This window comes from Hylobates moloch, unplaced genomic scaffold (assembly GCF_009828535.3).
Source record: "Hylobates moloch isolate HMO894 unplaced genomic scaffold, HMol_V3 SCAFFOLD_18, whole genome shotgun sequence".
NCBI lineage: Eukaryota > Metazoa > Chordata > Mammalia > Primates > Hylobatidae > Hylobates > Hylobates moloch.
Window position 1 is genome coordinate 30627790 of NW_026652293.1, and position 72089 is coordinate 30699878.

General features: G+C 41.4%; 1 protein-coding gene across 5 annotated transcripts; it reads right to left on the reverse strand.

Annotated features, from left to right (window-relative positions):
• Positions 1 to 350: 350 nt before the first annotated feature.
• Positions 351 to 41061, reverse strand: NPL (N-acetylneuraminate pyruvate lyase). 5 transcript variants are annotated; one of them, XM_032136872.2, is made up of 13 exons: positions 40989 to 41061; positions 39487 to 39591; positions 36413 to 36496; positions 27190 to 27263; positions 24725 to 24812; positions 18788 to 18845; positions 15817 to 15892; positions 13862 to 13954; positions 11979 to 12127; positions 11809 to 11855; positions 8458 to 8542; positions 4903 to 4942; positions 743 to 2008 (listed from the first exon to the last, which is right to left on the reverse strand). In XM_032136872.2, exons 3-13 carry the CDS (start codon positions 36478 to 36480, stop codon positions 1824 to 1826), a joined length of 963 nt encoding a protein of 320 aa, XP_031992763.1. In that variant the 5' UTR covers positions 36481 to 36496; positions 39487 to 39591; positions 40989 to 41061; the 3' UTR covers positions 743 to 1823. The 5 variants fall into 5 exon arrangements, 4 of the variants coding, with proteins under 4 accessions (XP_031992761.1, XP_031992763.1, XP_058286404.1 ...); XM_058430421.1 differs by lacking the exon at positions 40989 to 41061 and adding an exon at positions 40898 to 40982; XM_032136870.2 differs by lacking the exons at positions 39487 to 39591; positions 40989 to 41061 and having other exon boundaries at positions 351 to 2008; positions 36413 to 37159.
• Positions 41062 to 72089: the final 31028 nt, after the last annotated feature.

The following is a 72089-nucleotide window of genomic DNA, read 5'->3' on the forward strand; positions in this document are numbered from 1 at the left end:
CCTGGGCTCAAGCGATTCTCCTGCCTCAGCCTCCTGAGTAGCTGGGACTACAGGCGTGCGCCACTACACCAAGCTAATTTTTGTATTTTTAGTAGAGATGGGTTTCACCATGTTGGTCAGGCTGGTCTCAATCTCGTGATCTCATGATCTGCCCGCCTCGGCCTCCCAAAGTGCTGGGATTACAGGCATGAACCACTGCACCCGGCCATGATATTCATTTCTAAGCTACTGGATGTTAACAGAGCTAAACTCAGACCTGGTCATTTTAAAATCATATTTCTCTTTATGTTCACAAAAGCTCATTAACCATCTTAAAAATCCTCTAAGCATTGACTTCACAAAAGCAAAAATAGAAAAATAGTTCTTTGTTTATTGGATACCCAAGATTTAATTTTAAAATTTAAATTTGGCTTTAGTATCATTAAGTAAGGATAGCACATCCTCAGAACCAAAAACTAACAAAAAACTCATTTTCTTCTTTCAGGAAATTAACAGCTACAAAGGCAAAAAGAGGGTTGAGGATATATGAATATAACAACTTTTAACTAGCTGACTAATTAAAGAGAGGATTAGCAAAGATAATTGAAGTCTACCTATAATTTCAAATTTGCATTTTGAAGAAGTTTTATTTTTAATTCAAAGAGATTAAAATAAGGAGCAAAACTGATATGAATTTCAAATACTCTTTCTCTGCCAATGATCAAAACAATTAGAGATGAAATGAAAACAAAATCTTAGGTAATTAACAGACTGGATAGTCAAGTTTAAAATCTGTCAATATACTTTGATATCAGAAAGCTTACATCAAGGTTTGTTAGAAGGGAGATTAAACAGTTGTTGATACATTACACAGAAAGAAAAGAGTAAAAGGAGGTATGGAGAAAAAGTTGTGAGTCCTTTGGGTCCTCCCCAAATCTTCTATCACTAAAGAAAAGTAACTAGTTGCAAGTGTGACAGGATAATAACAGTAGCCCCCAGGCTCACTGCAGAAAGGAAGTCGGCCTTCGATTTCAATAATTCAGGGTCCTGTGGGAGAGACAGTCTTCTCAATGGAGGAAGGGGAAGTTTTTGGTGCCTAGAGGAAGAGCCCTTTGGTTCTTTGAAACTTTGAGTTTTGAGTTTTCTGTATAGCAAAAAGTGGAGACTTAAATTCATCTTTGGGGAAGATCTTTTCCTTTGTTATGAGAAAGCCGCCATTTACTTAGTTATAGGAACTGAAACAAGTCCTCACCTGACCCAGTGTTTTCGAAGAGCGAAAAGTGGTAATGTCGAAATGAATTCAAAAGCATCCATTCTAGAGTTAGACTGAGCAGCCAAATGAGCTGGTGTATTTCAAGTTGTATATAGTTGAGACATGTTATAGTTTGGTATTAAAGTGCCTGCCTAAATGCAGTAGCTCAGTTTTCCTAGATTCCAAATGAATATTTATTAAAATGAAGACATATTATAGTGGTTTAAAATTAGACAACTTTAAAATAGGATTAGGAACCAGAGATCGAGATAATGAGAGCTCCTAAAGACAGATGGAATTAATCAATTACAATTTTCCTCTTGATTCCATTTCATCCATATAAACAGAAATTTCTCCACAAAAAAATTTGTGAAATGAATGACTGAGAGTTGTGACTCCCAGAGTTTTTGCCCCTTCACAAAATAAGACTTTTTAAGGCTCACAATAGGTACCTCAATGCTTGTTGATTGATGTGAGATTTCATTTGCTAGGAGAGTTTATTCAAGTTCATCTAAAATTCCCTGAGGAAAAAAATGCACTATTTAAGGTAGATTATATCTCAAGGTGCAAACCCTGATTTGATAGAGAGGCACTAGCTACCAGCTTCCAAGTTTCCATCCTTTAAATCAGTGAAAGAAAGGAAATCCAGGCTCTTCAGTTTAGCTTCAGCACTATCAGTAAACTCCCTGGAGGCTTTCTGCAGTGGAAGCCGGGGTGGGCCCATTGGAATCCCAGAGACCAGAGTCATGATGGCTTTGGTCTGTGACACTCCAAAACCTAGACGGGAAAAATAAATGAGGAAACATGACTGGTACCGTCTATCTCTCCACAAAAATCCCAAAGAAGGAGATCATATGCTAACAGCAACTACTACAACAGGAAAAGATTAAAACAAAAGATGGGAACATTTCTAGTCAATATGACAGATGAGCAATCATTCAAAATCCCTCTTCCTGCTTCAAACACATAGAAACGCTGGAAAATTTTAAAAGTTGATCACAGTAAAAGAAAACGAAGACTCAAGGTTAACCTTAAACCCAAGAAGGTGAAGCCAAAGGTGTCAGGAATAAAGAGGTCAGAAGGGTGAGGAGAAGCTGATGCCAAACAGCCCTTGAGGATAATCTGATTTAGGAATATACTACTGTTGATCAAAGGAGGTAGGACTTTATTGTCAGGATGAAATTTAGTTTAAGCTTGTTTAGGAAGTCCCTGAGAAATGCAGTACTTAAGGTGGCTTATGACTCAACGCTGCTGTTTTCATGCTGGTGTTATACGGCTGGGATGGGAATGGAAAATGAAGCTTTAGATCTATGCATGGTGAGAAGCTGGAATTAAACTACCTATGTAAAACTGGTAGTCAGCGTTCTATGAAAAGCAATAGAAAAAAACCCAGCCCACTGGTCTGGGGATAAAGAAGAAAGCTTGACTTCTACTAGGCGTGTGGATGGAAACAGATCTCATGAAAGAAACTCAAGCCTGAGCCAAAGGTGAATGCTGGATCTCAATGTACGTCACACACTTAGTATAGGTACTATACTAAGAAATTAACCCAAAGACTGGTTAGAACTGATGGAACTACAGTGTCCTAGCAGAGGCAAATGTAAACTCACTTGATAGGGCACCTTACAACCCATTGGTTACCCAGAAAACAACAGTCTCTGAAGACAAGCTCAAAGCTAAAAATTACAAAACCCATGAGGAAAAGCAGCAGCTTGAGAACTAGCACATTCAAAAATAACAAAACTCACATCCTGAGAGTAGATGACAGAAAATTCTGAAAGAGACTTCTCAGAGATAAAAGAAGGAATAGAAGCCACAGGCTAAGAGAAGTAAAGAATGGTAGAGTATAAAACAACAAGAAACACTGAAAAAATATATATATATTTAGGGAAATCAAACAGTAAAAACATAGCTAAAGAAAGAATTAGTGATTTTCAAGGTATATCTAAGGAAATAATCCAGAATACAGCATAGAAAGATATGTTAAATGTTTTTTAAAATTGAGATACATATTGAGAAAATCCAAAATACAACTAATAGACTTTCAGAATGAGAGATTTGAGTAAATGTAGTCAAAACATTCTTTACAGATAACAGAGAATTTTTTCAGAACTAAAGAAAGACAAAGCCTTCAGATTGGAGAGGCAGATGGAAGATCAGGTATACCGTTAATATGTAAAAAGCATAACTAATAATTATCCATCATAATCCCCAATCCCCATCTTCTAAAATGTCTGTAATTTGTTTTCTTAGCTGGCTATTGCTTTCAGATTCAAGATATAAGAAATGTTTCTTTTGCTAAGTTAACTTAGTTACAGTAAAAACTGAGCATTGGGAGGGAAAATATTAGCATGATTGAATATACAGTAGGCCTCCCTTGTCTGCAGTTTCACTTGCCATGGTTTCAGTTACCTGTGGTCAACTGCAGTCCAAAAATAATAAGGTATTTTAAGAGACAGACAGAGAGACTGACCATAGTCATATAACTTTTATTGCAGTATATTGTTATAATTGTTTTATTTTATTATTAGTTACTATTTATCTCTTACTATGCCTAATTTATAAATTAAACTTTACCATAGGTATGTATGTACAGGAAAAAACATAGTATATATAGGGTTTCATACTATCTGCAATTTCAGGCATCCACTGGTCATCTTGGAACATATCCCCCTGAGATAAGGGGGGACTACTACACACATCAATCTTTTAGTTTGTCTAAAATTTTAATAGTTCAATACCTATTTTAATGTACTTTAGGAACATAATAATTATCACACCAAATCCACAATTTTGTGAAAACATTGCTTAGAACAAGGGAACAATAATAGGTAGTTCATAGCACTGGCAGCACACAAATGTGCAAAAATCATGAAAGTGGAAAAACAAACAGAAATGTCCTTGAAGGAGTAAGAGAGTGGGTTGAGAACCCTGCAAGAATGAGGGGCATAACACAAGAGGTGCTTGGGGGAGACGGAGGAGTTGCCAGGATTATGCAGGACTCTGACAGAGAGCAGGGAGGTCTGCCAAAAATAAACTTAAAAATTTTCCTGCATTAACGCAGATTCAATTGGCCCAAGGGCCAATCTCTTGCAGAAGAGTGGATAGTGGCATTTGTCATTTGTTATAGATGATTTAAGACACTCTGGAGAGGTTTCTCTACTCAAATTCACTGTATTTCTCCCCACAACTGCTCCCCAATTTTACTTTGTCATATTATCCAAACCTCCATCCATTTAGGCTTACTTGTGATAATAAACTCTGTTTAAATTGTAAATACTCTTGGGAGAGCTGTCAGTCATTCACAATTTAGTAAAATCTGTATTTAGACTGCCTTCCTCCAAGCACTTAGGCTGAAATCAACCTCAATGCAGTAGTAGAATTTTAATGAGCAGAGGCAAGTAAAGGGAGGGAGTGCTAACGGTTTAGGAGAGAAAGAATGGAAAATGGGGTAGGTATGTGCTAAAATGGAGAAGGCTGCCAAAGATTTTCCAACTAGGTTTACTTCACAGTTTTATATGGTTGGCCCCAAGGGTTAATAAGGGAAACAGGACTCTGCTTGCAACAGACCATTAAAAGGTATTCTTGTTGAACCCTCAGAGAAAGTGATGGTATTCCATTTTCTTTACAGTCTCCAGCAGCAGACAAAGCAGAAGACGGGTGGCACTTACCTAGTTTGACAACAAAGTTGATAAATCTCTGGATACAAAACTAGAAAAGAACAAACATATCTATAGTTAGTATTATTGAACTGTGTAAACAATGTAAAAAATGTAGAAGTCAGATTACAGAAACCCTAAAAAGTCTGCACACCTTCATTTACTGAAGGTCTGTCAGAGTGGAGAAAAACAGCCAAGTGAAGATGACTGGGATCCATCCAGGCGAAGGTAAGATCTTTTCATACATGTAGGCTTTACAGAATGGGCCCATGCAGAAAAGAAGCTTCAATGATGGAATTCTACAAGAGAGTAAAGATGGGAATCACACCCCTTATCCATCTGGCTTACATAGGTAAACTTATCAGCTAGTGCGGTGGTTTCCAAACTCGGGTGCATATAAGCTCTGGGGCACCTTCCAGGATGCCTAAGGAGCACGTGGCCAAGGCTAAGATTTATGGGAATCAATTTCTAGATCCTCAACTTCCATAAATGCTGTTTTCTAAAATTGATCAGCATAAGAATCTGCATGAAATGGAGGTGCAGGTTGTTCTTTTCTCTTCCCCTTTCACAGTCTTTTCTACTTTTGAAAAAAAAAGACATGCCTTCTATATCATTGCCTTGGGATACAAATCAAAATGTCAATATTGGTATTGATAAAGAGAGGGACAGTGATTCCTCTAATTAATAGGTAATAAGTCCTCTAAAAATCAGAGGTTTTTCAATGATTTGCTTTCTACACTGCTACTCAGGTTTCAGCTGGAAATCATTAAAGCATTCTGTGATTTTGACATGACTCAAAAAATGTTCAAAGAACTGGGTGACACTGCTGTAACAAAATTCCTTCCATTATTATCTAACTTACATGAACACAGTTTTGTAGCACTTATTTCTCTAAAAACAAAAATAGTATTGATGCCGAACCTCAACTTATCCTAGCATTAAGTAACATTCATCCACGGATTCCAGACAAATTGATTTTTTAAAAAAAGAGCCTCATGCATCTTTTTTATTTTATTATTATTTTTTTGAGACGGAGTCTCACTCTGTCACCCAGGCTGGAGTGCAGTGGCATGATCTCACCTCACTGCAAGCTCTGCCTCCCAGGTTCATGCCATTCTCCTGCCTCAGCCTCCCAAGTAGCTGGGACTACAGGCGCTCGCCACCACGCCCAGCTAATTGTTTGTATTTTTAGTAGAGACGGGGTTTCACCATGTTAGCCACGATGGTCTCGATCTCCTGACCTCATGATCCACCCACCTCAGCCTCCCCAAGTGCTGTGATTACAGGTGTGAGCCACCGCGCCTGGCCTTAGAGCCTCATGCATCTTATTAAGAGATGCATTTTCAATAACATTTTACTTTATATTTAAAAGTATTTTTCAAAATGCTTAACATATTTGTTTTAATTGACTGTATACTAGAAATAAAATTTAATGTAGAATAAAATTTTAATACCCAGAGTCTTATAAACATATGTGTTCTACCCCATGAACAATATAGCACATTACATTTACTATCTTATACTTTGCTGTTTTCCATTTAACATAGCATGTAAATCTTTCCAGGTCAGAATACATAAAGCTATCTCATTTTAAGAGCTATATATAATTCAATTGCATAATAAAATGTATTTAACCATTGCCTTATGGATGATATTTGGGCTGTTTTTATCTTTTGCTGTTACAAACAAAGCTGCAAAGAATATCTTTGTACATGTGTAATTTCACTCATGTAAATATAACAGATGGCACTTAAGTACATTAAAGTGAATGAGATAAATTTAGCCCTAACTTTTTGTCTGCTTCTTCACTTGACTAAAAGCTCTTGAAGAGCAGAAACCTTACCTTTACTGAAATTATGTACTGAGCAAATAAGACTCACTCACACATGCCTTCTTAAGAAGAAACAGAGAATGTGGTAAACTAAGTTCCTTACCAACATTGTTTTCAATAGGATGATTTATTTAGAGTGGGACTAAGAGGGGAAAAAAGATGGAGACTGGATTAACCAATAAGAGAAGCCATTGAATGGAAGGGTCAGCATTATAGTTGCTTCAGTCTACTCCATCTGTGATTTCCCTGTTCTGCTCAGAACAGGTTAGAATTTTCAGAAATAACCTTTTCTAGGAAACTGGGCAGGGTGGGGGGAACCATCAATGCAAGGAGATGGCAGAGTCTGCACAATTCATTCTTCTTACCCTTATCTAAACCAAAGTCTTGTCAATGTTTAGTTTATTTGGCATAGCTTCCTAGATCCCTACCCTGTTCCTGTTCTTAGCTTCACTTGGTCTGAGGATAGACAAAGGTGAATATTACATATGGTATTTAAACTTTAAGGAGGAAGTAGATTTATGATGGCTCAACTTTGAGGCCTATGGGTAGGGAATAATTAACCACTCTGGATTCTGCTTCTTCATGTTCTCTTTGGGTTGGGGCTGCAGGTCACTTCCTTTAACCCCCAGGATACTTTGTACTTCTGATCTGTAATCTCTGGTTACCCTGATGGCAGCCTGTCCTGTTCAGAAAGATCCCACAGCCAAGCTTTATTAGGACCAACCACTTGCTCCAATCTTGCTTCTGTCTTTCCATTCCCACTTATTTTCTTGGGATACTCCTCTCAACCACTTATACTATCCTGAAAATCCTCATGCCTCTCAGACCCCAAAAGTCTTGCTCTCATGTCCACCCTACTTTCTTCCAATTCATTCCATTTACACTTTAGAACCATGTGTTAGAACCAGATGTTAGCTGGGCATGATGGCGCATGCCTGTAGTCCCAGCTACTCAGGAGGCTGAGGCGGGAGGACTGCTTGAGCCCAGGAGGATTCAAGGCTGCAGTGAGCTATGATCACATCACTGCACTCCAGCCTGGGCAACAGAGCAAGAGCCTATCTCCAAATAAAAGAGAACCAGTTGTTGGGACTGTTCCACCCTTCATTGAGGCTCTTCTTTCGCTGGATGGCTAGGCTGTCCTCCATGGAACATTCACAGCAGCCACCATGTCCTCTGGGGTCTTCCCTGCAACATATCAGCTTCTGCTGGTTTTTCCTTCCTGTCTCAAATCCTGTATCTACTTTGGATCACCCACTAGGCTCTTATTTCCTTCCTGGTGGATGTTCCTAGTTCTCAGCACATTTCAGGGGTGGACAAGACTGACCTGCCCTGACTTTGAATGAAGCCTTCCCCATTTTAGGTTACCATCTTCATAGCTTCCTCATATTCTGTGATAACTCTGGTGTGATGTCCTCAAGGGGACAGCCTGTGGTCATTTTCCCAGAAAATGTTATAGTCACAAAAGTACTTTGAAGATAGAGTAAAAATAAGATCCTTTCTAGGAGGAAGAGAGGAGCCATCCCCGTATGGGTCCTGTCCTGATTAGACATGTCGGGAACACAGACAATGGGGACAGCTTTGGTTTTAAACAAGAAAAAGTACAAAACAGAAGAAAGGTAAAGAAAGAAGTGGCTGGGCAATTTTAATGAGGGCAGGCGTAGTAGAGAGAAGAAAAAGAATCCTCAAATGGGGAAGAAAAAAGGCTGTGATTTATGGGAAGGGAAGAAAACGTTTACCTGATAGTTCAGGGCTAAAGAGAAGTCCTTTCGTTCAAAAGCCTCCAACATCTGGTTTGTCTTTTTTCCCAGGTAGTTATAGGTACTGGCAAGACAATAACAAATACTGCAGGTTCAGTAACTCAACCGGAAAGGTCCAGATCTTCAAATCCCTCTGCTCTTTAAAAGGGAAAAAATACACCTAGTCCTCCTAAAGTCTGTTTTTGGATCCTAATCTATTAGGGGATCAGACTGTCTTCAGTTCTGAGTTTTCCAGCAATACTAAGCAGGACTACAGAGAAGGAAGACAGGCAAAAGGGGATAAAGGAAGAAAAGCAGAAAAAAGATAAAGAAAAAAAAGATGGAGGTGTATTTGCTAGGAAGCGACTGCGGCCAGCTCTTGCCCTAGGGTACACACAGGTGCAATGCTAGACAAGAACTGTGGATAAAAGGTAGCATCTGAGGTGAGTCCTAAAAGCCTTATGCTGAAAAACTGGGTGGATGGAGCACCATGAAAATAGGGGCAAATCCCAACAAATTACCTATATTCCTTGCTAATGTGTATATTACTTAAAGACTAGTTTCTAGATAGTAGTATTAATAATGATGATAATAAAATGAGGGATCATTTACTAAGTGCCTATTATACTATAGGTGCTTGACATAAATCATGTCTAATCCTTGTAAAACCCTGCAAGGTAGGCCTGGTTTTTATTTTGATTAAAGAAGGGCTTCAGAGTTTCCATGAAAGCTTTCCATTGCTTCATGTTGTCTTCTATAACAATTCAACAAAAATGGTGAGAATTTGATCTGACAAAATATTTCTGTGGACTTAAAAAACTCTCCAACTCTACCTATAAAGATAAATATCTTAAATAAGTCACTGAATTCTTAGAGAAACCAGCAAGGTAGAAGGTTATAGAAACTCATAATAAGGACATTTCCCCAAGTTCTTTAAATTCAAATGGCTTCTCTCATAGTAAGTTGGTATCAGAAAATGTATTCATCTTGATGTACCAATAACAGAAATGTTGTTGGACTTGTATATATAGAACCAGGGTCAACAGCAAGGGATTCCGGGAATGTGAAGCTCATGTTATCTTCTGGCAATAGAGTAAGGAAGAACAATGTCTGAGGAGTTTCAGAATACTAACATTTGAATCCCAGTGGTCTTAGGTGTATCCTTGGTTAGACAGAAAGATGATTGTAACTAGGGAGAAACGAAGTCTAACCAAATGTACTTTGATTGTAGATTATGTTAACAGAATTAAAATGCCTAGTATGGAGGCCAAAAAGCAGGAGCCAAAAAAGTAAGAATTTCCGTCGGAAAAAGGTTTAATGGAGATATGGTTTGGATCTGTGTCCCTGCCCAAATCTCAGGTTGAAATGTAATCCCCAGTGCTGGAGGTGGGGCTGGTGGGAGGTGATTGGATCACAGGGGCAGTTTCTCATGGTTTAACACATCCCCCTTTGTGCTGTTGTCATGATAGTGAGTTCTCGTGAGATCCAGTTATTTAAAAGCGTGTGGCACCTCACTTCCTCTCCCTCCTGCTCTGGCCACGTAAGATGTGCCTGCTTAGCCTTCCGCCATGATTGAAAGTTTCCTTCAGAAGCCAAATACATGCTGCCACGCTTCCTGCACAGCCTGCAGAACTGTGAGCCAATTAAACCTCTTTTCTTATAAATTTCTCAGGTATTTCTTTATAGTGATGTGAGAATGAATTAATACATATGGTCAGCAAATACAGCATTCAGATTTCCTCAGTAGAAATACCCCTGTAGTTACAATGGCTGTCATAGGCCATCTTGGCTTGGTGAACAAGCCATTTATATTATTCAACTCAGTCACTCTTCCTCACAGCCAGGCTCACCAAGACATGTTATAAATGTTATTTTGCTCCCCTGGTACCTTTCAGTTAATGCAAACATTTCATTCAATCTGCTTGGAAGCATATTCTTATGAGTCAGGTTAACATGTGCAGTGGACATGCTAATTGAATTGCCTGTCTTTTGCTAAGTAGGCATTGGGCCACATGATTCTGGTTGAACCTGACATGGACACTTGCCTAGGTAGTGCTATCTAATGATGTCCCGAGATGCCACGCTTGGGCAGCCATGGCTGGCCATGTGCATGCTGAAGCAGAGAAAGCCTATCTGGATACACAGAGAGAGAGAAGATAAATAAAAGAGATGTGCAGAAAGATGTGGAGGTGAGTCTCTCCAAAAAACCACATAGAAAAGATAATCTGCCTTGGCTGTTGAGATTCTGCAGTTCTTGGCTTTCATCTTCTCTGAGGCCTGGTTGTACATCCTCCTCTTGGGTTCTATGTGATTTCCCAGTATTTTATAATAACATATCTTCTTGTACATAAGCTAGTTTAAATGGGTTTCTGTTACTTGTAACCAAATAATTTCTGACAAAGATAGAACTCACAAAGTGTGAGTCCATCCTTGAGACACTGGTCACCAGTGACTATAGCACTACCGGTCAGCTCCTGCTAAGGTGTAGGCCCTGTGCGTGTACTCAATTCATGTGCTCATGTATCTCACCCCTAACTGCAACAGATGCTTCTAAGCAATGACTGAATTTTTTTTTTTTTTCTTTTTTTTTTTTTGAGATGGAGTCTCGCTCTGTCACCCAGGCTGGAGTGCAGTGGCTTGATCTCAGCTCACTGCCACCTCTGTCTCCTGGGTTCAGGTGATTCTCATGCCTCAGCCTCCCGAGTAGCTGGGATTATAGGTGCCTGCCACCATGCCTGGCTAATTTTTTTTTTTTTTTTCTTTTTGAGATGGAGTTTCGCTCTTGTTGCCCAGGCTAGAGTGCAGTGGCATGATCTCGGCTCATTGCAACCTCCGCCTTCAGGTTTCAAGTGATTCTCCTGCCTCAGCATCCCAAGTAGCTGGGATTACAGGCGCCCGCCACCACGCCTGGCTAATTTTTGTATTTTTAGTAGAGACAGGGTTTCACCAGGCTGGTCTCGAACTGCTGATCTCATGATCCACCCACCTTGGCCTCCCAAAGTGTTGGGATTACAGGCGTGAGCCACTGTGACCAGCCCATTTCTTTAAATTTTTAGTAGAGATGGGGTTTCACTATGTTGGCCAGACGGTTTTGAATTCCTGACCTCAAGTGATCCGCCCACCTCGGCCTCCCAAAGTGCTGGGATTACAGACTGAGCCACCATGCCCAGTCCAATGACTGAATTTCTAACAAACAGCTAAGCACTATTTAATTCCCTTTCACTGGAAGAATGTAGAAAAGAAAGGAAACTTCTATTAGAAAGGATACACATGCAAGAAATACAGCTACTTTGGTGATGAATGCCTTTATGGGGGACTTTATAACCATTGGGAAAAATGAGTCATGCTTACCTGCCCACTGCTCCAGTTGCTCCCATCACCAGAGCACTCAACAGTTGCTAATCAGAAACAAAGAATATTCGCTTTTATGAAAAAGAGAAAGAGAAGAGATGCTACTATATAGCTACACAAATTGTTTTGGAGGGAACTGACCTGCTGCAACATGCTAGGGGGTGACTTACCTCATCCACCCCAAAAAGGAAAGCAAACTGTTGCTGGCGATTCTGATCAACACATTGCCCGAAGTCTAAGAGATCTGTATCACTGAATTTCAGCCCTTGGAAGGTGGGGATCTTATCCAGAATCCCATCCAACAACTCCTCAGCACGAACTGCTCAAAATAATAAGTGCCTCATTAATCTGCACATCTCTAGGAAATAACATCTCATATAGTGCCATGCATCTGCAGTGAGCTGCCACATGCTGCTGTCAGCCAGAACTGACAGCAGACTAGGCATAATCACTGGTCCCTGACTAGCAGCTCCTATGTGCTTGTCCAATTATAATCCTAAACTTCCCATTCCTTGAAGGCAGTAGATGGATATTTGTGAAGTGTAAATACATATTTGGTCTTAGTCCCTGGTTTCTGAGACAAAGTACCCAAAACCTTGTAGACAGGGGTGCTAGGAGAATATTTTATTCTAATACTTGGTCTTTGACCCTGATTCCTGACACAGAGCTCCCAAGACCTTTGTAATTTCCTGAGAGATAGAAGCATCTGACACAAATCTCCTAAATCCCTTGGAATCTCCAAAGTGATATGTATATTTCTGTATGCTATGAAGTTTACTGATGGCTAGGTCGCCTAGATAGCCTCAGAATGAGGGCTGGTTGCCAAGGGAACCAACCATGTACTTAGAGGGGTGGAACTTTCAGTCACACCCTTGACCTCTGGGGAGGAGAGCCGGGCTAAAGATTGAGTTGATCACCCATGGCCAATGAGGTACTCAATCATGCCTACATAATGAAGCCTCCATAAAAACTCAAAAGGACAGGGCTTCTGGGTTGCTGAATACATGAAGGTGCCTGGAGGATGGCTTGTTCAGAAAGGGCATGAAACTCCATGCCCCTTCTCACATATCTTACCCTATGCATCTCTTCTTCTGGTTGTTTATCTGTTTCCTTTGTAATAAATGGGCAATAGTAGGTAAAGTGTTTCTTTGAGTTCTGTGAACTGCTGTAGCACATTAATTGAACCGAAGGAGGAGGTAGTTGGAACCCTGATTTGTAGCCAGCTGGTGGGAAGTACAGGCCACAACCTGGGACTTGAGACTGGCACTGAAGTGGGGGCAGTCCTGTGGGACTAAGCCCTTAATCTGTGGGATCCAGTGCTAACTCCAATAGACAGTGTCAGAACTGAATCCAATTAGAGGACACCCAGTTCGTCTCTGATGAAGAATTGGTTGTTGGTGGGGAGAAATGCCCACATACATTTTGGTGGCCAGAGGTAAAATGTTTTGCGTTGAGTTTGCTAAGTATGAGAGTAGAGAATAGGAAAAGCAGTTTTGTTTTTTTTTTCCTCAGAATATTTATAAAGTACAGTCTCAATTTTTCCTCTTATGGAATTTAGAAAAGAGTGGGATTTTAAAAATAATCTAAGAAATTTCAGCTAATTGTAAAACTCTTCTCTCTGGAGAAATACAGTAATAACAAAAGAAAAGCTAGAAGAGAAGTCAGAAGAGATCAGAGGACTTTCCTATGTGCTATAGGCACTAAGAATACAACAGGTTCAAGGTATACACACTCCTGTCCTAGTGAGGCTTACAGACTCATGTCTTTTCAATAAGAAGAAGGGTGTGTGTGTGATAGAGATGAAAGGTATGTGCTACAAGTGCCCAGAGATCAAATTTCCTTTCATACCTAACAACTTCCATTATACGGCAGTGTGAATGATTGATAAGGGCTGGGACTTTAGAGTGACATTTAGAAACAACTGGAACTGCTCAGTCAGTGGTGGTGTGCTTTTGGGGTATGGGGTAGGGTGGGATGGAGTGGAGTTTCTTAGCATAATAGGGTAAGATGTGAGAGTTGGAAGGAAAGAAATATCAAAAGAAGCAGTACTTACTCTTTACCCCTGTCAAGGCAGGAATGTGATAGTAATAAAATGGCAGGGCAGGGGCAGCAGCAGCCACTTCCTTTAGGAAATTAATCAGGATATCTGAAAGAACAGTAGAACAGTCATGGTGTGAACAGGTGTAAAACAGTGGCTTTCCCTAGTAAAAAAGAGAATCATCTGATGAAACACAACCATGTTTCTCAGAAGCCTCAAATTCTCAACCACTTTTACTATCCCTGCTACTGCTACTGCAATGTTTTTGCAACTCACTTCCTTCGAGTTTTATTTTCCTTTCTGTAGAAAGCCCAAAATAAGACGATTATTCTCCTACCATACTAAATTCTATTAAAAAATTGATGAAAACCTTCCCATATATTAAGAGATGATCATGAAAAACATAAGTCCATCATGTGAGACTCTTGTCTTCTTACCCCAAAAAGGCTAAGTGTGAACAGTAAACAACAGAGACTACTATAGGATAATAATAAGATTTTAACTGAGAAAATCCTGTAACAAAAAGATAACAATATCTGCTTCAAGAGGGAAATTATAGCAGTAGTGGCACATTTTGCAAGAATTCCAGCAAAATTTGGTACTTTTCCCTTTGGGGAGAAATCCAGATACATCAAAAGAGAGCACACTCTGGTTTGCTGAGGAAGTAGGGTTTCCTGCATCATCTCATGTGAGCTTCGCCTGCAACACTACTGCAGATATAGGTCCAGCAGCACTCCTCCTGCTTTGGATGCCACTGGGTAATAGGAGATTTTTACGTACTCATCTTAATACTGTTACGATGTGTATTCAAGTCTATGATAATATTTCTGACAAATTATTATGCATATATTATTTTTCCTTTTAGGAAAAATATTCACGTAAAAATTTGTAAAGCCATGTGAAAAAATTTTTAAATGTTGGGCTGGACACAGTGGCTCATGCCTGTAATCCCAGTACTTTGGGAGGCTGAGGCAGGAGGATCAAGGCCAAGAATTCAAGATCATCCTGGGCAACATACCAACATCTTGTCCCTACAAAAAGTTTTTTAAAAATTAGCTTGGCATGGTGGCATGTGCCTGTAAGTCCCAGCTACTTGGGAAGCCAATGGAGGAGGGTTGCTTGAGCCCAGGAGTTCAAGGCTGCAGTGAGCTATGATCATGCCACTGTACTCCAGCCTGGGCAACAGAGCAAGACCTCATCTCTAAAAAATAATTAAAAAAATTTTTAAAACTTAAAAAATGTTCACTTTAAATTCCCAGTTTATAAATATCAAATTGCTTAACTAAATGAACTATTTTCTACGTATCAATAATAGGTGATATTTCATGATGATTTAGACCTATTATGCATTTAATTATGGATTTATTTAATCATGTAGGCAAATAATGTCTGTTTTTATCCTTCTAAAATTTATACTTCTTTTTTTGCTAATCAAAAAGGATTAAAAAGACTTGATATCCTTAGACACCATAAATAGTTTCCGCAGAGAAGACAGTAGAGAAAGAGAAAGCAATACTTTTGTATTCTAGAAGGCAATGAATATTTCTGTGAAATCTCTTAAAATTCATCATTCACTCAACCTTGAATAGGGTGTGTAGTCTCAAAATGCCCATCACTTATATTCTTCTCTTTTAAGAAAAATGGTCCCATGCTTTACCATGTGACTGACACCCTATGCAACTCACTGGTCCAGGAGCAGACACTTGACCCAAACAGGCATCTACAGATCAACCAGGCTCAGCGAATGACCCAATCAGATCAATTAATGGGCAAAAGAAATGAAGTACTTTAATGCAGTCTCTTTTATGGATCCAGGGAGAGCAAATATTTCAGAGAACCACTGTACCATTGCAACTTCAAGCCTCCAATCTATACTGCTTTACTTTCACAAATTAAATATAACCATTTTGAATAGAGGCAAGAAGAAGTGGACCATGTGAAGTGCCATGCATTCAGATCTATCCACTTACCTTTGGTCCACGGCTTGAAGAAGAACGGTGCAATGACAGCGATGCCATCAGCTCCTATTTCTGCTGCATGTTGGGCCTTTAAAGGAAGAAAGAAGACCATATTGGAGCAAGTGATTTACTATAGTCACCTATAGCTTAGATACTAAGATCAGTAACAAGCTCTTCAAATTTGCTAACTGATGTACCACTGGAGAGTGGGAAAATTAACCAAATTTAATGAATGTCACTGCCAGGAAAATCCCAGGTCACAAAGTAGAGCTCCCTGATGAAGGTGAGCTGTGCACTTAATCTTATACTTCATATTTTGTCAGTACAAAAAACCTTGCTAAGGAGACATAAGTGGTTCATTTTGATAAGTTATAACCATTAATCGAGATATCTGCTCATGTAATTTCTGTTCTGTTCAGTCCGTTGATGATACTGTCTTTTCTGTCCAATGACATGACAGTCATATTGTAAAATTTATATTAGATTGGGAATGCAGTTGAGACATGCTGAAAAGGAAAAGATTATATACATCACAGAAGATACTCTGCACCATGTTTCTGATATTTTCTCAAATTCCTCCAGAAAAAAGTAACATTTCCTCTTGCTGGACCCTTATAACACTATGTATCTATTTCAAATAAAGTACCTAAACCTACCAGGTTCTAAGGCAGTTGTGTATGGTGACTGTCCTTCAATTAGAGTGTAAGTCCCTCAGGGCAGGGCTCAGATCTTGCTCACCCTTGAGTCCAGGTTAATCATGATGCTGGGCACATAGCAAAGAACCAGTAGATACTTGTTGTTTCAGAACGTGCCCCACTATCTAAAAAGGGAAATGGGCCTTCCTTCTGAGACTTTGACTTGTAATATCTATATCTAATAGACGTGATTATCTTTCTGCAGAAGTAAACTAGAATAGTTAAAAGGAGAAGACTGGGATATAGCCCAATTAAGGCACTGGGAATAATTTCATTAACACAGGATCAGAATGTGACATATTTAAATCATTTGCTTACTACTCTGTTTAGAAAAAGAGTAGAAGAGTAACCTTAGCTGAAAGCAAGGAAAGAGGAAACACCTAAGAGAGTTGATGGCAGTGTCCATTCAAGCATCATCCAATAAAGAGTTACGGCTAAGCAGATGCCAATGTTATTGTCTCTTTGGCAAGACTACCCCTATACCAGGAGATTATCCCTATTCCAGAGGATTATTCATTCTAAGATTACCTCTATACTATTCGGTGTTCAGCCCAATGGATGATACTGTCATTCATGTCATTACATGATAATATTTTAAAATTTGTATTATACATTGGAAAAGCAGCAATTGAAAAGAGAGAAAAAAGAAAAATATACCCTACACCACACTGCCTTAGTTGAAAAACCTTTTGTAAGAGAAGCAAATCAAATGTAAGAGGAATAAATCGAGTCTCTAAATTCTGATTCCACACTTATTATGGCTAATGATAGATATTCCTTTGCATCTTGCCTAAAGCACTAAGTTGCAATTTTTTGCAAATATATTATATATCCCATTTCTAAATCTAAATAGCCAAAACAATCAAAGAAAACCCATTAAGAAGAAGCTGAGGCCGGGCGCGGTGGCTCACGCTTGTAATCCCAGCACTTTGGGAGGCCGAGGCGGGCGGATCACGAGGTCAGGAGATCGAGACCACGGTGAAACCCCGTCTCTACTAAAAAATACAAAAAATTAGCCGGACGTGGTGGCGGGCACCTGTAGTCCCAGCTACTCGGAGAGGCTGAGGCAGGAGAATGGCGTGAAACCGGGAGGCAGAGCTTGCAGTGAGCCGAGATTGCGCCACTGCACTCCAGCCTGGGCGACAGAGCAAGACTCTGTCTCAAAAAATAAAATAAAATAAAATAAAAAAGAGGAAGCTGAGCCAGAAAAAGTCATTGTAATCTTTGGAGGTAGAGTATCTAAGTTCTGGAAACTTGGTTAATTTGTAGCAGTCCAGGTACAGGGCCTTCTGATAAACAATTTTAAACATCTTTGTGCTTTTCTTTTTCTTTCTTTTTTTTCTTTGTGAGATGGAGTCTCGCTCTGTTGCCCAGGCTGGAGTGCAGTGGCACGATCTCGGCTCACTGCAACCTCCACCTCCTGGGTTCAAGCAATTCTCTTGCCTCAGCCTCCTGAGTAGCTGGGATTACAGGCGCCCACCACCGTGCCTGGCTAATTTTTGTATTTTTAGTAGAGACAAGGTTTCACCATATTGGTCAGGCTGGTCTCAAACTCCTGACCTCATGATCTGCCTGCCTCGGCCTCCCAAAGTGTGTGCCTTCTTTTCTTAACCAATTCACCCAGGCCTCAGAATCACCACACCACCTGCTTTTCTGCCAGGAACTTTAACCCCTTCCTCTCTTGCTTCTGCTCCACTTAACCTGCTAATCTCTAAAGTGGGAGCAATCCAATTGTCTGTGTTCTTGTTCCTATATTCTGGCTAAAGAGTGTACCCAGAAAAAAAAAATCCACAACTGTGCTGAAGGGTGGTATGACAAATTTATAACTTACAACTTAAGTTGGTCTTCAGCACCACCAAGCAATCCTTTTGCGTTTTAGCTCCCTCCTCCTTTCTCCAATGCAGAATTCACATTTGCCATTCTTCAAGCCTTTACTCTATCCTTTGTCCCTCTGTGCCCTGCAGATGGCACTGCCTTCTACTTCCCAGAGAAAACTGAAATTGGCTCAGTTCTGCTCCTTACCTGCAAACTCAGCTACAGCTGCATCCATCCTTACTCTCCTTGGAGGAAGGTGCTTCAATCTCCTATCCTACAGTCATCATCACCTGGAGCTACAACCTTTTCTTTATGGCTCAATGCCTGCTTCTAGGCAGTGAGCCCCTGAGATCCCACACCTTATTTTTTCAGGCACACCATCCACTTCATAGCAAATATAGTACTGATTTTAACTGCAGCATAAAAATGGAGGCCCCTTGAGTAGTCTCTCCCAGATGGAGCTGCATACATACCAGTTCCTGTGACTCCTTCAAGCTCAGTGCTCCTACGTGAATTATTACCTGATCCAGCCTGCAAAAGAAAAAACACTGCTGCATCGCTTAGAGTTTAGAGGCATGCAGAAGGGCTGCACTATCCTGATTTGTGCTGGTTTTAGCAGTTAACTGATGCCTTATTAATCTCACTTATTAAGTTCTATAGCAATATATTTAATCTACCTAAAGGGGCTTATGGTGATCTTTTTAACATAGGTCATGGATATCAAAGTCTTGTCATATTACTGAGAGGTTGGTTGTGATTTGACTGTGCCTAGGATGATTCTGATTTCACAGCAGAGAATATTCAGCCCTCAAAGGAGGTATTTAAAGGCAAGGTTAAAATGGTATTCATTTCTTCCTTTCTGTAGGAATACAGCCATTTCTGCAATGACTTCATTTACAGCCAGTGGGAAGGTGGTATGTTTATACAGTATCATGGAGGTTTCATATTACCAACAGCAGAAATATATGCTGAAAATCGTTAAACGTGTACAGAAATGGGATTCATCTCTCATTAAGTTACAGGCAGAGGATCACAAAGATAATTTAGTCCAAGCCCATTATCTTAAATTGGAGTCTATAGAAATTCGTCTTATATACATGCTTACATAAAACACTTCTAAGTTGTGATAAAAGACACAAAATTTAAAAATCAATTATAGGTTAGGTGCAGTGGCTCATACCTATAATCCCAGCAGTTTGGGAGGCTGAGGTGGGCGGATTGCGTGAGCTCAGGAGTTCAAGACCAGCCTGGGCAACATGGCAAAACTCCGTCTCTACCCAAAATACGAAAAATTAGCCAAGTGTGGTGGTGTGTGCCTGTAGTCCCAGCTACTTGGGGGCTGAGGTGGGAGAATCGTTTGAACCCAGGAGGTGGAAGCTGCAGTGAGCCAAGATCACGCCACTGCACCCCAGGCTGGGCAACAGAGCAAGACCATGTTTCAAAAAATAATTAAAAATAAAAATAAAATAAATAACAAATAAATTCTAATGGAAAGAAATGACCTAGTTTAATCATGTTTAGAATCAATTTATGTGTCAGATATTACATATGATTTTTGTAAGCAAATGATATTGCATATATTTATATAAAAGTGCTTTGCATATATCTGGCACTGGCTAATATTTGTTGACTTAGATCAAATGTAAATTAAAAAAAAAATCAAGATGCCAATGGTGAATCAAGCACTAGGGAAGAAATCTAACTGGGAGGTGGTGCAACATAGCTGTTAAGAACTTATATCCCAGAGTTAGAGTCTTGAGCTTGAATCCTGACAGTTACGAACCAGCTGTGAACTCCTCAGAAAGGCACTTAACACCTTTATACCTCAATTTCCTGGAATAATTCAGATAATAGCATTACCTGTCACACAGGGCTATTGTAAGGTTTATGTGAGTTCATGCAGGTAAAACACAGCATGGTACATGGCACAGTAAATGCTTAATAAATATTAGCAGTTATTACTGTTAAGCCTTAAGAATAGAGACTTAAAGGAAAAAAAACAAGTTTGGGAGAATGAAAAAGAGAAAAAAGAATAGAGCCTTTTAATGCTGCAAAAATATAGAAAACAGTAAAGATAAAGAATCATTAGGGATTTTAAAAAATGTCTAGGGAATAGAATTTAAGGTTCAACCAAGCAGAACTTGAAAAGCAATAATTGATTAACCAATACATGAGTACTTATTTTGGTTAAGCATTGTTTAGATGCTGTATTTGGTGGTACCACATAAATGAAGATAGGTATGATACGGGGATATTTTTGGTTGGAGAGAAAAATAGTTTCCTCACAACCAGGAACTAGTCCTGTGAGAAGTGAATTCACTATGAAAAGCAATTTCCTATTTTGCAAATCTCCTCAGAATTTGGCCAAAAGGGGATATTTGCTCTGATACCACGATGTTCATTTTTGGGGGTACTCCATGTTCCTATCTGGGGAGAGAAAGGCCAGTGAGACTGGTTTTCTCAAACTGGGATTAATAATGTTCAGCTGTGAATGCAGTCATCCCAGTGAGTCTTCTGAAGGACCTTGAATAACACATGCCCTCATGAGACAGAGACACCACATTCTTGTTTAGGCCCAATCACAGAGTCCTCCAGGGGTTCTTGGCTAGCTATGTCTTAGGTAAAACAGGACCTAGCTGAGAAGTGACATCATCAGGTTTGTATTTATAAAGGATAATAGAAGACTTCTGAATGGAGAAAGGAGGGCTGACTGACCTGTTGAACTCTCACCAGCAGTTTTACTGCACGACCCCTCCCTTCAATACCCCTTTCTCTTGGCTTAGGTGAAGCCAATCATCCATTTGCTCTTCCTCTTTCTCCTGGGCTGCTAGGCACAGCTACCACTGTTGGAAATTTAAAATACACATTTCCTAGTAATCTCCCAATCCAGGAGGAGGCTCCAACGAGCCTTCTGGCTGTCATGACTCAGTTCTCTGGAGTGGCTACTCCAAATCTTGACTATTCCTGTCAAGCTCTAAATTCTACCCAACTCCTTGTTCTGGGCAGATGTCCTAGAGTCCCAGAGACCAAAGATGAAGAAGCTTTCACACAGACTCCCTTATTCTTCCTCCTCTCCACCTGTGTGCGGGGCTATATCACTATTTGCTTTCCTCCGAGCTTCTCAGCTTCTTTTTTTAAGATGGAGTCTCACTCTGTCGCCCAGGCTAGAGTGCAGTGGTGCAATCTCAGCTCACTGCAACCTCCACCTCCAGGGTACAAGCGATTCTCCTGCCTCAGCCTCCTGATTAGCTGGGATTACAGGTACCTGCCACCATGCCTGGCTATTTTTTGTATTTTTAGTAGAGACGGGGTTTTGCCAGGTTGGCCAGGTTGGTCTCAAACTTCTGATCTCAGGTGATCTGCCTACCTCGGCCTCCCAAACTGCTGGGATTACAGGTGTGAGCCACTGTGCCAGGCCTTCAGCTGTCTTCTAAAGCTACTCTGTCTACTTTGGGTTGTGCGGATGGTCCCCAACTTACGATGGTTTGACCTTACAATGGGGTGAAAGCATCATTACACTCCCTGACTTATGACAGGGTTATGTCTTTAAAACCCAATGTAAATTGTAAGTTGAATGAATTTCTGATCAATCTATCAGGATGTAATGCTGTCATTAGTGGAGGAGCATCTGTATGTCAAACCCCTAGCCAAATCCCCCTATCCAAGACCTTCCATCAAAGGTATCAATTCACCACTTTTTTCAAGACAGGGTTTTGCTCTGTCACCCAGGCTGGACTACAGTAGTGTGATTTTAGCTCACTGCAACCTCTGTCCCCCTGGGCTCAAATGATCCTCCTGCCTCAGCCTCCCAAGTGGCTGGGACCACAGGGGCATACCACTATGCCTGGCTAATTATTATTTTTATTTTTTGTAGAGACAGGGTCTCCATATGTTGCCCAGGCTGGTCCTGATCTCCTGGGCTTAAGCAATCTGCCTGCCTTGGTCTCCCGAAGTGCTGGGATTATAGGCATGAGCCACTGCACCCAGCCAAGGTTTACCAGTCTTTTCTGTATCTTTAATCTCTCATTCCATGGCAGTGTCCTTTCAGCATAGAAACACACTCAACATTTTTCCACTTAACAAAACTATCCTTCTTTCAATCTTGCCTATTCCTTCCTTCCTAATGTATGACTCCATCTCTCCTTCCCTTTGTCAGAAAACTTTTTGTGAGGATCAGCTGCACTCACCGCTCCCACTTGCAGATGTCTGCTGCATTCTATAACTCACTGCAGTCTGGCTTCTCTACAATAACCTGACTGGCCCTGCTCTTTCAGAGGTCATCAGTGACTTCTTATGATATGTCAAACCTAATGGTCTTCTGTCTTTTGTGTGCTGACTTTCATGGCATCTAAGAGTTATTATAACAAATGTTATAATGAACTTAGCATCTACTGCATCTAAATAGTTACAATGAATTCTTACATTAGTGTGAATGTGTTATGTGAACTGTGCCTGCCAGGCACTGTTCTAATCCTCACTACAACCTCATAAGTGAGGTACGATTATTACTTCTATTTTAGGGATGCAGCACACAGAAGTTAGGTGATGTGCCTGAGTTCCCAGAGCTGATAAGCAGAGCTGGGCCTCAAACTCAGGCAGTCAGGCTCTATGGCCCCTGCTACACTGACAGTCTCTGAAATCATTCTCTTCCCTGGCTGCAGTGACAGGACTCACTCCCAATTGGCCTCCTACCCTCTGAGGGCTTTCTGTCTCTGCCTACTTCCCTATCCCTCATTTTTGGTACTGTTCTTTTTTCTTTTTGAGACAGAGTCTGACTCTGTCACTCATGCTGGAGTGCAGTGGTGCGATCTTGGCTCACTGCAAGCTCCATCTCCTGGGTTCACGCCATTCTCCTGCCTCAGCCTCCTGAGTAGCTGGGACTACAGGCGCTTGCCGCCGCGCCAGGCTAATTTTATTTTTTTGTATTTTTAGTAGAGACGGGGTTTCATCCTGTTAGCCAGGATGGTCTCGATCTCCTGACCTCGTGATCTGCCCGCCTCGGCCTCCCAAAGTGCTGGGATTACAGGCGTGAGCCACCGTGCCCGGCCAGTTCTTAATGTGTGCCCTTAGCCCTCCTGTTTTCACACTCTGCCCATGGTCCTTAATCTTTTTGGACCCTAGATCTCACATTAACTGAAAGCTGATGGCATACCAGAAAATGCTTCTGTGGATATGCACTCAAATTTGGCACATAATTTCAGAGTACTGGAGGTGCCCTGAAGGATTCCCAAGGACATCATGGGCTTCACACTGACAACTTCTGCTCACTTGGAACTTACCTCTAATCTTTTACTCCCACCTAAGACAACATCAATTACTCCCTTTTTGTTTATACATTCATCAGAAGGGCTGGGGTGTTAGTTTTCTTGATCTAACACCCCTACTGGATGGTCAGCAACCTGAAGGCAGAGCCCTTACTTTATAATGCTGGTGTCTAGCACAGTACATAACATATAACAATGTAACAGACAAATCAATAAAACTTAGTTGGCCAGATGTGGTGGCTTACGCCTGTAATCCCAGCACTTTGGAAGGCCAAGGTGGGCGGATCACGAGATCAGGAGATGGAGACCATCCTGACTGAACACAGTGAAACCCTGTCTCTACTAAAAATATAAAAAATTAGCCAGGGATGGTGGCATGCGCCTGTAGTCCCAGCTACTCGGAAGGCTGAGGCAGGAGAATTGCTTGAACCCCAGAGGCAGAGGTTGCAGTGAGCCGAGATAGCGCCACTGCACTCCAGCCTAGGCGACAGAGCGAGACTCCATCTCAAGAAAAACAAAAACAAAAACAAAAAAACAAACTTAGTTAACTGGAAGTGCTTATGGAACTGATACTATCCTGTTTGTTGAACCATGGCATGAATTGGGTGTTACAAAAATATATCACTGCATGGAAGTTTATGGGCTACAGAAAGTCCTCCAACAGTGCAAGAGGAAGCACCACAAAAGAACACGTTGAGTTGGATGCACAGAGACCTGTAAGGAGAAGTGGGCCAATACAAGCATCAGGCGCTCATCTCGAGAAGGGAAGGGGTGTGAGTTGCTCAGTGGAAGAGCCAAATAACCAGCAGAGTCCATCACCACCCTCCCCTCTTACCCTTCAGCCCAAGGATGGGTAACTGTGAGGGGATTGATTGGCCTTGTAGACAGGTAAGAAGCAGTTTCCCAACGGAACCTCTGGGTGGCAGGTGTGTCTAGCAGTTTGGCTGCCCTTCTGCACAGAAAGGGAGGGGGCTCTTCTCCAAGAAGCCAGGATCCCCGGGGCCCTGCTCATCTGAGGTCATCATCACCAGCTGACCTCACGCCCTGGCTCTGACCAGAAAGCAGGGAGGGCGTATCCTCTGGGGAAGAGGCTCACTGGATACAGCTGTTGCCAAAGGGCATTTTTATCCTCATGCAGCCACTCACTTGTTCTTCCCTTTTGTCACCCACTCCTCTGCGACCTGGCGACGCTCTGAGATGCTCAGGGACAGGCCTTCTCCCGTTGTGCCATTCACTGTTCAAACAAAGAGTAAATCAGTGGGACCAAGGAGCACCTCTGCTCCTCCACCCCCGAGTCTGAAAGTGCAGGGTCAGAAACCGCTGCACTGAGGATGGTCAGGAGGGGAAAATGCCATGTTTCCATTTTCATTTCAGGCACTTTTTTCCACTTTCACCTTGTCAAAGGCAGTGGGAAGGTTAACTGTGACTTGTAATTATAAATCTGACCTTGATATTAGGGACAGTCCACAAATATTTTAAATAAAGACAGAGATGACTGCCCACATTTTACGTCAATCTCCAAACACACTACCCAGTTTTATATCTGGGCTTGAATGGCAGGGAAATCAACACCATCCAGTACCGGGATGTTAAATAAGTGGGAGTTACTCATGCGGGTGCTTTTGTATACTACAGATCTCAAACTATCTCCATTTACAGTTTGACATGATGGTAGTGCTCTAGGACAACTCGTTTTTTAAATAAACATTTCATAAATAAGCACAAAGGATGTTAATATTTCTTATACCAAGTGCTCTTACATATCCACTTACTCTCACAACAACCCAGCAAAGAAGAAATTATTTTTCTCATTTACAGATGAAAAGATAAAGTCCAAAACAGTAAATAATTTAAGTTTGAATCCAGAGTTGTGTGATTCCAAAACTCATCCTCTTTCCTCTTTTCCTTCTACTACAATCATTTCTTTTTTATTTTTTTGAGACAGAGTTTTGCTTGTCGCCCAGGCTGGAGTGCAGTGGCGCCATCTTGGCTCACTGCAACCTCTGCCTCCCGGGTTCAAGTGATTCTCCTGCCTCAGCCTCCTGAGTAACTGGGATTACAGGGACCTGTCACCATACCCGGCTGATTTTTGGCATTTTTAGTAGAGATGGGGTTTTGCCGTGTTGGGCAGGCTGGTCTTGAACTCCTGACCTCAGGTGATCTGCCCGCCTCAGCCTCCCAAAGTGCTGGGATTACTGGTGTGAGCCACCACACCTGGCCTACTACAATCATTTCTTAATGGATCACAGAAAGATGCCTATGGCAGTAGGATACATTACTGAGGTCTCATGCATGTGGTGGCACTCTGAATCTCTAAGTACGCAGCACTGGGTTGGAAGAGGGGAGGTTGTGGAGGCAGGGGAGGGGAGTCGGAAAGTATTTTTAACCACTCCTTTGAAGTCTTGACTTCAAGTGTGCTCTGGTCATAGGGATGTTCCTGCTTTTTCCTCATACTCAGGGGAGATCTGCTGCCCTTTGTGGAGTAAGAATCTACCTTCCCCACTATGGCTTAGCACTGTAGAGGGACATTGAGAGGTTTTGTAATCAGGTCTCGGTTTTGACATGTGGCCCAGGACACTTTTTCACACAAGTTTTAATCTGCTCTGATTATTATTACCAGGTACCTCTGGCTCTGGAGGGGCTCCTGTTGGTAGAGCAGTAGGTCAGGGCCAAGGTGTAGTGTTCTCAGAATAAAAATGCATCCAAGGGTCCGAGAGCCCAGAACACCAAGCAAGGGACAGCTCAATCGCAGGTAAGTATAGTTGTCAGGCTTAAAATGTTCAAGATCTAATTTTTTTAAACTTTCACTTCTATGAAATAAAAGGGGATAACTACTAGTCCTGTGATTTCTTTGTGTGCTACATTTAGAGTCTTTGTTCCATTCACAATTTGAAAGGCCAGGGGAAGACAGAATAAAGCCCATTCTTAAGAGAGAGAAGAGGCTGGGCACGGTGGCTCACACCTGTAATCCCAGCATTCTGGGAGGCCGAGGCGGGCAGATCACCTGAGGTCAGGAGTTCGAGACCAGCCTGTCCAATATGGCAAAACCCTGTCTCTACTAAAAATACAAAAATTAGCTGGGTGTGGTGGTGTGCGCCTATAGTCCGGCTACACAGGAGGCTGAGGCAGGAGAATCACTTGAACCTGGGAGGTGGAGGTTGCAGTGAGCCGAGATGGCGCCACTGCATTCCAGCCCGGGGGAGCGACAGAGCAAGACTCCATCTCAATAAATAAACAAATAAATAAATAAATAAATAAAACAGAGAAGTGGGTTTAGTTGTTACTTAAGAGGGTTTAGTTGTTTGTCACTTCTTGACTGAATGGCCTGCGGCAACCTAGAGTATATCTGAGTCATATATTTTCATCTCCAAATGGGGATAAAAAATAATACCATAAGTGTTGGCACACTATCAAATGAGGCAATCTCTTGAGGTGCTTTGTAGGTCTAACACTGGTGGGTCTACAAATTCACAAATTTTAGTTAGCTTAGCCAGGCTCCATCATAACCTGTGACCCCATGACTGTGTGACCTCTTGGCTGGTAACCAGGTGAGATATACCTTCTAAAGACTGAGCTGGAGACATGCAGAGACATCCCCAAAGTTGACTTACCAAAAATGTTCTTCACTCCCTGTTCTTTCACAAGATAATCCACATACTGACCAATTACTGAAAAGTTGATTTCTCTAGAAGACATGGGGAAAAAAAGGCATATTTAGTCTTTTTCAGATTATTATTCAACAAATCCTCAGGTATATAAACTGCTCCCTCTTGCTAATAGTTATTAAAAATTCACTCAATTTGTGAAATTCTTAGCCTGCTGTAAATAATGCCTGGGTTTTTTTCCCCCCTGAATCTGGTGATTTCTTCACTCAGCCATGTATGCCTCACTTCTATGAGCAAAACACTATTAGTTATCAACAGAGGCTTTACATTTACACCTCATGACAAGCAGTATTTAAAAAGTAGTTATTGAACTATCTTTTGCTCAATGCTCTCTCTTTAAAGTCCACATGGCCACAAATCTTTTGCCCTTTTGGGGGAAGAGTGATCGTTGGAGACATGGTTGAATGAGAACTTAACATTTGCCATTTGATCCCAAGTGCTAGGATTACAAATATGAGCCATCATGCCTGGCCTGTCCTTTCTTGTGTTTTCCCACCCTACTCTTAGGGTACTTAGGTCTATTTTCATCACTGGAGGCCATTATCCATGATCAGTTATTAGGAAGTCATTACAGAGGATGGAAACATTCATTTCTAAGGCTCACAAGATAGGAAAAGTCAATCTTAATATTATAAGAATTTTAGCACTTAATATTTGGGACAACACATGGAGTCTTAAGCCCATCAGTATTTGCTGGTTTTATATTGAACAAGGTTAGCAGTTAGAAAGGAACTTTGTCATCACTTTGACTCTCAAAGGCGGAACAGCAGCATCAGCATCTGGGGGACTTTATTAGACACACAGAATCCCAAGCCCCACACAGTCCAGCCCAGTTAGAATCTGAATTTTAACAAGATCGCCGTGTGATCTGCATGCACTTGGCAATTTGAGGCACACTAACCTTGTAAGGATCTGATGCCTAAGGTTAAGGTCTCTTAAAATCATATTGATTTCAAAATCTAGAAACTCACTCACAAGTTGTATTAGGCAACCTATCCTCAATCAAAATGCAGGAGGGGAATGACGGGTAATGAAGAGTGAAATCCAAAGGAAAATGGTGCAGCAAGCCTGGGTTAAATGGTTACACTGTGCCCATGGTTACCCTGCCAAGAACACAGAGTGCTAGCTGGCTGCCACTGCACTTTTGTCCGTAGGGCCAGAGAATCCTAATTGAAATTTGGCCTTATTAACATTCTTTTCACCTTCACCTACTGTAATTCCTTAAACAACAAAAATAAAACAAAAAAAAATCTGATGCATCTAGGAAACAAAGACATCAAATTGTATATGTCAAAAGGAATAAGAACAAAAAGAGGAAAGATACAGAACAGCTGACTCTGAGGTTAAAAGGAAAGCTACTAAATGCAAAGAATGCACAGGCAATGATGCCTATAACAAGCTCAGAGAAAAGATAGCAGGCCTGAGCCTGCCGCTTGGGAAAAGGTGTGTTAATACAATTATAAAGCCCATAAGCGGAGCAGACTCCCTCATTATGGCACATGCCCCCATATCCTAACACTGCTCCCTCCTGGCCTCAGTCTGCACCTGGAACAGCCCAGGTGTTCAGCAAAGGCTGGACAAAGGAGTGGTGATGTGGAACTTACAACGATGAAATCACCACGAGCTCTGCCTTTACAAGCTGCTTAGCACCACGCTTGCATAATATTTTGAAATTTCACTATTACATTAATTGAGTAAAGAAGATAGTATACGTGATTAAAATAGCAAAATATAATGAAGGTTATGACTGAGGCAAAAATTGTATGGGGGCTCAGAAGAGGGACTGATAAATTACAGCTAGGGAGGCTGGAAAGAAGACATTGGATAAGTAGGACAAAACCCTATGATCCCCCTTCCCTCCAACATTTTTTTTTTTTTTTTTTTTGAGACAAGGTCTCACTCTGTCGCCCAGGCTGGAGTGCAGTGGTATGATCGTGACTCACTGCAAGCCTTGACCTCCTGGGCTCAAGTGATTCTTTTGCCTCAGCCTCCCAACTAGGTGGGACCACAGGTGCAGCTAACTTTAAAATTTTGAGTAGAGATGAGACCTCACTATATTGCCCAGACTGGTCTCGAACTTCTGGGGTCAAGCGATCCTCCTGCCTCAGCCTCCCAAAGTGTTGGGATTACAAGTGTGGGCCACCGCGCCCGACCCCTCCAACATTCTTGAGAGATACTGTTTGCTTGGTCCTATTCTAGTATCATCCTCTTTTTAGGGAGTTGGCTGCACCCTTAGGCAGGTCTAGGCCAGTATGTGAAACTGGAAGCTCCTTTTTCCTCCATGAACTTCACAGTTTTGATGGCCTCAGTGGAGAGTGCTTTGACCTACACTCACCTCTCTCCCTCAGGCTTTGCTGGGAGACAGGCTATTCAGCTGACAATTTCACTCAGAGTTAGAGGTCTAATGGGTTATGCATTATCTGTCCCTTCAAGAAAGGAGAAAGTAGGTTGCTGCTTCTTATAAAATGCCCCTAACCTACAAGAGTGACACTAATGGCAGAATTTTGGGGGCAGTGGTCATCATCCAGAAAATGTTCTTGGACTTAAGTCCTTTTGGAACTACCAGACCTCTTCAGAGAGATCTAGGTTGAAAAGGGGCTAACTCTAAATGTGTTTGACTTTGATATTATATTTTTTCTTTAAAAAAAAATGAGTATTTGAAAAGCCAGAAAAATCTAACAATGTCAGGGCTGCTGGGCATAGTGGCTCATGCCTGTAATCCCAGCACTTTGGGAGACTGAGGTGGGTGGGTCACTTGAGCTCAAGAGTTTGAGAACAGGCTGGCCAACATGGTGAAACCCTGTCTCTACTAAAAATGCAAAAATGAGCCAGACGTATTGGTGGGCACTTGTAATCTCGGCCTGGAATAGGGATGCTGAGGCAGGATTGCTTGACCCCGGGAGGTAGAGGTTGCAGTGAGCTGAGATGGCACCACTGCACTCCAGCCTGGGTGACAGAGCGAGACTTGGTCTCAAAAAAAAAAAAAAAAAATGCCAGGGCTACATTTCCATCGATTTGGAAATTAGAAAGAGCAGCAGTAGGCCCTACTTTAGAGGACTAGATGCCCCCAGGTCCCTCAGGCATTTCAGATCCCTGCCTGACTCTCCAGGTGCAAGTTTGCAGCCTTGGGCTGGGATGCACAGCAGCTCCAGGCACAAGTGGGGGTGAAATCATCCAGGGCTGCTACCACATTTGTTACATAGGCACCCAAAAGGCAGGGTGAGGGTGAAAATAATTCTCCTTGAGGACTCTGTCGGTTTTTTTTTTTTTTTTTTGAGACAGGGTCTTGCACTGTCACCCAGGCTGGAGTACAGTTGCATAATCACGGCTCACTGCAGCCTCAATCTCCCAGGCTCAAGTGATCCTCTGGCCTCTGCCTCCCCAGTAGCTAGGACTACAGGTGTGTGCCACAATGCCCAGCTAATTTTTGTATTTTATGTAGAGACAGGGTTTTACCAGGTTGCCCAGGCTGGTCTTGAACTCCTGGGCTCAAGCAATCTGCCTGCCTCAGACTCCCAAAGTGCTGGAATTACAGGTGTCAGCCATCATGCCCAGCCTGTCCCTTCACTTGTTTTCCCACCCTACTCTCCGGGTACCTAGGTCTATTTTCATCACCGGAGGCCATTAACCACGATCAGTTACCAGAAAGTCACTAGAGAGACCAGAAACAATGAGATTGGATTATTCTTCTGTCCACCCACTGGGCATTTGGAGCTCAGTGCTCACAGAAGTGAGTTGACAGAAGTCAATTCACTTGAATAGGCTGCACTGCACCTTCTCTTCTTTCATGAGCCTCAAGAACACATCTAACAACTGGGCACATCAGGGGAGACTGACCCAGAACCAAATTCCATGCTCGCTGTAGTCATTTTTATATTTAAACCCAGTTTAATGTCTTAATTTCAATTCCTGGGGATTCAGATTCTTTGTGTTGGGTTTAGATTCATACCTTGGGGCTTTTTTTTTTTTTTTTTTTGGAGACAGGGTTTTACTATGTTGTCTAGGCTGGCCTCAAACTCCTGAATTCAAGTAATCCTCCCACATAGCTGAGACTACAGATGTGTGCCACTGTGCCCCATTAATTTTATTTAACTTTTTTTTTTAATTACAGGAGCTATATCGTTTACTTTAGAAAGTACATACAATAAAAAAAGAAAACCCACTCAGGGTATCTCTGGAGATGATTCCTCTTAGTTCGGTATTTTTCTATTCACAAATACACATTATATCATTTTCTTGTATAAATATGGCCATATTAGACAGTTTTATATTTTTCACTTAGCATTCTAATTTTAACATCGTCCCACATTTTTAGATGGTCCATTACTATACCGGCTAAACAACATTCTATTTTATGGATGAATATAATTACTTTTTCTAATTGTCTGCTCTAATTCCTTTTTCTAATTGTCTGTTCTTAGACATTTAGTTTGCCCAAACTATATAAGCGGAAGAAAGTCTTCTGTTCTTTTTGCCACAAATTGAGGTCCAGAGTGGGTGGATTGTGAAATTGCAGGTAAACTCTACAACTATTCTCTTAGGGTAAAAGGGTAATAGAATTTTTCTGAAGTGGCTTTTCAGGGAGAAATCCCTATTGCTGTTTGTTTCCTCTCCTGGTGCACGAACCACCATGAAAGACTTTCACTTCATCTGAGAAGACAGAATCCACAGGACAGGCTATTTTTTCATACCTGACATGATGTGGCATGCATATCAGAAAACCTGATTTTCCATTTTCTTTTGCCTTTTATACATATCTCTCAGCATTCAATCAGATAGCAGTTATATGTACTCTTGGCAAAATAGCCACTGGTTATTTTAAAATTCTTTCAGCAGGGAGGCAGGCAGGGACTAACCTGCCCACCCTGTTGGAGGTGGAAAATGTTCTGTTCTGGGAGTCTGGGTCCCCTTGTCTCCCAAACACTGTTAAAAAGACAATAATCTATGCCAGTCTGACTCTAGCAGGCCAGGCCTTTTCTCACTGGGGTAACAGATTTGTTTTTACCAGAGGGTGTTGTGAAGATTCCCCAGGGTGATGCCAAGAACATTTGAGGGAAAAAACAACTTTTTTCTTGACATTCCAGATCTGAAATGGACTTTCTGGTCTAATGACTGTGAGCCTGCCCAAAGAAAAAGTGAGTTCTTAGAACAAATAAGGAAAGCAAGTCTTGGCTGGTGCGGTGGCTCACGCCTGTAATCCCAGCACCTTGGGAGGCCGAGATGGGCGGATCACTTGAGGTCAGGAGTTTGAGACAGCCTGGCCAACATGATGAAACTCCATCTCTACCAAAAACACAAAAATTAGCCGGGCAGGGTGGTACACGCCTCTAATCCCAGCTACCCGGGAGGCTGAGGCAGGAGAATCGCTTGAACTTGGGAGGGGGATGTTGCAGTGAGTCGAGATTGCACCACTGCACTCCCGCCTGCGAGACTTTGTCTCAAAAAAAAAAAAAAAAAAAAAAAAAAAAAAAGCCAAGTCTTTCATTAGACTTGCTAGTGTATAAAAAGGCAAGGGTTGGATAGGTAGAGAAATCCTCCCTTTCTAGCTGTGTGGCTTGGGGCAGCTGGGCTAGCCTTTAGGATCTCAGTTTCTTCAACTGCCAGGACAGAGATACCTATGGCTCCCTCACATAGCTGTTGTCAAGATTAAGTGGGAACATGTAAATGAAAATGCAAGCATGATGACTGACATAGTAGCATCAATCAGCGTTCGCTTCCTTCCCTTTTTGTCGACTATCAGCACTAGTAATTCCTGCAGTATATTCACTCATAAAATAACAAAATCTACCACAACTACGCCACATGCTTAAGATACAAAGATAATTTCTCAGTCCTTGTGTATTATCTGGCATTCAATATCTATTGAACAGGGCTAAGCAGCTCAAAGCCTGATGGAAGACATAGGCAAGTAACAAAAAGTTATTGTAATAATAATTATAAATAAATAATTTTGATGCAATACAAAAAGGGTGCTATGGGATCACAGGGGAAGAGTATGGACAGGGTACTATAGAAGGGTCATCTAACTCCTTTTAAGAGAATTGGGGAAGAATTTCTAAGGATGGTTTTGATTGATGAGTAGAAGTGTTCACGTGGAGCAAGAAAGAAGAGGATGGTGGTAGAAAAAGGCAGAGGAAAGAGAATGAGTAAAGGCATGAAGGGCAGAAGAGGTATGGTGACAAAGAAATGAAGCAGGAAAGGTAAACTGTGAAGGACTTCCTGTGCCATCCCAGGGAGTCTGGGCTTTAATCTTTAGACCGGCTCATCTCAGACTTTAATGTGCTAAAGAATCATCTGGGACACTGTTAAAATGCAGGACTGATCTGTGGTATGATACAGCCTGAGATTGTGTATTTCTACCAAGTTCCCACAGTGGTAGAGCAACTGGTCCATGGGCCATATGATGGGTAGTAAGGCTTAGACAAAAGAGAGTCAAAAGATTCCTAAAGAGGAGAGTGACATGATCAGATTTATTTACTAGGAAGCTCAGTGAGCTACAGTGTGGACGATGGACTGGAATTATAGGTACTTTATACATTCTTATTGAATGGTGATCCCCACAATATCCCCAGTGACAGAACATGAGGTCTGGCTCTGTTGCCCAGGCTGGAGTGCAGTGGCATGATCTTGGCTCACTGCAACCTCTGCATCTCAGGCTCAAGCGACTCTCCTGCCTCAGCCTCCCGAGTAGCGGGAACTACAGGTGCATGCCACCACGCCTGGCTAATTTTTGTATTTTTAGCAGATAGGGGGTTTCACCATGTTGGCCAGGATGGTCTCAATCTCTTGACCTCGTGATCCGCCCACCTCGGCCTCCCAAAGTGCTAGGATCACAGGTGCGAGCCACTGTGCCTGGCCAAGAGAGCTCTTAAAAGGTGACAAGCTCTCCCCAGGGTCGGAGAGCTAACTGGTGGCAAAGCTTGGGATCCAGGACGCAGATCCTTTCGCTAAGATCTACTTACCCATGTTCTTTCTGCCAGCTACCCTACTCTAAGACATCAACTTATATGCAGAAAGCTGAAATGTTACTGAGCTTTCATTGGAATTGAGAAGAAAAAAGGATGAAGGGAAATAGTCCTTGTTCAGCCACTCAGCATTATGGAGGATATATATACGTACATGCCACGTTAGGAGAACTCCCACAATGGCAGGTCACCTAGCAGTATTTCCAGGTATTAGATTCCATGTGCCCCTTCTTTCCATCTCATGTCTTAGAAACATGCCAGAAGTGCAGATTCCCTTGTGGGTAAGTACATTAAAGCCTACGTGTTCCTGGTGGGTGTTCCAAAACTACTTTGTACCTACAGGAATGTTTGACGAAGCAGGTGGTGGGAGAAAAGGGAACTAACATGGCTCATATGCCTACTCTGTGCTATACACTGACCTACACTATTTAATTTATTTCTTAAAGAGCCTATACATAATGCATTCTTTTTTTTTTTTTTTGATTTCACACCTCAGGAAAGTAAGGTACCTAGAAGAAAAACACAGAATTGATGAGAAAATAGTAAAATGGATGCAGCAGGACCACAGGTTTTTGGGAAACGGAAAAAGATCCAGAAAAAGTCATTTTAGTTATCTCTAATCGTGGGATCTGGCCTTCCAGGAAAACAGCAAAACAGGGAGGAAGAACACACTGACATTGTCCGTGGGTCCCTGATGAACAAACAAGACTGTTTTAAGAAGCCACTTTCAGGATAAGAGGGGTCTTATTAAAAGGTTAAAGTAGCATGGACCAGATGCAGTGTTAGGAGATTACAGGAAGGATCTCACTCTGTAACAGGAAGTAAATCCTGCCGATTCATGCAATCACATGTCTTCTGTTTGATCTGCGAACAAGTAACTGATGCATTGAGAAAGAGCTGATGCCAGTCTTTCTTAAAACTTGTGGAAATGGGAAGTAACAGAAAAAAATTATTATTAACCAGCTGAGTAATCTAAATGCCATATCAGCAAGAATCTTACTTAGACCTAGTAAGGATGTGATTTTTCATGGATCTTAGAAGCCAGAAGTCTTGGACTCATTGGAGAGTCTCTAAGGCAGAACTGCAAAATGGCCAACTTTGAAGGAGAATACTAAAAGACATAAGAAATTTCATCTCCTTTAAAGGGGTAAGATGAACGTTTATAAATTCAGCAACAGAAGACCAAAAAGAAAGTCCCTTGTAAAAGGTGTATTAAATACATCTCCCTTTTGCCTCTGCCTTATGCCATAAAGGCAGTTCAAACTTTCTGACCTAAGCGCATATTGACCCTGTGCTAAGCACTGTTGTATGAATTATCTCATTTAATGCTTATAATTCATTATGTAGGTGTATTATTATAATATTACACAGAAAGAAAGGAGAAGCTTAAATAAGCCAGCATTCTAACTTTTTGGCAGCCTGACTCCTCTGATGGGTCAAAAACATATAGATCCAGGAGGTGGATGAACTTTCTTTTGTCAGGGGTGATGTTCAAGGAGGAGTTATACACAGTGCATGGCTCCCTATGTCACAGGGCCTTTTTGTTATCTGATTTTTTAGCAGAAGGACTGCCACTGTATTCATCTGGAGGTCAAAATACTTGCTTGGGGTAATGATTAGTCAACAATGAACTGTTGTTACTTCCCTTCCCCCGCTGCCCAACATCTAGTCAATGTTGAAATGAGGCTGTAAACAGGAAAAAAGAGTCCATCTTGCAGATAACCTCCCACTTTCCTCAGGGTAGGGCATTTTTATCAAGTCTATGAACAGCCTTAAGTGGAATCATGCTGATGTCTAGAGGCAGCATCCTGAGAGGGCCTAGGTCAGTGCTTGAAATCTAATTATGCTAAAATGGGATTCTCATCCAATGCTACTGGCCCTGTTTAGAAAGGCCAGGGCTGTGGTGAAATCCAAGAAGAACTTGCTCTGTGGCGCTACAGACACTGGGAGAAAGGCAAGCTGCCATTTCTCACCTTCTCCCTTTCTGCAAGGTGATACAGTGCTTCTCTGACTTTGGGGTCAGAGATATAATGCCTCCTTAGACTTGGGGATCAGAGACAGTGCAGAGGGATGACAGACAGAAGCTGACTTTTGGCAACAGTTCCACAGAGGTGCAGGGTCTTAAGTGACTGTTGTTACAAAGAACTTCTCTCCTTTTTGGTTGAACGAGAACTGATCCCCTCAAGGCCCCAAATGATAGTTACCCATTCTCAGTCATTGGCGTGATGGTTGCAGCCACAAGACCCTGAAGTTTCTTCTTTGGGAAGGCCATTGAGCTGCTGGTAGGTCTGGAAAACATACAATGTAATTTCTCTCTTTCTTCAAGGAATGCCAATGATAAAACTCCCAGGCAAAGTCCATTTCTTGTTTAGAACTGTAAAATGTGCTTACAAGTACACAAACACACAGAGCAAGTACAAGATGGTAAAATTTTAGAGCTTAATTCTATTGAGGAGGAAACTTTAAGACAGGAGAGGGTAGACCTGAGAAAATACTATGTGGACAGTCTCCCATTTTATCTATACAGATGATGGAAGCAATCTAAAACCTCAAAGGATAGAGGTTAATAGCAGCAGACCCAAGAAAGAGTTTGAACCTAACTCAGGTAAGTAAAACATACAGTGAATTATAGTCATGCCTCAGTATACACAGAAGATTGATTCCAGGACCCTCGTGTATACCAAAATCCATGCCTACTCAAGTCACACAGTCAGCCCCAGCCTGGCATATGAGAATTCTGCATCCTGCAAATACAGATTTTCTATCTGTATTTGGTTGAAAAAAATCTGTGTAAATGGACCTGCACACTTCAAACCCACGTAATTCAAGGGTCAACTGTACTATTACTTAAACTGAAATATGGTCATAAAGGGGGACATTTTCTCTTTCCATTGTCTTCATTCTTAGAATGTCACCTAAAACAAGCCTGACTGTCTTAAGGTTTCATCATGATTTACGTATCTTTTCATATCCTAATTTTGCCCAGTTTTGTCCAGTTTTCCTAGTTCTAGTTAACCATGTAGACTGCATATTCACCTCCCTCTTCCCCACTACAGCAGGCTCCCAGGACAGGGATGTTTCATTTGCCTTTGCTCTCTGCAGTGAGCCCTCTGCTTGACACCAGGTGTTCAATTCAAGAGCGAAGAATATGTGGGTGACTGAACGAGGTGTTCAGACTGTGATTGGATGATGGCTTCCACAGATGGGGAGCGCACTGCTGGAAGAGTCAAACTCACACCACTCATTTGGGGCAAAGGATCTCTCACCATCTGGCAGAGAGTGTTCCTGCCCATAATCAGTGTAAAAGACTCTGGATGTGCCACAAGAAGCAACAGAGCAGACTGGTTAACTGCCTTGGTTCCACAGGCAGACCACCTGGTTCAACTCGCAGCTCTGACATTTGCTAGTTCTAGAAGCATTATTGTTTTTTGAGCTATAAGACATAAAAAGCCACAAATGCAATTTCAGACCACAAATTTAATGTCTAACAATTGAAAATGAAAATAAAATAGAATCAGATAGTATTTGATGACAATTCTACAAGATAGTGGCCTTGTAGCAAATAAAGTGATGTCTGTAGGTGACCAACAAGAAGGGTTATGCTATAGTTCTGACATTACTGGCACATTCAAAAACCCAATGCCCACTATACTTAAATCTAACCCACATAATGTAGTACTTAGTTATGAGCTATCTTGTTTTGTTTGCTCTTCTAATTGTTCATCTTATCTTCCCAAATAGGAGAATAAACTTCTGAAGTACAGAGACCATATCTTCTATTTTTCTTCCCTAAGAGTCTTGGCTCAGGTAAGCCCTTGAGAAACACTGACTGCTTTCAGTAGAAAGACAACATGATACTTTCCTTGCAAACAGACATGTTCTCAGCAAGAGTTGCTCCTAAAATCAAGACCAAGTCCTGCATGTAGCTTTGCTCTGTATTTCCTAGTTCAAACATGAGACTAAAATCAGATTGGAAGTTTAGAAAGATGAATCCAATAACCTGGCCCATGGGAAAACACAAGATAAGAACTCATAAGATGTGGCTCTAATCAATCTTTGAGCTTCATGTGACCACCCTCAGTACAATAAACAGGCCACTTAGCCTCTGAGCCTTAAAGGCCCATAACCTAGGCCATCTCCCCCCTGGAGGGATGTTTAAGCATCAAAGGAGATTGATGCTATGCCTGCTGTATATCTTCACCTAGCACTCCCACAAGCATCTCAACTTAACATGCCCAAAGGGAACCTGCCATCTCCTTTGTTCCTTACTGTAGAGGGGTGAGAGGGCCAGCTCTGGAGTCAGACCTCATGGATCTGCATCCTGGCTCCACCACTTACCAGGTAGGTGACCTTGAGCCCATTAAGTAACCTCTTTCTGCTTTAGTTTCCCCTTCTGTAAATGAGGATATAGTAATTATATTTCACAGGGTTGAGAGAATTAAATGAACTAATTCATGTAAAGTGATTAACAACAATGCTAGACACATAGTGAGTACGTGTTCAGTGCTCTCCATGAAGTCTTCCCTGATGTGTATAGGACAGTAGAAAATACTATCATGCCCTTACCGCATCATCTTCCCAGTCATCTTTGCTCCGCTGGTGCCTCCTTTCCAACACTCACTACTCTTGTCTATTTAGGGACTAAGTCATTTCAATTCTGTTATCTTCTTCCCCTGCTATTCCTCCTTTCCTCCTTACGCCTTTATAATTTTTCCCTTCGTTATCTCTTATCTAGACAAATAGGCAAAACCCCAGATCCACAGGGCCCAAGAAGGTTCAAGTGATAAGAGTCCTGAGAGCTTGAGTCAGCATTAAACATCTCCTAAATCCAACACTACTAGGCTGTTCAGGCTAAATAAAACTCCGTAGTCTTGTGCTTTTGCCTGCATTTATTTGATAGTAAGGACAGTAACACTGATGTTCTTAGAATCATCAGAAGCTCAAATTGGCAGTTTTATATGTGTCTTTGATGGAAAGAAATAAAACTAGTTACCACAAATGTAGTTTGATTAGTTCAAAAATTCAAAACAAGGGGCCGTTGGGAGTGTAGGATAGGGGTTAGGAATCACTGTCCTAATCCCTCTTCTCCTTCAATCCACACCAGCTGTCAGATTAATCTTCCAGTAACACCAGCATTTCTGGTCTTGTCTTTGTCCTGTTTAGAAAATGCCAGTAGGCTAAAGACCCAACTCCCTGGGGTCTGGGTCTCTACTGAAATCTTCGTGCCTGCACTGTACTTGCCCAGCTGAACAAACTGTTTGCTGTTCCTCCTACCTACCTTTCAGTGTCTGTCTGCTTGCCTTTGTTCCTGTGGTTCTCTCACTTCAATCTCTTCAGTCTGATCAACTTTTAAAGCTCACTTTATCCATTCCAGCAGGTATAGCTTAAAAACAAAAACAAACAAAAACAAAAAAACCCCTCATTTTAAAAGCCAGGGGATATCCTGATACCCCAGCCGAAAATAATTTCTTAAACCTCAGAATTCCGCCAAACACTGGCTTTTCATTAAAAACCTTACATCAGAGTTATTAAGCAGGGTGGTTTTGGCTCCTCTCCTAGACTGTCTGCCATCTGGGGGCAATGGCAGCTTTGCACAGATAAATACACTAAATAAAAGTTTGCTGCCTTTTCAAACTGTGAAACGCCTACAGGAAGAAATGGGATAAAAACGACTTTAGCTGGGCGCAGTGGCTCAAGCCTGTAATGCCAGCACTTTGGGAGGCCGAGGCGGGCGGATCACCTGAGGTCAGGAGTTCGAGACCAGCCTGGCCAACAGGGCCAAACCCCGTCTCTACTAAAAATACAAAATTAGCCGGGCGTGGTGGCGGGCGCCTGTAGTCCCGGCTACTCGGAAGGCTGAGGCAGGAGAATGGCGTGAACCCGGGAGGCGGAGCTTGCATCCAGCCGAGATAGCGCCACTGCAGTCCGGCCTGGGCGACAAGAGCGAGACTCCGTCTCAAAAAACAAAACGAAACAAAAAAAAGACAAAAAAAGACTTTAACAGAGAATGATCAGTATTTTTAAGATTCAAGTTTTTAATAAACTTGGGAATGTTATGCTTTGAAGCATAACAGAGAATTATCAATATTTTTAAGATTGAAGTTTCAGATAAACTTGGGAATGTTATGCTTTGAAGTTTTCAGAGCTAGTAGCTAAAGCGAATGGCTCAAATGTTCTCCAGCCTAAGGCTTAATGTGAATTTAGATTATTACTGAAACATTGGGAGGGGCTATTACTCTTGAAATCTTATACCTCCATCCACAGATAAGAACACTTGGTGCAAAGAATTAAAGCTGCCTAAGTCAAATTCTTTTTAAAATGGCAAAGTTGTTTTTTTAAGAGACAGAAAGTGGGGGCAGAATGTACCTCTGGGCAGAGAATATCTTGAGGGACAGGTACTCGGAGAAGAGGAGACACAAATAGGGATTTTTAAAAAAGCAAAAAACCACCAATTTCTCCTAAAGTGAAGGGGGATGTATCAGATTTAACTTTAAGCTCTCTTCTGCTCAATTGCTAACTCTATTTTGAGGAAAGGACCTGGCAGATATGCTGTCTGCAAACAATCCGGGGGAGTAAGTCCTTCTGCCCCCGTCTGTTCCTAAACTTTTCGCATTCACACCTTCCCCAGATCCGTTTCCCAGCGTATCTGCCCTTCCCGTTTCCTCCGGGTCCGTCACCGTCTCACCCACCCGCTAGTCAGGCCCCAGCGACCCTCCGCCCGAACGCCCAGGTCGTCGGGCGGTCTGCGTCCGTCGGTCCTCGCCCGCGGGCCGCGCTCACCCAGGCCTCCGCTCTGTCCGTGTCGCCGCTCCGCCCGGCAGCCGCCGCCGCGCTTTATATCCGCGGCCGCCCGGCTCGGGCCCAAGTGCCGCCACGCCGGGGAGCCTGGGGGTTGTAGTTCTGCGCCGCCGCCCGCGAGGCGCGCCCGGAACTGCTGGCCCGGAAACCCCGAAACGTTTTGCACACTGGAGTCTGCTCTTCCCCGGGTGTCACCTGAACAACGTGGGCTGAAGTGACTCCGGCGCAGCGCCCCGGCTCCCCGAGGATCGGGAGCATCCGAACTGGCGGCCGGGTGCCCGAGAGCACGCCGCTCGCCCGCGCCACGCTGAGTGCAAACCTCCCCCTGCCTCGTCTGCACGCCAGTTCTTCCCGCGTGCGGGCACCTCCTGGGCTCCGCTGCGTCTTAATTTTCCTTCTCTTGCGCCGGGCTCTGCAATTCCCGCTATCTCGTGGTTCTGCGTTGTGAGATTTGGGCTGCTGTTTCCGAGGCGTACGGAGAACCCCAACTGCCCATCGGCATTCAGCTCTCCGGGTTGACGCCGCTGCACCAGCCTTGCAGACTCTCGTGTTAAAGAGAGATGAGCGAATTTTAAAGTGATTATCTGCTCATACAGGAGCTTTCCTGGCTTCTTTTGGAGAACATTTGAAAGAGTTTTGAAAGTGAGAATTATTTTTAACCCAACCGCCTCTACTCTCAGGAGTATCAGGAGTCTTATTCTAGGATCATGTACTGTGTGAATAAATCAGGAACAGAGCCAGAGACAAGTCTTCAGTCTTCTCTTGCTGATGTGATTCTACCTCAATTTTCCATAAAAGGCGATGGCTGATGCTTATTATTACATTTAGAGGAACTAAATTGTTCAAAGGGCTTTCCAGTTTGCAAAGTGCTTTTAAATGTATTCTAATAGTTCTTTCATTGCACACAGCACCAGAGATAATAGCTAATAAGTACTGTGTTCAGTGCTTACTCAGCCTGCACCATTCTAGCCGTTTGAACATTTAATTCATAAAATAACCCCATTGGTGGGTCCTGTTTTATAAATTTATATATTACAGATGAGCAAGGATCATTCCATTTTACAGATCAGAAACAGGTTTAAAGAGTTGAAGTAATTTGCCAAAAGCCATAGAGCTGGTTAAGCTGTGGTTTGATTTCAAGTAGTCCAGAAGCTTGTGCTTTTAACACTATGTTAACCTACAGGAAAAAATAAATAAATAAATACAAAAAGAAAAGAAAAAGAAAAACCCTTAGTTACATGAAGCAAGTTCTCCTAAGGCTACAGCATGGTTTTTTGTTTTGGTTTGGTTTTTGTAATATTAACAAGAATCTTATATCCTAACGGTACAATGAAAGTTTTTTTTTTTCTGGAAAGTCACAGTTTAATAAGTATAAAATTAAGTATGTCAATATCCAAAAGGTATAGGTCATTAGGCTTAACATTGTCAACCAACAAACCAATATTCTAAATGCATGAACTAACTACTTTTTGTATAAATATGGTAGTGCAAAGTAATTCCTTTTAATAATTTGTTAGTGTTTACCAAAAAGAAGATGGTAAGATGGGATTAGATGTGCAAGAGACTTATTGGGGGAGGGAGTTGGAGCAGACAGGAGCAGCCTGCAGACTGATGTAGGGCTGACATCCGTGGAACAAAAGACGGAAGAAAGGAGCATGGAGTAGGGAGAATCTCACTGCATTCTTACAGTATCCACTCTGTGCCCTTATGAAACTCAGAGCCTGTACTGTGAAGTGTTGGGGAGATATTGTTCTTTTAAAATATGGTAAATGCAGTGATAGACCTGTACAGAGATATTACAGGAACACTGAGCTCTAATCTGGGCTGAAGGGGGTGGTATGTGTGTGTGTGATAAGGCAGGAGGGTGTTCCAGAAACGTCTTACTGGGGAAGGTCACAGCCAAGCTAAATATCAGACAATGAGTAGGGCTTAGAAGAAGAGAGGCAGCAAAAGGCTCAGTGCTGAACTGCAGGCCTCTAACCCTCTTCTGATAAGCGGCAGCCTCTGTGAGATTTCTTCTATTATTATGTAGTATTATTTAATCATCATTACTTTTCTTGCTTTTATTTCTTGCCCCCAACTCCACTGCAAGGTGTTCAAGGCAGGCACCATGTCCTATTCCTTTGTTTTTCCCACAGTGCAGGACATAGTGTCTATCCAAGTGCAGGCCAAGAGGGTGAGATTTGGAAATATTACTACCATCAACTCTCCTTTGTTTAAAACAAATGTATGCCAGGGTTTCGTATCAGATTTTGTTTGCTACAATTCAAATTTGAAACCCACTGGTGTAGGGGAAAGAGCTTGGGAGATATGGTGCAATGAACTTGGTCAGAACAGTCATATGTTCTATCCTTGGAGCTGGAGGTGATGCCCCCATCACAGGCTCCTGAACTGACTGTGGGTGAGGGGTGGTCCCCCAGAAAGTTTCCCCTTATCTTCTGGTAAGGCTATACTTACCAGAAAAGAGAAAACGGATTTTCAACAACTGAAACACTGCTAAATTGCGGAACACTTATGAAGGAAGGAGACCTAAGTTGGATCTTGAAGTGTTGTTACTCATTGTGGTCCAGTAAAAGGTCTGTCCACAAGTGAACAAAAGTCTGTTCCATTCACTGTGAAGAACGCGTAACTGGGTACGAGAGTCACTTCTGGAAATTCTGGCTTGTATTAGTGTGTCAATGGGGCTGATGGAAAAGGTAGGGTTTATTTTTTCATCAGAGTCCAGAGGTCTTCAGAGGAGGGAACAGGCCACGAATAGAAGTTGAACTGATTGCTGGCCCTGAGACAAAAACCCTTGTCCTTTAGGGTTCATCTTCTGAGTGTGAGTGCTAACTAGGAGAGGGACATCTCTTGAGAAGGGAAGAGTCCTGTGCATAAGCTTGGTTTTAGAAGACCCTTTGGAATCCCAGGAGGGGGCAGCATAGTGCGGCCATGCTCAGCTGTCTTTTGGCTTAGCCCTTTAGTGAATGCCTACTGGGTTCTTAAGGAGAAAGAGCTAGAAGGAAAAAAATGAGTTGAACACAAGAGATGTACTTCCATATTTGGCGTTCTTAACCTAAGATCTGTGACTCCAGATTTTTAAGTAATAACTTTATTGAGATATAATTCACTATGATACAATTCATTTATTTTAAGAGTATAATAGTTCAGTAGTTTTTAGTATATTCACAGAATTGTGCAATTTGTGTCACAATTTTAGGACATTTTCATCACTCCCTCCAAGAAAACCCTAGCCATTAGTAGTCATTCATTTTTCTATTTCCTCCTCCCCCCGCCAGCCGTAAGCAGCCACTAATCTATTTCTTTCTTTCTTTTTACTTTTTTTTTTTTTTTGGTTGCCCAGGCTGGAGTGCAATGGTGCAATCTTGGCTCACCGCAACCTCTGGCTCCCAGGTTCAAGCGATTCTCTTGTCTCAGCCTCTGGAGTAGCTGGGATTACAGGCATGCGCCACCATGCCCACCTAATTTTGTATTTTTAGTAGAGGTGGGGTTTCTCCATGTTGGTCAGGCTGGTCTCAAACTCCCAACCTCAGGTGATCCACCCGCCTCAGCCTCCCAAAGTGTTAGGATTACAGGTGTGAGCCACTGTGCCTGGCCGCCAGTAATCTATTTCTATAGATTTGCCCGTTCTGGACATTTCATATAAATGGAATTATATGGGGTGTGTGTGTGTGTGTGTGTGTGTGTGTGTGTGTGTGTGTGTGTGTGTTTTGAGACAGATTCTCGCTCTGTTATCTAGGCTAGAGTGCAGTGGCATGACCACAGCTCACTGTACCTTTGACCTCCCAGGCTCAAGTGATCCTCCCACCTCAACCTCCTAAGTAGCTGGGACTACAATCGTGTGCATCTGGCTAATTTTTTGTTTATTTTTTGCAGATACAAGGTCTCACTAAGTTACCCAGGCTGGTCTCAGACCCCTGAGCCCAAGCGATTGCCTGCCTTGACCTCCCAAAGTGTGGGATTACAGGCATGAGCCACTTCACCCAGCCATGCTATGTGGTCTTTTGTGTCTGGCTTCTTTCATCTAGCATACATAACATTTTCAAGATTCATTCATATTGTGGAATGAGTTAGTATTTCATTCTTTTTTATGTCCATTGTATGGCTATACCATATTTTATTTATCTTTTCCATTGTATGGCTATACTACATTTTATTTACCCATCAGTTGATGGACATTTGAATTGTTTCTACTCTTTGGCTGTTATGAATAATGCTGCTATTGTGACTACAGATTTTAAGCCTCCTGGAATTTTGTGGTGTTCTTTATTTCTGTGGAGCTAGTTTATAGCATCTGGCCTCTGTTCAGTTCCTCAGAAGCCCCAAGTCCTTACCAAGATTAGGGCTTTGACATGTGACAAGGATGCTTTTCATCTGGCTGACTTCTACTCAGATGCAATCTTTCTAAAAGGGACCTCACTCAGATCTCACCAATGTAGGTGACAACCTCTCCTCATAACACCCAGTGCTTTCCCTTCTGATCACAACTTCTTGGTGTGGATGTGGTCTATCTGCTCTGTTTCATGTGACACATGTAGTGCCTATACTGCATAAATGGTTGAAATAGTATGGCATGCAGAATGGATGTTGATAACAGAGAGCTATGTGCTGGCTCTGTGGCCTGAACATAGACTTTATCACTGATGGGAGCAGGGTGCCTGCCTGTTGACTAGGGTTAAGGCAACAGTAGGAACCCTCCTGGCCAAGAGGGCTGGTATCACACAGAGAGTAAGGACTGGACAAAGAGGACTGTAATGCCTCTTTGTGACCAAGCAGGATGGATTCCTGTCATAGATTAGACCTGGGGAACATTGTCTTGTTGCTGAGTTTGTGACTTCCTTGTTCTGAATTGTATCTCTAGGCCGATGTGGCCAGTGGGTTACATACACTCTTTTGTCACCACCTAAAAATGGAGAAAACTTTAGAAAATATGGGCCTAGTTTGACTATTAGCAAGGAGAACATTGAGGGTGCTATGAGTTGTAAACAGAAGAGAAAGTTACGAATATTAATTTTGTCTACAGGGCTTCTTTGACAATATTGAAATAATTACAGAGGCAAAACTTCCTTTTGAAGGATGTGCAACCTGTTTTAGCTATTGCCTACAAGGACATTAGACCTTTGGGGAGCACAAAAGTGAGTTACATTCTGCTTGTGACGTATTGCAAAAGGTTCCCCGGAGATTTTAAAGAGTAACGAGCATGTGTTCTAAAAACATTCCAAAGCTCAGCAGCTACTTATATTATGAATAAGGTAAAAACCTACCACTAGGTGACAGTCTATCAGCACAAATTGCTCCTTTATGACTTTTTCTAGACTGAAAATTTCTGGGGACATCAGGGAACAACAAAAGTATTAGATAATAGTTTTCTGTTCCCATTCTGTGTACTCCTCCTATGCAGTTTACTTCCTCAGTTTTAAATGTTCTCCTTCAATCTCTGCCTCTCTCTTATTTATATTAAAATAATGAAAATATGTTGTTTAGAAACATAGAAATGAGACATGGAAAATTAACACTCTTGCCTCCTGTTCCATTCTGTTTTTTTTTTTTTTTTGACATGATCTCGCTGTGTCGCGAGGCTGGAGTGCAGTGGTGTGATCTCGGCTCACTGCAACCTCTGCCTCCCGGATTCAAACGATTTCCCTGCCTCGGCCTCCCAAGTAGCTGGGACTACAGGAGGGTACCACCACCATGCCCGGCTATTTTTTTTGCATTTTAGTAAAGATGGGATTTCACCATGTTGGCCAAGATGGTCTCAATCTCCTGACCTTGTGATCCTCCCGCCTCGACCTCCCAAAGTGCTGGGATTATAGGCGTGAGCCACCACGCCCAGCTGGTTCTTTGGGTTTTTAAAATGAACATACCTGTAAGAAGAGTACACCTAGTGCTCTTGACTTTTCAATACATATAGTTTAAAATCCAGTTCAACTTTAGTTTATAAGTATTTTCTCTCTCATGAATAAAACTCTTATGTGTCCTTCAGCATTTGAGGTAAAAATGGAACAATTAGGAGAAATAAATTTTAGGTCTTTTATGAAGAACTTCATTTTATGTGTCTTTTGAATGAAGGAAAAACTCCCTGGAAAAAGTTCAGAGTGTGAAATTTGAAATTTAACTTGGTGCCACCCGAGGCTGGTTTGATTCTAGGTAACTGCTGTGTTTAGGCACTAAGAGTCAGGGCTCTAGGAAGCTTAGATCCCTGCTGGGCAAATGTGACTGATCTTGTCCCTCCTTTTCCCTTTTGCCTAAGCCTGCGGGGCGCTGTTAGCCTGGACCAGCGCACTCAGATTCCATCTTTCAGAGTGGTTTCCCCAGTTGCCATTGTCCCGGTTCACTGGTGCCTAATGGAAAGCTCCCAGAGGTTATTCCAAAGTCTCTCATGTTACTCCTGTGCTCCATTTCTCAGTTTCAGGTATTCTGTTATCTCTGAACCTAAATTCTGTTATTTCTGAAAGAAAAACATACAATGTATATTCATGCATTTAAAGATAGACCAAGTAGGCACAAAAAAAGGCAAAGTGTGGAATGCTATTTATTCCGTTCTTCCATTTGTATGAAAAGGAAGAAAGAGGTGTGTGTAGGGATATACTTGTATATGTGCACATATATCTAGAAGGATACCAGTGATGTTCAAAATATTTAACAACTGGTTCAGCACTGATACACAGAGATGGATGCTGGTTTTAGAGCTCTAGGGATCCTGGAGGTCCCCTAACATTTATGCTTTCACCCTGTAATGACGGATCAAGACTCTGGGGGGCAGCACTCCAAGGCCATGCCAGGCAGCCACCAACTGCTTCTCTGGGGAAGGGGCTGAGGCAGGAGGGACTTATTTTTCAACGTGCCCTTTAGTGCTGTTTGAAAGGTTATTTTTTGTTTGAATTCTATTTATGTGCACATAGGTAGATTTTCATTTCGTTTAGCTTAGGAGATAAGTCTTATTTTTAGAATTTGTTTGTGGACATTTCTGTCTAGTTATTTGCCTCCAGCCTGTCTCCAGCCTCAGGGCCATTTCCTTTAGTTCCGTTTTGCTGACTCCTCCACTGACAGCTCTCCTTAAGCTTCTTAAGCCCCTCTGTTTGAGGGGAAGGGAAGGCCTGGCTGAACTCCCTGTCATCATCTCTCCCCAACCCCAACACTGGTGTCTGAGTCTCCTTTTATTACTTATCTTGGGCCTCTTGTCTCTCCATCTACCAGACCTCAATTCCATTATTAACCAGTATAGGCATCACTCTGCTTAATCTTGTGATCAGAAAATAAGTGCTGTTTTTTTTGGTGTTCCCACAGCTTTTGTGCATATGGAGAATTAGATTTCCTATACACACCAGCCCTAATGAGAATAGTTATTATATTAGTGGTAATACTCACATGGCATTGGCTTGAGCCTCCACCTGTCTAATGCAGACACACTGCTCCCTTCCCATTATTACTGGGAGGCACGATATGGTGATCCCTGCAATGTGCTTCCAATCCTGCCTGTTCTTCCACTTTGAGCTTCTTGTTGACCCCCCTGCCACGAGGCCACTGGGGGGCAGTGTCTCGTCTCAGTCAAAGTTGCTTTCTGCCTGCGCCCCAAGGCCATCAACCACACTGTTCCTAAGTTGTGGAGAGAAGCCTCTTCTCTTCCACTTTGCCTCACATTTTTTCACCTGGGCCCCCAACGAGCATGACATGTGTTCATTGTCTCACTTGAGCCCCTTCCCCGTCTACCTGCAGGTTCTCTCTCTGTAGAGGTCAGGCATGAGTCTATGGAGCAAGTACAGGGAAGCAAAGTCACCCCATACCCATCCCAAGGCTGTCCTTTCCCACTCTCCTTTCTCCACCCTAAGATACCACGAGACCATCTTCAGCAGTCCTCTTCCCTTCAGGCTAATCAGCACCTACAGCCAGGTCAACTGCTCCCTTAGATTTATCAGACCAAGTTGACCCTTTGTGGTGGGCACTACTGGGCTCAAGCTGATAGCCTGGCCATGCGTATTCTGTTAATGCTTATCTCACTGTGTGGCAATTGTCTGCAGACATGTCTGCTTCCCCCATTAGACTGTGGCTTCCTTGAATGCGAGCTCCTAACTGTGTGGTGTTCATTTTTGTATCTCCAGCATGCAGTCCCCTGCCTGTTACGCAGCTGACCTTGATAAATATTTTTGAAAGAATAAATAAACACAGCCCAATTAGCATAGATATGCAGAAAGAAGCAGCCCATCTTTGCCAAAAGGATATTCAGGCAACACATGCAGAGGGAGAGAAGTTCTTCTTAAAGAGGATCCACTTTCTTATAGAGCAGCCACTCATAGCTCTCTAGACTCCTTGGACCCTCAGGGTTAGAGAAGACCCAGGGTTAGAACCGCACTTTCGGGGGAGGTTTCATTGACCTTGTTTTGAAACAATAATGTGTTGAACAGCCAGATGACTAGTTACATTTTATTGTGTACCTGCCAGTTGAAAAAAACAAGATCAAAAACACAAAAGGATAGAACATGGCAAAACATACTGATTAGACAGGGGAAAGCAGATGATACACAGGGACAGGACATTTTATTTGTGTCATTCCAAATTCAGAGAAATATAATTAACTCAATGCTCAATTCACCTAAGTTTTTATAGCAGAAGTGAACGTGACAGATTGAGGCACAAATTGTTAATGCTGAATATTGGGCATTTCTTCTCTTATTATTTATAGACATAATCTGATGTCATGTGATAGACCATGATATGTAAATGACTTCAACCAGGAAAAAAGATGACTTATGTAAGTCTATCTGACTTTATTCTCTACACATACTGAGAAGCAAACCCATTAATCACAGCCTAGGCAGAAACTCTTCAAGTAGTGTGTGAAACAAACAGAGGTATTAATTATGGTAATAATAATACTTAACGCTTTCTTAGAGGCATGATAGTTACAGAAATTGGGAAAAATAAGAATACTCCAGCAGGCTTACATACACTCGGTGGCAATATCACAAATAATCATAATCACAATAATTTCAGAGATGAGGAAGCAGAGAGAGGGGGAGAGGTGTTAAACAATTTGTTGAACATCACACAGCTGGTAAGGAGCCTCTCTAATTCCAAAGCATGACTTCTTTCCTCTACACAGCAGTGCCTCCCCAATTAGAGAATGTTATAGTGTAAAATCATCAGAGGAAAAATGTGGTTTCCGGTGATTTTTAAAATGGTATTGTCTGGTCACTTGTTCTTGTTTCCCTGTTCTACATAACAGTTATGCACCCCATAAGGAGGTTTTGGTCAATAATGGGCAGTATATATGGTGGTGGTCCTGTAAGATTATAATGGACTTGGAAAATCCCCATTGCCTAGTAACATAGCTGTTGTCACATAGCACACTCCCGTGGGTGTGGTAATGCTGGTGTAAACAAACCTACCACACTGCCAGCCTTATGAAAGTACAGCACATACAATTATGTACAGTACATAATACTTTATAATGATAATAAGTGTTCCTTATGTGTTTACTATACTTTTAATTGTTATTTTAGAGGCTACTGCTTCTACTTATATTTTTAAAACTTAACTGTAAAAGCACCTCAGACAGGTCCTTTCACAGGTATTCCAGAAGAAGCATTGTCATCATAGGAGATGACAGCTCCATGTGTGTTATTGCCGCTGAAGACCTTCCAGTGGGACAAGATGTGGAAGAGGAAGACAGTGATATTGATGATCCTAACCTGTGCAGGCCTAGGCCAAGGTGTGTGTTTGTGACTTAGTTTTCTAACAAAAATGTTTAAAAAGTAAAATAAATAAATAACTAAAATACAAAAATGCTTATAGAATAAGGATACAAAGAAAGAAAACATTTTTAAAGATTAAAAAGTTTATAAAGGAAAAAAGTTACAGTTAGCCAAGTTTATCATTGTTGAAATATTTTCTAAAATAATGAAGTACAGCCTACGTGTACAATGCTTATAAGGTCTGCAGTGGTGTACAGTATTGTTATAGGCCTTCACATTCACTCACCACTCACTCACTGACTCACCCAGAGCAACTTTCAGTCCTGCAATCTCCATTCATTGTAAGTGTTCTATTCAAGTGTACTATTTTAAATCTTTTGTACTGTATTTTTACTATACCTTTTCTATGTTTAGATAAACAAATAATGATATTTATTGTGTTATAATCACCCACAGTATTCAGTACGGTAGCATGCTATACAGGTTTGTAGCCTAGGAGCAACAGGCTATATACCACATAGCCCAGATGTGCAGTAGGCTACAGTGTCTACATTTGCGTAGGCACACTCTATGATGGTCACACAACAATGAAACTGCCTAATGATGTGTTTTGCAGAATGTATCCCTGTTGTAAGTTGTGTGTGACTACATACAGAAAAATTTAAGTGGAGAGAACCAATGACTTACTAGGCAACAAAGCAGATTGGACAGATGGACAGTGGGTGGAATGACCATGGTGCCTGAATCTTCTGTTACCCAGTACCTTATCAATTAATATTTCCTACTCTACCTTCCAGATAACTCAGTCTACTTAAAGCCCACCAGAAAGTCAGTCAACAAATCTCCCAACCCACTCACCCACCATCAACCCATAAACTCACCAGCATGTATTGAAGGCCTACCTTGTTGTGCCTGGCACAGTGTTTGGTGCCATGTGAAATGGCAAAGCAGGACCAGACAGCGTCCCTGCCACCCTGGTGCTTGTAATCTAGTTGGAGAGATATGATAAAAATAAATGACACAATTACAGAAACTGACAGAATGTAATAAAGTGCTAAATTGTGTGGTACAGACAATTAGAGAACAAGACAGTATATAATAAAGTGCTAATTGTGTGGTACAGACAATAAGTATAATAGGAGTTCAGTGAAGGGATAGATGAGTGTGGGCTGCAGTCTTCAGGGAAGGCTTCTCATCATGTCAGTGCTGCCGTGTTTATCCAGTGCATGACGGGAAATGGAATATGAAATAGAAGATGGATTATGAGCAGAATAATGGTGCTGAACTGTGGTATCTCTTCTCAGGCTGGATGAACACAGAAAGAGAAAGAGTCCTTTGAAAGGTAGCATTCTCCATTAAAAAAATCAAATAGAGAAGTATTTTATTTTCTTTATTAGTTGTGTTATAGAAAATTTCTACAGAAACCTAAGATCATATTTTAAATTGAATAATGTTTTAAATGTTCCAGGAAGCTCACTGTTTGAAGGAGCCATGTTGTAAATCCTTTTCATAAATGAAAAATACTTTTTCATTATTGATGATCACTTAGTTTATACAAAATTCCTCAAAGCTAATAGTAAATAGGTAGTCTCATATACTACTGGTGGGATTGATGAACCTTTTACAAGGTAACTTGGCAATGTGTGCCTAAAATTTTGACAATGTGCATATTGTTCAACCAATCAGTTTCACTTCTGGGAATTTATCCTAAGGACATAATAATCATAGCTGACTGCAAGAATAACTTTACTACAATGATAATTATCACAGAGTTAGGAGAAACTGGGAACAATCTAAATGCCCCCAAAGAGAGGACTGATGAAATAAACACGTATTTATAAAATGGAATGTATAGTCACTAAAGTGGTACTGTAGAAAAATACGTAATGTTGTGGGAAATGTTCACAATATATAGATAAGTGAAAAAAGCAAATTTGAAAACTTGAAGAGTATGATTCCGTTTTGTTAAAATGTGTTTTATGCATAAAACATGTTTTATACACAGAAACATATTTGAGTGGTGAGGTGATATGTGATTTCCACTTCTTTATGCTTTTGTGAAATTTCCAAATGTTTTCCAAGTTAAATGGTTTATTTTGTAATAAGATATATATTAAAATTCTACAGTTCTCTGATTTAATTTGCTTTGAAAGTTGGGATAGTCATAATTTAGACTGCCATCTCGTGATTTTTCTTTGAGTGGCATAGACCTAGAGGGAGTTATCCTACGAGGTGATTAGAGCCAAAGGTCTTGTGGGACAAGTAAGTTCTGGGACAAGAGACAAACACGAGAAGTATTTTTCTTTTGAATTATAAATGATTTCTATTAGCAAAATGTGTACCTTCTTTTCTTAAACTCATATTCATGTGGGAGCTGTTTGGGAGGGACACACACTCTTTAAGGCTTATACAACGTGAATTTTTAGCAGCAGAGCCTGCCAGAGTGGGTGGAAAGCCCAGGGCATGGATTAATTTTTAAGACGTCTAGAATACTAAAAATAAAAATAAGAAAAATGTAGAAATAATTGTAGATGTGCTGAAACAGAGTTTCAAAAATTGTGATGACTTTAAATGTTTATCTTGAACAAACTGATACCTGAACACACAGTATACAAGAACAGAAAGTAAAACTTCATTGTGACATTATGTCAAAGGCTTGAATTTGAGATCTTTGGTGCATGCAGGGTCAAGGCCAAATTAGGCTCTGCCTGGAAACCATGCAGAGGATGTGGAATTATTGAAAAAAATCAGAAAATATGCAGAGAGGATTTTGGAATTTCTGGTCCAGGGGATTTTCCATGTCTAAAGTGAAAACAAAATAGTTTTCTTCTGTTCCAAGAACTTTATTTAGAATTGTTTTGAAAGGGGCCTTTCTCTGAAACATTTCAATACAAAACCACATTATTTTCTCATCCTATGACTCTATGTCTTCCATTCCCTAGGTTTTGACTAATTTAAGGTCTTAAAATAGACATTTCAACCCTTTTTAGTTAATAATTTTCTATTTTAACCTCATCATCTAGCCTTTCATCTATGACTTGGCCCGGTAAAATGTAGCAAGTCAGAATTTTACTTCCTTCCTGTGCCCAAAAAATATAAAGAAAATCCTTGAATACCCAGGTTTTTGGGAAGTCCAACCTTAGCCAAAACTGGGAACTGTTTGCCTTTCTTCGGAGAACCCGTCCTGTAGAAAGAATGAGCTGGGCGGCATCCCTGAAGTACAAGTCAGGAGGACTTGTTCCTGGACGTTCCCTTGTCTCCAACTAATTTGAGTGAATTCACCACTCTGTGCTTCATTTTTTTTCATGGCATAGTACAGTGCTCACGTGGAGGATGAGGGCAGATGTGAAGTAATTAAAATATTTCTGACGACTAGCAGACTAGCTGACATGGAGAAGCCTTCCCTCCACCACTGTCACATAGAAAATCTAGATAATATGTGGCAGCAATTTAAAATATACAAACATGTTTTTTTTTGTTTGTTTTTTTTTAAATTTGAGATGAAGTCTCACTGTGTCACTCAGGCTGGAGTGCAGTGGTGCAATCTCAGCTCACTGCAACCTCCACCTCCTGGGCTCAAGCAATCTTCCCACCTCAGCCTCCCAAATAGCTGGGGCCACAGGTGCATGCCACCATGCCTGGATAACTTTTGGAGTTTTGATAGAGATGGGGTTTCACCATGTTGCCCAGGCTGGTCTCAAACTCCTGAGCTCAAGAGATCTGCCCACCTTGCTTCCCAAATTGCAGGGATTACAGGCGTGAGCCACCACACCCGTCCATTACAACCAGTATTGAAAAAAGTAAGGGAAATCTTCTAGTTCTCAATGTGAAAAGAAAACTCAGAGCCAGAGTAATAACTGTGGCTGATGTTGCTAGAACGGCACATAGGTCCCAGGATCTGGGGTCTTGGGTGTGGAGGCCCATCTGGAGATAGGACATGGGGCCTCAGGCCAAGTTTAGGCAGGACACTATGACTAGACTTGTCAGATTTAGCAAATTAAAATGCAAGATGGCTGGTTAAATTTGAATTTCAGATAAACAATGAATCATTTGTTAGGGTAAGTATGTTCTACAAGTTGAAAGGAACATATTTATGGTAAAAAAAAAAAAAAACCTGTTTATCTGGAATTCAAATTTAACTGGGCTTCCTGTATTTTATGTGGTAATCCTGTGACAGGGTCTTGTCAATAATCTCTGGAGCCTAGGAGAAGGGGTGCCTCATCCGTGAGGAAGGGACTATGGAAAATACTGACAATTGTTATGAAGACGAGGAAGGAAACTTGTAGTTGGTCTATGGCTGTGAGTGGGAAAAATGTGTTTCCCAGGCATTTACCATGAGTAGATGTAGGATTTGGGAGATACAGAAATCTCATTCTAAGAAATTACCATGAAATCTTGTCCAGGACAATTGAATCCTTAGAATTTCACCAGAAACAAAGTGTCATGTTGGGCTGTTTCTACGATTTAGGTACACAGGTGTATGGTCAGATAACAAGCTCTGCTAAAGATGAACTCTTAACACAAAATTAAGAACCAAGTGAATCACCCTGAAGGGAAACCTGAAGATAAAATAAATAGAGAAATCAGCAATCCAAGAAGTGGGTTAATTTAAAAACTCTGAATGAGGCAATGAAATAAGTATTGTCTTGGTGTGTTTGGGCTGCTGTGACACAATACTGTAGACCGGGTGGCTTACAAACAACAGACATTTATTTCTCACAGTTCTGGAGGCTGGAAGTCCAAGATCAAGTGGCCCACAGATTTGGTTTGTGATGCGGGCACTCTTCCTGGTTCATAGAGGACAGTCTTCTTGCTATGTACTCTCATGGCCAAAAGGGTGAGGGAGTGCGCTGGGCTCTCTTTTATGAAGACACGAATCTACCAAAGGCTCCACCTCCAATGCCATCATGTTGGGGATTAGGATTTCAACATATGATTTTTTTTTTTTCGGGGGGGAATATAAACATTTGGCCTAATGCAAGTATCTCTTAAATTTCAGAGACATAAAGGAAGTAATAAAACAGAAGAATATTTTGTCATTAAAAAAGACCAGGTTTATTTGTAAAAGAACCAAATAGAAAGTGTAGAGATTAAGAATATATTTGTTGACATTAACAACTCAAAGGGACATGTTAAATAGCAGATTAGACTTCTGAAGTAAGCAAGTGAACTGAAAGAATACACTAAGGCAATCACCCAAACTGCAGCACAGAGAAATAATGAGATAGAAAAATATGACATAAAGAGGAGAAATTGAAGTAAGAAGGAGGTCACGTGCATTCATGTATTCACACACCTATTGTTTTGTCCTACCCAACTGGTGGCTGGAGTCACCCCAAAAGCAGTGTCGGGGAGTTCTCACAAGAGAGTGCCCCAAACCATCCTGAGATAGGGCTCATTGGGATTCCAAAGAAAGGAGCACTAAATGCCAGGGTGACCAGTCCAAAGCATTTATCAGGGGAACTTGTGTACGGAATGGGCTGCAGCAATCCTTCCCATGAGCAGCGAGAGGGAAGGGATGTTCTACTTAAGTATGTCAGCAGCAAGGGGGTCAGGGTATGGAGTTTATATGAAGGTTTAAGGAATTTGCCTCAGGTTCAGGACCAGTTTTTTTCTAGTAAGCCTAGATACCTTTATCAATACCTGGGAATGTTCAAGGCCCTGCTTAGGGTTAAAATCCGCTGGGAAAAAACTGCAGCTGGCCAGGTCACATAGCAGTCAAGGCACTCTGTGGATTTTGGTTAGGACCCAGAAATAAAAGTGAAGGTGGAGGTTGGGAGTGTGTACCAGGGGACCGTACACATCTATATTGAGGAAGGCATAAGGAAAGGAGAGAGCAAAGCAGACAGGGATACAACTGCTAAGACATAGTAGACATTTTTTTTTTTTAAAAAGGATAGACCCCAAAATATAGAGCCTTAAAAGAGATAGAAATTTATTTCTTTCCCATGTAACAGTTCAGATGTCAAGGGCTGATAGAGTGGCTCTGTTACTCTCAACTTGTGGCTTCTATTTTAGGATCCCACATGGCTACTTTAGCTGTGTCCCTCAGGTCTGCATCCCAGGCAGCCTCAGGAGCCGGGTAGTTTGCAAGGAGGACAGAAGGGACATACATGCCCATCTTTTAAAGATACTATCCATAAAACACACATCATTCAAGAATGAGGCAAAAATAAAGGCATTTTCTGATAAATAATTGAAAATAGACCCTGGCTGAAAGAATTATTAAAAGATGTACTTCAGTAAGATGGAAATTGAATACAGAGAGGTGTGGGATGCAAGAAATAATGGTAATCTCTGTATAATATTCTTGAACACAAATGCACTTAAAAATTAGTTTCAAAATACATAAGGCAAAATGTGATAGGATTATGATGATGAGAGGTGTCACAGAAAGCACATTAGATTACACAGCAAAAGATTTGGGTTGTGGACTCCACTTGATACTTTATTATTCAGAGCTTTAGGTTAGACTAGATCTTTCTATAATTTATACTAACTTTAAAACAACTCAAGCACAACTCATTAGTTTTATGACCTTATGGTATACTCTTTCTGCATCAGAATATGGGCTTGAGATTATGACAGTCCAGGTACAAATCTTTGCCCTGTCATTGACTGACTTTGTCATCTTAAGCAATTTAACCTTTCAAGACATAAGTTTCCACATTTATAGGAAATATAACTGTATTAATCAAAGTTCTTGGCTCCAAACAACAAACGCTGATTCTTGTTGAATCAATAGAAAAGCATTTTATTTAAAAATATTGGGTGGATCACAGGACTGTTGAGTGAACTGGAAAACTAGGCTTGAGAATAAGCCTTGAGGAATAATATCCCAAACTAAACAACAGATTTAATGGAAAAATGCTGCTGTTCCACAGCTATTGCTTTTATGTCCAAAATACCCTATTGTAATCCCTGGGAAACAGCCACCACAAAAAACCCCAGATACCACTGCATCCCCTTCACCAGCAAATTTGCAAAGGTACAAGGTCCTTTTACTGCAGAGCCTTTTTCTTCTTATTGCTTCCTTCTCAGTCAAAAATATTTAAAAAAATAAATTGGTGTCATTTTATTTTTTATTTATTTTATTTTTTATTTTTATTTTTGAGTCTTATTCTGTTGCCCATGCTGGACTGCAGTGGCACAATCTCAGCTCACTGCAACCTCCGCCTCCCAGGTTCAAGCAATTCTCCTGCCTCAGCCTCCTGAGTAGCTGGGATTACAGGCACCCGCCACCATCCCTGGCTACTTTTTGTATTTTTAGTGGAGATAGGGTTTCACCATGTTGGCCAGGCTGGCCTTGAACTCCTGAACTCAAGTTTTCTGCCTGCCTCGGCCTCCCAAATTGCTGGGATTACAGGCATGAGCCACTGCAGGTGGCCTTGAATCAAAATCTTATAATGATATGGTGTCCTTGGTTGACACCAAGTAATTCATGTCCCTGAAGCCTAGCTGCAAGGGCAGCTGGAAATTTGCTTCGTGAATCCTATATAACAACTCATAATTTGGATATGTCTCCAAATATAGAGAAAAGACTCAAAAGATGATAGGCTCCCATGGGTAGAATAGATGCTCACTGTAATAGTAATAATAATATCTACTCTTCTGAATTTAGACTTCCTCCTGTGTTTGGAGAATGTACCGTTTTGTGTCTTGTTAGATGAAAGATTTTCATTTCACAGCAGAAGCCCAAAAAATACAAGGTGCTGGTTCATTTGAAATCTCGCCAGTTAGTGCATGTACAAGAGACCTAAGCCTGATTAAGCAGATGTTCTTGTTTTGAGTTTTATGACTGTAAGAGCGATGCAAAGAAGTAGAGACAATTTGACCATCATTCTAGTGGCAGCATTATCGATGGCTATAACAGTCAACATCTAATGTCTAGGAACAATAATGACAGCAGGGTCCAGATTCCAGTAGCTCTTCCTATCATGTGAGTGTCTTTTTCCTTGTCTGAAAATGGGTATGCCTTGCGTTGGAGGGTGTGTATAAGAATTAAATGAGGATTGCATATAAGAAAGGCCTCTGAGAAACATCAGGCACCTTACACACACAGGCATTATTCTCTTCCCCTATCACAAGCACCAGCCTTGAAAATCTAGCATAATGTTTGGAGTTCCAGAAGAAAAGGAACAATCCATTTAAACTATAAAAAGAACAAATAAAATATGCATGAGGAAACAATATGACCATAATGTATTGAAAAGTTATAAATGCAATATTACTTTAGCTCATTGGGATAGAAGACAACCAAGAATGCATTTTTATTCCATCCCGATCACCTATTTGACAAGCTAGTTGTTCCACCATTATATTATCCTCAATATGCAATCAAGATATTTGAATTTCTGCTATAATATGACTTTTGAATATATTCATTTGAGACTACAGATAAGGCTGATTCAAAATTCTCTGGCATATTACAGTTATTGTTAGTTAAAAAAAACAAAAAAACCCCAAAAACCCTCAAGATACTTCATTGTCAGATCTCCATGTGATAGGAATGTGCAGTTGATATACTAAGATTTTTTGGCTTTTTGTTTTTTCTCCCTCCTTGTGGTGTATCTTTTCAGTGTTTCCCATCTAGTACTTATGTGTATGGTCAAACTTTCATTTTTGTGGCATTTGTAGTGGAGAGTGATGGCTGGAGGAATCTTGAGTCCTGTGGACCTCAGTCAGAGGTGTGCTCATAAGCAAGCTCCCGGAGACAGGGAAGAAAAGACACCCTGATTTGTAGCATTTGTCAATTACCATGAGGTAAACACTTCTACCAGGGCCAATTTCAAGGATTTGGGAAGAGATGTGCGCAGTCAGCTCTTGCTAGGTGGGGACAGCAGCTCCAGCAGTGCGCTACAGGCAGTTCGCATTTTTAATGCTTGAGCCTAACATAAGAAAGTTCCTCATAGGCTGTAAGTCACACTGTGTGGGTTTACATAGTGCCTCCCAAAAGCAGATTCCTAAGCAAATTCCTAGTAAGTTTTGTCTCATGAAAGCCTCCAATCCTGTTGCCCACCCTCACTTCTTAAGAACCTGCTAATTTAAATGAAAAGGAGGCAGAGACATCCCTTTCAGCCCTCAAGTGGAGAAGATGGAAAGACCTTGTTCAGGATGGGAACCCTTTCTATGAATTGCTGTGTGAAGGGGCCTTTCTAACAACACAGGATAAATTTTTACATTCATATTGTGCTTCACAGTTTTCATTGTTTCAGTCTCCATTTTAATTTAATTTAATTTAATTTAATTTAATTTAATTTAATTTAATTTTTTTGAGATGGAGTTTCACTCTTGTTGCCCATGCTAGAGTGCAATGGCGTGATCTTGGCTCACTGCAACCTCTGCCTCCCAGGTTCAAGTGATTCTCCTGCCTCAGCCTCCCGAGTAGCTGGGATTACAGGCATGTGCCACCACACCTGGCTAATTTTGTATTTTTAGTAGAGGTGGGTTTTCTCCATGTTGGTCAGGCTGGTCTTGAACTCCCGGCCTCAGGTGATCTGCCCGGCTCTGCCTCCCAAAGTGCTGGGATTACAGGCACGAGCCACCACATCAGGCTGGGTCTCCATTTTAAAGAGAAGAAAGTGCGTTCATCAAATGGAAGAACTGAGACTTGATTGTTCAGATTCCAAATCTGGTGGCTTCCCTGCTGCTCCATGCTGCCTTTCCAAGGTGGCTGGAGCCTTCCCTGACTCCCCCTCCTGCAATTCAACTCAGACAGAATGTTTTCTTTTCACTGCCAGTAAGCTTCTTATTTCATCATCCTTTCTTACTTTCACAAGGTGAAGTTCCCTTGGCCTTCAATGAACTTGCTATTTTCAGTGTCTCCTTGGATCACTTTCTTGCCAAAACCCTTCTCTGATGGCAGATTGACTGTGACTAGCCACTGGGAGATCTCTTCTGGGAGCTGCGACATGTCCCATATCCCAGCAATGCTGGTGGGATGCACTGCTGGAGAGCTGCCTAAAAACTCTAAGAGTCCACTCTATAGATGACACATGCTGGGCCAAGACACTGCTGTCCCGGCAAGGATACTTATCCACTCTATTAACAGGGCTAATAATGAATTTTTATGATACCAATGATTATTGTACAGTCTCTGAGACAACTCAAAACCTTACCTCGTTTGGCTTTAGAAGCAGCTACAGAAATAGCCATTGCTCAACAGTTTCATACAGGGAGGGGAAAATACTGACTTCACGAGAAGCTTGAAAAGCTTGAGTAACATTTAATTAATGATTTCATACATTAACCAAATATTTATTGTGCATCTGCTATGTTCACAGCTCTGTTGTGAGGCTTGAAAACTCTAAAGGTAAGATGGGCTGGGTGTGGTGGCTCATGCCTGTAATCCCAGCACTGTGGGAGGCTGAGGCAGGCGGATCATCCGAGGTCAGGAGTTCCAGACCAGCTTGGCCAACACGGTGAAACCCCATCTCTACTAAAAATATAAAAATTAGCCGGGCACGGTGGCATGCACCTGTAGTCTCAGCTACTCAGGAGGCTGAGGAGAATTGCTTGAACCTGGGAGGTGGAGGTTGCAGTGAGCCAAGATCACACAACTGCACTCCAGCCTGGGTGACAGAGTAAGACCCTACCTCGAAAAAAAAAAAGGTAAAATGACTGCCTTTGTATTTCTTATAGTTTTGACTAGTGGCAAGGGAGACCTACACACTAACCTTTATGACTGAATGTGATACATATTACAGTAGAGACGAGTACAAGCATGGAGAAGGAGGTGCATAACCCTGCCCAGGGGAATGAACAAATCTTCAAGTTTCTGTGAAACTGGTGCTAGGACTTGAAGGACAATAATGACACAACTTATGTAATGCTCACTATGTGCCAGAACTGCCCTATTCTATGCATTTTCCAAATATTAAGCTATTTAATTTTTTCCGAAGCCCCACAAGGTTGGTGTAATCATCATCCCTATAGGAAGCTGATTAACAGGGAAGTTAAATAACTTTGCCCAGTGTCACTCAGTCTGGGAAATACGGAACTGGGATTTGAATTCAACTACTAATCTCTGCACTATACAACTGTGACTCGCTGGGATTAAGGGGCTGGGTGAAATGGGAGGTGTGGAGGACATTCCATGCTCAGGGAACTGTATAAAGATCTGAGAAAATATGGCATGTTTGTGACTTTTGTTCTGAATTTCAGTGGGAAGGCAACATAGAGGGACTGAAGATAAATACATGCTTCATTTTTCTTCATCATAGGAGTTTTTCTAGAGAATATTTGGAAAGTGATTTAGCAACACAATTTCTTGAAATTGGAGCATTTTCAAATGGCTGCTGTCCAGCTGGTCTTCCTGTTGAGTTGTTGGCTGAGGGTTATTTTATTTGTTTTTTTTTGTTTGTTTGTTTTTGACACGGAGTCTTGCACTTTGGCCAAGGCTGGAGTGCAGTAGTGCAATCACGGCTCACTGCAACCTCTGCCTCCCGGGTTCAAGCAATTCTCCTGCCTCAGCCTCCTGAGTAGCTGGGATTACAGGCATCTGCCACCATGCCCAGCTTATTTTTTGTATTTTTATTAGAGACAGGGTTTCACTATGTTGGCCAGGCTGGTCTCGAACTCGTCACCTCGTGATCTGTCCACCTCAGCCTCCCAAAGGCTGAGGGTTATTTTAAATATATCCCCAGAAGAAAGACAACAAATTTACTGATTTTCCATGATTCCCAGAATTGACTTACTCTAATGCTACTTGAGGCCAAAAGTGAAAGATTGAGTGCCACAGAAAACAGCATTTCCAGAATAATTTGTTTTGGGTATAACCATAACCTATATTCCTCATCATGGTCAAAGTTTTTGCTAATGTTGACTATTGATCACCAAGTGGGACAGCAGACATGACTCCATGTAGCACCTTGCTAATACCTCAGGGTATGTGAGAAGTACCTGAATGTGTGTGTCTTTTTTTTTTTTTGAGATGGAGTCTCGCTCTGTTGCCCAGGCTAAAGTACAGTGGCATGCGATCTTGGCTTACTGCAACCTCCACTTCCCAGGTTCAAGTGATTCTCCTGCCTCAACCTTGCCAGTAGCTGGGATTACAGATGTGCACCAGCACGCCCAGCTGATTTTTGTATTTTTTAGTAGAGATGGGGTTTTGCCATGTTGGCCAGGCTGGTTTCGAACTCCTGACCTCAGGTGATCTGCCCGCCTTGGCCTCCCAAAGTGTTGGGATTACAGGTGTGAGCCACTATGCCTGGCCTGAATGTATGTGTCTTAATAGTAAAAACAAGGTGTGGCAGAATTTGGTCTGAAACAGCACCTAAATAGAGAATAGTCTGGTCAATTTCTTATATAATTTTCTGCTCTTGATGGACCAGAGGGTAAGACAATCATTCATTCATTCATTCATTCATTCAGCATTTTCTAAGTGCCTACTATAATAAAATCTAGTAGTAACAGTTAACGTTTAATAGAAAGCCTACAATGTGACAGCACTGTGCTTAAGCACCTTAAAATGAACGCAATTACTCCTCACTAACCCCATGAAGTAAGAGTAACATTATCCCCAGATAAGAAAACAGGAGGATTAGGAAACTTGCTCCATGTCACATAACTGGCAGAGCTTAGTTTCCATCCCAGACAGTCTTAGCTAAGAACCTGTGCTCTCAACCACTGTGCCATGTCATTTCCCTATGTCCAAGGTTCTGAAGTAGGCCTGGTTAGGAATGCAAATAACAAACTGTAATTACAAACTGTAATTAAGTCAGAATGGAACAGACAGAGAGAACTGGTTCTTAGGCATTTGCCCACTGAAACATGTACCAGCTGGTATGCTTCATGAGATGCATTCTCTGGGACAACACCAGCACTGCCATTGCTCCACCCTTTCCCCTCCACTTTTTGCCCTAGGAAAGCATACTGAAATGCATGTAATACATGTGAGTAAGAGTGACAATATTATAGGAATGACATTGAATCAGTACTCATTTATGAAAGTGATGTATCCTTTGCACATTTTTGAATAAGATGATAGTGGGTATGTCTTAGGACACAAATGAAGGCATTCAAGAAATATAATTTTTTTTTGTTTTTATAAATCAACTTCATTTTGGCTCTGGATACCCAGCCTTTTGAGCTGGCAGGAAATTTAGTATCTGCCATTCTGGGCTGATCTCCCTCATGCCCTGTGAACGTGTGCTAAGATCTGGGTCTTACGCAGGGCCAACATACTGTGTTGGACAATTATCTACATTGGTTCCACTGAGACTGCTGTGGTCTTTCACTTTCCCTTTGGCTCTTGGAACCCTGAAACCTATGAAACTGGGAGCCCTGGGCCCAGAATCCAGGTGCCCAGCTTCCCAAGGCTGCACATGGCCTTTCTTCCAAGGCACCTTAGATCTCTCTTTCCCCTAACCTAAGGCTTTTCTTTTTCTAGAAGGAAATCCCTTGCTCACCTTCCATCTGAGGCACTTTCCTGTCAGCAGGCCCTATTCTCCTCAATGGGTTTTGCTCTTTGAAAAAAAGAAAGCCATGAGGTAAAAGGTATCTTTTTTGTTCTCTTTCTTGCTGCAAACCTTTTGCAAGACAAGTAAGTAAAAATCTGCTTGAATTAGGAGAGGAAAATAGTAACAAAAATAATAATAACTGGTCTTTAGAGTAGAGTTTACCTGGAAACAGATGTCTTTCTTTTCTTATTAGCCTTCTCTCCCTCTCCTTCTTTACAAAATGTAAGTAACTTTTTTCTTAATTATAAAAGTTGCCATTGAATGATTTAACAGTAAACATAACCACAGTTTGGTATTTATTTTTTCAGATGTTTCCCCCTGTAGGTATATATTTAACAATATTCAAGAAACATTTGTAGAATGTTTACTGTGCCTTGTAAGCTTCAATAAGGGGGCTGATTGTATTTGAGGTATCAGCCCTTTGGAGAGTTTGCAGGGCAATAACCTGATCATCTTTACATGTTTGAAAGATCACAATGGCGGTCCCATGAAGAATGGATTGTAAGGACAAGAGGCTCTTACAGTGTCCACAGAATAGATGCTGGTGCTGGGGGTAGGGTGAGAGTCATGAAGGTGGAGAGATAAGCAGGGATTCTGGATCTGGTTGGGAGGGCAAGCAAGCAGGACTGGCTGGAAACTGGATATGGAGGTAATGCGCAATCAGGAACTGAAAATGATTTCCATGTTTGGGGCTTGAGCAGCTTTGTGGATCTGGGTGCCATCTACAAGAACGGGAGAAAGGCTAGCAGGAGGACAATATCTTTTACTTCTTAAAATGCTTCTCTAGAAGGGCACTTCCTGATTTCCAGGACCTCTTGGAGTCTAGAGTAGTGAATCCAGGGGGTGAATCCTGACCATGGGAGGCACAGATGATCCAATGGGCTGCAGGAAAAACAAAACTTCTATTTAATCTTGTTTTTCTCATCCTTTATAATTTATATTTCTGTATATGCCTTATAATATGCATATTAGTACAGAGTTTTGTATATATATACACACACGTACACCATTTATAAATAAATAAGAATGACTGAATAAAGGAATGAATAAATTGAGAATGTGGCAGACAAATAGCTGTTCACCAAAATCTGTTTTTCATTTCAGAATATACAGTTTTAGCTGGCAAGCTGCTGCCCAGCCCAAGGCAACTTTTTCCAGATTGCTTGCATGTGGGCGTGACTAGTTCTCTAGTTATTCCCAATGGGAGGTGAGTGGAAGTTATAAATGTCAGTTTTGGACCAAGGCTTTTGAGAAGCAGGCATGCTTTTTTTGCACTCTTTCCCCTTCTGCTGGCTTACATGCAGAAAATGAACAGACCCTGGGAATGTCGGAGGCCTGAGATAGAAGGAGACTTCATCCCTGAAACATTGCTGGGAGGAGACTGCCGACTTACCAGGAGCATTCACTTCATGCAATTTTATCAGCTAGAGATAAACTTCTGGGTATTTCAGTCATTATACACATTTGGGTCTTTTCGTTACCACAGCCTAGCATATAGGGAGCATGCTTAACATTTTTCTGTTGGCTTGGGGCATGTGCAAAATATATGGAGGCCACTGGTCTAAGCACTTGCCAAATGCAAATGAAATAGGATTGCTTGTTTTGTCAGATCCAGGGGACAGAAGCTCATCATTTCAAAGCCATCCCCTCATGTAATCAAAAGCTATAAGGATCATAGATGGTGTTTAAGACAGCTGAGTTTTATTTTTGCAAAACTGAAAAATAGTGAAATTTTTAGGAAGATTCACAAATTTAGATTACCGTTAATTAGAAAAAATGAGAAGACTTAGTGGTAACCCAAGGGTTGTCTTAGAAAATGTGGAAATATTTGATGAATGTTATTAAAGAGCAGTGAAATCCAGCAATTGTTCGGCACAGAGTTTGCTCAAATTTGCAAATACTTTAATTTCCCCAGACTTTAGCTTAAATTGTCTTTTTTCAAGGCTCAAGGACTTTTAAGATCCAAGTGTTTTCCAGTTACCTTTGCAAATGAAATAAGAGTTCACTGCATTCCTCTCACCCTCTTCCCTGGGGTTTAGATGGTGAAACTCAGAAAGCCTTCCTTCATGCATTCAACTTAGAGAAAGAATAGAATGATACATCAAGGCAATATTTCTGAAAGCTGAGATCAACAGACTATGATTAAAGTCAGCTTGCAGTTATATTGGCTGAGAATGTCACGCCAGCTGCTCGTAAACCCCACAAGATGATGGATGTCTTACTGTTATCCTTACTGCTTTCCAGAATTTATTAGCAGAAAAGAAAAATGGGGAAAGGTTATAACTCTCAGAGGTCCAAAATTCTCTTTGCAACAGTGAATAGTGAAGGCTTGGATGTCAGTTACAAATGAATCACTGGGCATTTGTTTGGCACAGGGAGGAGTGTCAGAACCTCAGCACTCTAATCAAGAGCGGCAGGAGCACCTGCACAGAGGGTCAAGTGAGGTGTTAAGAGGGCTCGTGTTGCAGGTGCATTCATCATTCTACCCTGAGAAATTTAGCTAGTTGCTGTTGAGAAAAAACTCTTTGCTAACATTAGGGAAACGAAATTCCATGGCCCTCATTCACTGTAGGGGAATTAATGGTTATAGGGAAGGGAAATCCTGCTTGGGTTCAGGAGTGAGGTGTGGGAGTTCTAGCATCATGGAACTGGTGAAGGACTATGTGGCTGAGGATCTGGGAGCAGCTGCTTTGGGAGGCAGAAAGATAGATTTGGATCCCTCATCTTGGGTCTTGATGCTAATTTCCTTCCTTTCTCCTGCCCTCTCCTTTCTCCTAGTGAGCTAAGAATAAAAACTCTGGAACCTGCTGTTTTATTTTTTTCACTCAAGAAACTGATTAATGAAAGCTGCTGAGTTTAATAAATGGCTGTCTATTTCAGCTTAGAAAACACAATTTTGGGGAGTGGAAAAATAATGGCAATCATTCACCTTGTGGAGAGCTGCATTAGTTTGCAAGTTGTTAAAGAAATAGACTTTGGTATTAAGGAAGCTTTGGTTAGGATACGTGTTCCTCCACCTGGGATATGACATTTAATAGCTGTGTGACCTTGAGTGGTTACTGCACATTGTATGAGCCTTAGTCCTCTCACCCAGGAAATGGTGATTAATGGTACACACCTCTGAAGTTTGCTGTGGAAATTGAGGAAGAGACTTTTAATAGTAAATGTTGGATAAATGTGAACACTCTACATGACCTATTTATTTTCTACTTTCATATTTTCAAAAGGAAGATAGAGAATGTATTTGCTTATGGGAACATTGCTTTTGAGCTCTTGCTCATGGTTAAATTTCCTGCTGAGTATTTTCTGAACTCCAACTCATCATTATTGAATCTGGACAGTTAACATCACCCCTATTCATTTCTGTCTGGAGCAGTCCCCTCTCTTTCTTGCCTTAGGAAGTTAAAAATGAACTGATGTGGCTAGAAAGATTCCAAAGGGGGAAAAATGAACTGATAATGTGGGGAAGTTTGCTTTAATTTCCTGAAGAGAAGCTTTGGAATAATACTTTGAATACTTATTTGTTGAACCTGGTCAATGTTAGGCATCCCATGCAGCTTTTCTAAAGGCGCCATCTTTGTCTTAGGACTATGTAATCAAAATGAGCAAGGTAATCCCAGATGCACAAGTCAGTTTTGTGTTCATGGATGAGGTGCACTAATAGCCTAGATAGTGTATGCGATTGCATGAGCACCTCATTCAAGCACTGTCCCACTTTAATCTCTTGCAGCCTGACTACTCTCTGTACCTGGAAAACGGAAAAACCAGCCAGCGTTTAATCCAGAAAACAAACTACTCTAGGTATTTTAGATACAAGGGAGAATTATCTGTAGATTAGGTTCTTAGGAAATTGTTGGAAGGGTTAAAAGGAATGGGCTGTAGGCTGGCTAGAGCTAAGAATGGCTCCTGGAATATGATAGAACTGAATTACAAGGGAAATGACTACCCGAACCCCAATTAGGAAGGGCAAAGATTGGAACCATTGACTTTAAGGACACAAAGGCATAGCTGTGATCGAGAGATCAGAAAAACAGCATCTGATCTGTTTGGGGGACCAAACCGTGTGGACAGTGGAATGTGGAGTCTGGTGATCTTCATAGCCCAACTACCCTCAACACTCACAAAGGCAGAGACTAAATACTGATACACAAAAATCTTCCCTGCCAGCAGAAAACAGCAAACAGCAGAAAGACAGCTTCTGCCCTCTTCCACCTTTTACATTTCTGATGAGTGCATCTAACTGACAGAACCTAAGTCATATCCAGTCTCCTAACTAGATTCCAGAAAATGTAGTGTTTATTTATTTATTTATTTTACTTCCAGCCTCTGCAGCATTGGAAAGCATCCTGGAAATGTAACCATGGGACCAGCTCAAACTGATTACCATTGCTTTAGTTTTTACAGGTGACAAAGGACCAAAATTGCCTGGGTATGCACAATAGAAAGGGCTTTGACCTTCTAATTTAACACCACCAGCCTGGCAGACCAGCTGCATTGGCATCACCTGGGACTAGTTAGAAAGGCCATAAAAGCTGGAGCTACTCCCAGTTTGGAGAGACAGTTATGAGTGTTGCCTCCTATCTCCTTGCCAGTTGACTTGAAATAAAGTGTTTTATTTTCTCCAAAGGTGGTGCCATAGTATTGTTTTCTATGTGCATTGGGCAGTGAGCCCATTGCTTGGTAACAATAGGTGAGAATGGACGTTGAGCCACAGTCAACCAATTCCTGCACACTGTCCTGCCTGAGTCCCATTATTGTGTGTTCATCTGTCTGTAATTCAACCACATGAATTCGGCAGAACCAAACCAGTTCACTAAGGTAGAGAGAGAGAGAGAGATTTAAATATGGGACCAATTTTGTTGAACATTCAACTCAAGGAATGAGCATCAGATCTGAAGTGAGTATGAGCCAGAAGACATGAACTTCTTATTTCCTCAGGTGATGTCAGTACTGAGGTACCTCTCACAATATGAGTCTATATACTCTGAATAAGTGAATAGAGTGATTAAAAAGCCATATCTAGGGCCTCCACTCCTGAGAGGGATAATGAGAGAGGAGAAAGGAAGAAACCAGACAGGCAGGCAGTTAGGGTGGGTCCTTGGTTGAATTATTTCAAACAAAAGAACAGCCTGCAGGCATAGATAAGGGAACTTGCACAGGGGGACTTGCCTAAGACATGCTCCCAGCCACACAAATAAGAAAGGCTACACAGGGGACTTGCCCAGACATGCCTGCAATGGAAAATTACATCCCCTAACACATGTACACTAAGGGGAGCAAAGCAATATGGAGTAACTCAAGCTAAAGGCCTGCATATGCAATAGGAGGACAGGGTGGAGCTACCAGAAATTCACACCTTATGCAAATGAGATGCTCAGTCCTCCTCGATTTCTTATAAAAGCCTTTGCATTCAACTGTGAAAATGGCAACCCTCTTCCTGGTCTTCTCTCTGCAGCAGAGAGCTTTCTTCTTTCACTTATTAAACTTTTGCTCCAAACTCAAAAGAAAGAAACAGCCACATCTTAGTCAAAATCTGGCCCCTAACAGAAGGCCAAATCCGTTTGTGTTTATAAGATAAAATGATAAATACAAAGAATACTCTAGGGAAGTAATTTTTTAAAAAACCTGTTTATAGATTTTTGCCTTCCTGGCTGAAATTTGAGGCCCTTCCTCCTCACCCTCCCATAAGACCTAGCTTCACTGTATTTCACTGAGAATTCAGTGATAATCAATTCAAGTGAGCAGTCGTGTGAAATGATGTTGTCAACTGTAAAGTCCTACATATGTCAGGTGTTATTATCACACATAGTGCTTTACATGTAATGGGTACTTTCAACATTTTGCCAAATTTTCTTTATTATTTCCCCCTCTCTTCAGGCAATATATATATATATATATATATATATATTATATATATTTTTTTTTCTGAACTATTTGACAAGTTTTAGAAATCATGTCCCTTTGTCCTTAAATACTTCTGTATAAATTTTCTAAGAAGAATATTCACTCAGAATATTGACCATTGATATACTACTATTTAATCTACAGAACTTATTCACATTTTGCTAATTTTCTCCATAAGTTTTTTTATACCAATGCTTTTATTCCGTCCAGGATTCAATCCAGAATTATGCATATCATTGGGTTTTCCTGCACTTTCTCTGATTTTCAGGACCTTGACATTTTTGAAGAAATCAGGCCAATTCTTTATAAAAAAGAATTGACTCTATAATAGAGTCACTGAAATCGGGTTTTGTCTGATGTTTCCTCATCATTACATAATTAGAGTCAGGTTATGTGATTTTGGCAGGAATAGTAAATAAACAGTTAACATTTCTTGAGCTAAATAAGAAGCAACCCAAGGTGGATTCACTAAGCAGTAGTTTGAAGGTCACTGGGCAGAGTCAGCCAATGTGGAAGCTGAAAGACTAGACCAACTTCTGCCGTTAACCAGGTGATACTGAGTAACAATAATAAAAAGGATGATGTTGATCATCGTAATAATAATGACTTTATTTAGCAGCATGGAAAGTGCTTTTATATGCATTATCCTATATAATCTTTCAATTGTCTCATGAGGTAGAAATGATTCTTACTCTATGGATGATAAAATTGAGGCTGGGAGAGATCACATAGGGGGAAAGTGGCAGAGCCAGAGGCCAAATCCAGGTCTCAAAATCAGACTCTGAAGCTTTTCTTTCTAAACCAATATGCTGGAACAGAAGTCACAGCACCTTCTTGGGAATTCATCTCTAAAATGAGAGGAGTGAATAAAACAAACATGTAAGGCAGCACTTCTCAGTATTTTGGACTTCACAAAGCAATAAAAATAATTTTTAAAACTGGAAAACAGACACAGGATTTATAATACTTTACATTGCCAAGTAAGGATATTAAAATACAAAAATAAAATTTTTATCTAGCATCAGTACTGTTTCATAAAAGAAAGGACATTTTAATATAAAAATATAGGAAAGTAATAATCTCAAAAAAAGAATATTCTTTGAAATTGGATGTATTAGTTTTGTAACATACTCGGTACCTTGTCATTAATTTTCCCACTTCACTGGGGCCTCGTTAAAGATCTGACCTGAGCAGCCCTGATCTGTGGCCTGGCATCGGGAGAACACTGCTTTATGGTGTCTTCCTGCTCTAGTGTCCAGCGGGTTTATTCTAAATGACAAAAGTACGTGAGCAGGGAGAAGAGCAGTGAACAATGATACCCTCCCAGGGTCTCTTTTCTTGCTTCTCTGCTTCTTAGCCCTCACTTTCAAGGGATAAGAAAGAGTTGGCAGGAGAGCAAATACAACATAATGATTTGGGTATAGTAGGAATGGAATAGCACCTGTTTGTGGCTGAGGGCCTAGGGTAGAAAGTTCCAGAAAGCAGCTTCTGTCAGTTAAGTTAGGCACCCATTCTGACACAGTGATTTTTTTTTTTTTTTTGTGACTATTTCTATTTATTTATTTATTTATTTATTTATTTATTTATTTATTTAAGACAGAGTCTGGCTCTGTTGCCCAAGCTGGAGTGCAGTGGTGCGATCTCAGCTCACTGCAACTTCTGCCTCCTGGGTTCAAGTGATTCTCCTGCCTCAGCCTCCCCAGTAGCTGGGACTACAGTTGCACGCCACCATGCCCAGTTGATTTTTGTACTTTTAGTAAAGATGGGGTTTCACTGTGTTGGCCAGGCTGGTCTCAAACTCCTGACCTCAAGTGATCCACCTGCCTTGGTCTCCCAAACTGCTGAGACTGCAGGTGTGAGCGACTGCACCCAGCCAGGTGATTTCTATTAATGCGTTAATTAACCAGGTCTTGAAGTGGTTCTAATAACTCTCATAATTTCAAAGTAGTAATAATTATAAATAATATTTTGCAATATTATCTGTATTGTGATGTTAAAATACTTGTGACTATTATAGGTAACAAAGT

What these genes read in the sequence shown, in the direction of transcription:
- NPL (XM_032136870.2), bottom strand. Translation starts at nt 36,507, where the DNA reads ATGTTTTCCAGACCTACCAGCAGCTCAATGGCCTTCCCAAAGAAGAAA. An exon ending in CTTCAAGCCGTGGACCAAAG is followed by an intron (nt 13,955 to 15,816) that starts GTAAGTGGATAG and finishes CTGTTCTTTCAG; the next exon opens with ATATCCTGATTAATTTCCTA. An exon ending in TGCCTTGACAGGGGTAAAGA is followed by an intron (nt 12,128 to 13,861) that starts GTAAGTACTGCT and finishes TATTTTGAGCAG; the next exon opens with TTCGTGCTGAGGAGTTGTTG.